General features: G+C 51.5%; 2 protein-coding genes across 6 annotated transcripts in view; one reads left to right on the top strand and one right to left on the bottom strand.

The window, feature by feature from the left end:
* Positions 1-5,403: 5,403 nt before the first annotated feature.
* SERINC2 (serine incorporator 2) lies at positions 5,404-37,085 on the bottom strand. 2 transcript variants are annotated; one of them, XM_039511687.1, is made up of 10 exons: positions 36,969-37,085; positions 19,687-19,848; positions 17,744-17,931; positions 16,605-16,684; positions 11,925-12,062; positions 11,325-11,494; positions 9,726-9,816; positions 8,618-8,753; positions 7,941-8,153; positions 5,404-6,102 (listed from the first exon to the last, which is right to left on the bottom strand). In XM_039511687.1, the coding sequence occupies exons 1-10, from the start codon at positions 37,032-37,034 to the stop codon at positions 5,964-5,966; spliced, it is 1,383 nt and encodes a 460-aa protein (XP_039367621.1). In that variant the 5' UTR covers positions 37,035-37,085; the 3' UTR covers positions 5,404-5,963. The 2 variants fall into 2 exon arrangements, with proteins under 2 accessions (XP_039367621.1, XP_039367622.1); XM_039511688.1 differs by lacking the exon at positions 36,969-37,085 and adding an exon at positions 36,641-36,794.
* A 19,794-nt stretch (positions 37,086-56,879) lies between these two features.
* Positions 56,880-69,661, top strand: part of LOC120389048 — a 14,418-nt gene continuing 1,636 nt past the window's right edge. Inside the window, exons 1-13 of one of the 4 annotated variants that reach the window (XM_039511214.1) lie at positions 56,880-57,029; positions 60,242-60,401; positions 61,122-61,690; positions 62,088-62,215; positions 63,299-63,421; positions 63,723-63,802; positions 64,225-64,330; positions 64,539-64,634; positions 65,349-65,453; positions 65,971-66,106; positions 66,352-66,446; positions 66,594-66,746; positions 67,464-69,661. The exon at positions 67,464-69,661 is cut by the window's right edge and continues 1,636 nt beyond it. In XM_039511214.1, coding sequence (XP_039367148.1) covers positions 61,123-61,690; positions 62,088-62,215; positions 63,299-63,421; positions 63,723-63,802; positions 64,225-64,330; positions 64,539-64,634; positions 65,349-65,453; positions 65,971-66,106; positions 66,352-66,446; positions 66,594-66,746; positions 67,464-68,048 — 2,175 coding nt within the window. In that variant the 5' untranslated portion in view covers positions 56,880-57,029; positions 60,242-60,401; position 61,122 and the 3' untranslated portion in view covers positions 68,049-69,661. Of the gene's footprint in view, positions 57,030-59,101; positions 59,185-60,241; positions 60,402-61,092; positions 61,691-62,087; positions 62,216-63,298; positions 63,422-63,722; positions 63,803-64,224; positions 64,331-64,538; positions 64,635-65,348; positions 65,454-65,970; positions 66,107-66,351; positions 66,447-66,593; positions 66,747-67,463 lie in introns of those variants that run through there. The other 3 variants (XM_039511211.1, XM_039511212.1, XM_039511213.1) reach the window with 3 other exon arrangements.

The raw sequence follows: 69,661 nt of genomic DNA on the forward strand, positions 1-69,661 counted from the left end.
AGCTGGCGAGTGATTCATCCAGCTCAGCCTGAGGTGGATGCAGACCATAGTGCCCTCTCAGCCATGGGCAGGCTGGGTGCCACGCTGGGTGGTTTCAGCAGGGGTGACACATGAGTCAGTGCCAGAGCTGGGACTACAGCTCATGAGCTCTAAGTCTCAGTCCCATGGACTAACTGCACAGTTATCCCCATTGTACAGATGGGAAACTGAGGCACTGAAAGGGTAAAGGGTACTGGGATTGTTTAGTCTGCACAAGAGAAGAATGAGGGGGGATTTGATAGCTGCTTTCAACTACCTGAAAGGGGGTTCCAAAGAGGATGGATCTAGACTGTTCTCAGTGGTAGAAGATGACAGAACAAGGAGTAATGGTCTCAAGTTGCAGAGGGGGAGGTTTAGGTTGGACATTAGGAAAAACTTTTTCACTAGTAGGGTGGTGAAGCACTGAAATGGGTTACCTAGGGAGGTGGTGGAATCTCCTTCCTTAGAGGTTTTTAAGGTCAGGCTTGACAAAGCCCTGGCTGGGATGATTTAGTTGGGTTTGGTCCTGCTTTGAGCAGGGGGTTGGACTAGATACCTCCTGAGGTCCCTTCCAACCCTGAGATTCTATGATTCTATGTAAATGACTTGCTCAAGGGCACACAGGAAGACTGTGGCAGAACAATGACTTGACCCCAGTTCTCCAGCATCCTAGGCTAGTGCTCTAACCACTGGACCATCCTTCCTCTTGCTAGAGCATTCGCTTTTTTCTGCTTCATGTGGCCGCACTGAACCAGTGAAAGTACCAACAACACAGCAGGCCCAGAGTAGACGCTATGAATTGGTTTAAGTTCTGTCCTGTGCCCATCGAAGGGTCTGTTCTCACCTGATTCGGGGGGGGGGGGGGCTGTCCTCTCTAGGAGCAGGCAAAGATGACAGCTGCCTCCATCGCCAAACCTTTGGTTCACAAGCTCAGTCTTTTCTCTGCCTCAGCACCCAGCTATGCAAACCCCCAGAAATGCCCCCCTCGGCCCATGACTATCTGTGGTTTGCCAGCTGGTGGCAGAGGTGGGTTTCTTGGAGGGTAAGGGCGTAGGCAGGTGCGCAGAGCTGTGGGAATGGGCAGCTAGCGCTTTCGTAGCCAGACAGCTCAGGAAGTTGGGCGGCTGAAGAGAGCTGCCTGCTCTGGGATCTGCCACAGAGGAGAGCGCCCGGAGGTGCCAGCCCAGCGTTTGTGCCAGGAGGACACATCCAGCCTGCCACACAAACAACTGAGGCCGAAGTACATCAAGCTCAGACATCACTTATCCTGCAAATCCCAACCTGCCGTCCTGGCACTCAGTGAAGTGCTCCTCAGCGTGCACGAGTGTCGATGGAAGGGAAACAATGGTTAGTTCCACCTTCAGAGTACGCCAGAGTCTACGGCCTTGTCCTGCTGGAGATCTTACTCGCGACTGACCTGAGCATTCTCCATGGGGCCCGGGAAGTGGAAGCTAAGATCAGCATTTCACACTAGTTGCCTTCACCACTGCAGCACAAAGCCCTGCTATGGCAAGGTGTGGTGCGCTGCTGTATTGAGCATGTGGCCAATGCGTTTGGAATTTGTTATGCATCCCTGAAGCGTGTTGCATGAAAACATCTTCCTCTACTCCAGTCCCCCTTGGAATTAGCTGATTGCTGGGGGCTCCCACACACAGGCTCACAAAGGTAGGTTGAGCGCGCCATCTAGTGGCAAAAACGTGCAACTTATACTTGCCTACAACCCGTAGCAAGTCTCAACTGAGCCCTGGTTCCTCGCATTCCCTTGCCCCCGTTTAACAGAGTGTTCTGGATTCGAGCTGGATGAGGCTGAGGCAGCGGTTCTCAACCCCGGGTACACACACCCTTGGGGGTGCGCAGAGCTCTTCCAGGGGGTACATCAACTTATCTAGAGATTGGCCTAGCTCTGCAACAGGCTACCTAAAAAGCATCAGCGAAGTCAGTACAAACTAAAGTTTCCTACAGACAATGACTTGTTTATACTGCTCTATCTACTATATACTACAATGGAAGTACAGTATTTATATTCCAATCGATTCATTTTATAATGACATGGTGGGACACTTTCGTATTTTTATGTCTGATTTTGTAAGCAAGTCGTCTTTAAATGTGGTGAATCTTGGGGTGTGCAAGACAAATCAGACTCCTGAAAGGGGTGCAGTAGGCTGGAAAGGTTGAGAGCCACTAGGCTAAAGCCCCCAGCCCAGATTCCTGCTGCTCCTGCTCTACATGAGACACTCTCTCTGCACCAAGCAACAAAAACTCCAGAGCATCCCTGTCAGGCCTGGTCTACACGGCAGAGTTAGGTCGATGCAAGGCAGCTTACACCATCTAACTATGGAAGTGTCTATAGTAAAATTTTGCTCCCACCATCATAACTTGCCCTCTATACTGACAATCATTCCATCTCCACGAGAGGCATAGAATCAATATCAACGTAACTAGGTCGACACAGCATCAGTGTAAACACCACATTGCTTATATCGACTGTTGCTGGCTTTCAGAAGCCGTCCCACAATGCCCCACACTGGCAGTTCAATGAGTGCAAGAGCTCCTGGTGAGGACACACACCACCGACACAAGGAGCAAGCATAGACAGGCGCTGTAAGCAATGTAATTACTGCGGCGGCTATATGCCAGCCTAAGTTAGGTCGACTCAATTTTGTAGTGCAGACATGCCCTCAGACAGAGGGAACTGCCAGTCTGAGCGGTCATGGGCTTTGAAGGCCTGGGACTTTCCAGTCCTGGGCCTCAGAGCGCAGCCATGCAATCACAGTGGCCGTGTTGTAAGGAATGGCTGCAGCTCGAAGGGAGCACAAGGCTCTCAGCAGTTCCTCAGGCTCCTCTCCTGCCTGGAACTAGAAGCAGGTCAAGGGAGAGAGCTCGTGATGGGGCAGCAGCCAGCACAAGCCTCTGTCTCAGCACTGGCATGCTCTGAACCCACTGAGGAGCTTGGGGGCCAGATCCTGTCTCTCTGTACTTTGTGGCTGTCATTGCCACCAGGGCACAGCACTAGCTGTCCTGCATGGGTGGCGTTACACCTTTTTTGCACTGGTGTAAATGATACAAGCTGCAGAGCAAAGGAGAATCAGGCCCTGGATATTTGTGTGCGCAGAATGGGCCACTCTGAAGTGCACTAACGTGGCTCTGATGCTTTATAACCCCTTTATGGTTGTGCTTTTTATATACTAGATGCTTACGGTTTTATCATCTTTTGTATACCCTCCCCCTCCCCGCCCCCAAAGCTATAGCCAAGGGGGTTGCAGGTTCCTGCAACACCAAGAATGGTGAGAGAAACCCCAGAGCATGGGAGGGACGGGGGAGAGCTGGAAGTTCCTCAGCTTCCTGAACTGCAAAACTAGGACTAAGCCAGATGTTGCCTCATGGTCAGTTATCCCCATACCTGCAGAAACCCCTTTGCGGGAGCAGAACAGGCCCCCTTGCAGACAGGAAAGAGAACACTGCCCCCTGCTCTAGACAGCATTTGCTGGGATGAAGCATGAGACACTTCTGCATGAAGGTCGCCATCAAAAATCCCCATGAATCAGCACCTGCCTAAGTCAATATCTTTCTCTCCTCCTGTCCCCCAGCTGCCCCACTCCTTTCTTAACTCCTGTGTCTGCTTTTTCCAGTCTCAGCCTTCTGCTGCCCTCCACACTGAACGTTAATACTTCACTCTTACATGGCACTTTTCTCCAAGTGGTCTCAGAATACTTTACAAAACATGTCAGCCTCATTTACAAATGGGGAAACGGAGGCATGGGGAAGTGACTTCCCCAAGGTCACCCAGCGGCAGAACTAGGAACTGAACCTAGGTCTCGTGAGTCCTAACCCAATGCTCTATCCTCTAGGTCACACTAAGCCTTGTGTCCCTCACAGCATCCCAACTAATGTGCCACACTGAAGCATTTGTCATCAGCTCTCAAAGCACTGACAAAGGAGAGCACCCATCTTCCTCCTTTCTTCCGACAGGGAAGTGAGGTAGGTCGCCTCAAGGCCACTCAGCAGGTCGGGGGCGAAGCTGGCAATAGAAGCCAGGTCTCTCGAATCCCAGTGGCTAGGGCTGGTCTACACTGACAACTTACTTTGGCACAGCTGTGTCTTTTGGGGGCTGTAAGACCTGAACCCAGGTCTCCCACATCCCACGAGTGCCCTAACCAGCAGGTGACTGGCTGTTCTGGGGTGTGGGCTTTCTCCCTCTCTCTGCCGCCCGCCTTCCTATCAAACAATAGTGAAAGGTCTCAGTCCAAAGAGGAGACATCTCTAAACTCTCTCCCACCCAGTTCTACTAGTGAGCTATCCAAAAGGCCCACAGCGCCTCTCCTGCCTCCCGAGAACTCACCTTTCACACAAAGCATCCCAGCCACGCTGACCTCACCTCCATTGCCTGCATAACAGCCAGCTGCTACCTGGGCCCATCAAGACCTTAGTGTCAGTTTCTCTGTGGGGGCCCTGTGTGGACATTCTGCCTACTCCCTGGGCACTGACAGTACCGTACACATCACACGTTGCTGGACAAAGGGATTTTATTGGTAGCACAGTCTCCCTTTTTAAAAACCAAACCAAACAAGCGAAGACGTTTCACAGCCAAAAGGAAAACTTGTCCTCGTAGGACATGGGAACCAGGATTTAGGCCCCAATCCTGCAAACAGCCAGAGAGGGCAGATCCTTACACCTCCATGGATTCCCATTGGAGCACCACATAGGGTGTAGGCTGCACCTACACGGATCCAGTTACAGGGTCGGGGCCTTGGGGTGCCATGGGGTTGAAGAGGCAGGTAAGGCTCTTTCAGTCACAGCCCAACCATTTTCATTTCTGCTCCTAGTTCTGTTGAAGCGTCTCATCCTAGAACACTAACGAGGAAAGATTTGGCTGGATTTCAGCATGTCATTTCCCCCGCCTTTGTTCTTGTATAACCCGTGCAGGGCGAACTATGTAAGGGGTAATGTGAACAGCAGAGAGCACACTGTGGCAAGGAGGTTTCAGAATGACACCTATATCGTAAGTATCATTCTTGTTCTCCAAGGCAATCGCTTGTGAGCGTCACACAGAATCCCCCGCGGCGGCCTCTGGACAGCACCCATTGCTGTCAGTTTGGAGTCAGGGCTTCAGGGAATAACGATTTGGAGGGAGGGGCTACAGAGTACATTGACTGCTCCTGGGAGGGGCCTGTGTGGACAAAGGATGGTGTAAGTCATGTAATTTGTGAAAGGTTTCCAGTATGTTTCCGAGGCTGCAATTGGCTGTAACTCTTCCTCAGCCACGTGCCTGGAGCCTTGTAACCGTGAGACGGTTTGATCTATTGAAAGCTGGTTTATGACGTTAGAATATTCCCTTGCGCCGATCGCTGATTACACAGGGGTGGCTGATACTCAACCAATGCCGACTGATACTGAATTCTGGCCATTTATTTAAACCTTTGCAGGTCCATGGACAGGTACATGCCAAAATGGGCTGTGCAAGAATTATACAAAATGCTCCCCGGGTAACACGAGTTGAAGAATGCATTGTACAAGCATCTGCTTAAAAACAAAAATTCTCAAAGGTGATTCAACTGCCTCCTTGCAAAAGAGCAGCACAGAGGCCATGCAGAAACACCAAACAAACGCGAAGGTCTACAATAGTAAAACAAACCCCCAAACAACCCAGAAACCCAGCAACATTTCCTCCGATGCTTCCGACTTCACCCACAAGCTACAGACTTTCCCTGCTTGGCACTTTTTTCCCTTTTAAAACAATAAACAAAGAAAGGCACAATTCCAAGGAACCGGTCTCGGTGCAGAAACAGGAGCCCAGCATTCATCCATAGCTAGGACTTTCCCCACCATGAGAACCAAACCCAGCTCCAGACACAGGGACAGGGACAGGACTTTGGCAAGACAGCTCCTTGATTTGGAGAGTCCGAGCTGTCCAGCAGGTTTGGACCATGGTTGTCTGCAGGTCCTTTTCAGCTGAACTCCCGGCCAGGGAGTAGGATGGGGGCCACTAAGGTCCAGAGATAGAGGAGGAGACCAGCCCAGCTGGAAGAGATCTTCACCCAGACTGCAGTCCACGGACTCGTCATCATCTGGGAACCTTCATCGGGCCTGAAACACCAAACATGAGCCCCCACAGTCAGGTGAAATCGGGTCACTGCAACGTACCAGGTAGGCAAGTTCCAGCTGAAATCTCCTGCCCATTCCCCTGCCTGAGCCCACCTCTGTAGCTGGGAGAGAAGTAAGGAACTGAAGCCATGTACCCAAGTGGATAAGCTGACTATAGGGGTCACTCATGCATGGGGGATTCCCTTAACTAGGCGAGCACCGGTTTCAATTCACACCTTTAGTTAAACCGGTGCTACCCTGGTCGCTCCACACCAGCCTGCATTACTGCCAATTGAAACCACCTGCTCCCACTTGCCCTTGCAGAACCAAGGCTGCCCTGTGGACAGCGAGAGCCGGACATGGGCCCAGCTATGGGGAGAGCACGCTGGACCCCGCACAGCTGCTGGGGAGCAAACTGGAGCTCACTCGGACGTGTGCATTGGCAAGGCAGACTGTCAGCGAAGGGCTGCCGGCAAAGTCACTGCACCGCACTGCCGGAGCAGGGACCGGAGAAGTGCCTGAGCGACTGGTGCTTTATAAATAGCAAAGGAGAGAGAGGGGAGGGGCAGGACAGGGGCAGCGACAGACACGTCTCAGGGTCCCAGTTAGAGTCTCCCAGGTGAGGTTCTCCAACAGCCAGATCATCCTGACTTACAATGGAGCCTGCAGAGCCCCCACCCGGACTCTCACCAGAGGTTAGGCTCCATTGCAAGCTCCCTGCTCGTGTGTCTGGCAGAGTTCAGCTGAGGACACCTCCAAGGGGACCCAGCCTGCACGGCTGCTGCAGCCGCTCTGCACTGGTTACCAAGGCAACCCTGCTATCATGGCAGCGAAGTGTGTGTGTGGGGGGGAGCCTGCTATGAGCCACATGCCCCCAGCGAACCAAGCTGCACAGCCCAGAAACTCCACTTTCAGAGCAGAGCCACAAAGCCGCTTGGGAGGCTGCACGCAGCTAGGGCTTGCTGATTAGCTGGGAAAGCTGTCAGTCACACCAGGCCAAGAACGCCTAATACTCATCTGCCTCTCGCCGTATGGGCCTGCTGGGGGGAGTGGCAGGGATGGGACGGGGAAAGGCATGGAGCCGTGGGCTGTATTACCAGCTCTGTGGCCAGCCAGGAGGAAACTCTCCCGGGGCGGAGGACCAGCGCAAGGCCTGCTGGAGCCTCACAGGGCTCTGCCTGCCATGAATTTCGCCTTCAGAGATCTCTTGCTGTGGTTGTGTTTGTCCCTGTGTGTCTCAGGATCTGCGATGTGGGCTCAATAGCACGTTAACAACACAGATTGCGTCTGGGTCGGCCTTCCCCTGCCCTTGAAATCAAAGGTGACTCACTGGCATCATCGCTGTTTGATTGAAGGGGAAACCGAGGCACGGAGCAATGAAGCATTTTTCTTGCGACGCAGATCCAGGAATAGAACCCAGGTTCCCGGATTTCCAGCCCAGGGCCTCACCCACCAACCCATCAATCCCAGAACACGAGGAGATTAAAGTGCTTCAGGGATAACCCCGTTGCCTCAATGCAGGCCTGACCCCTCCTGTAAGCAGTAATCAGGGGTCTGATGCTTCCTTAGCCCTGTATGAGAAGGAGGGAGAACAACAGCCGCACCATGGGCTGGGGACACGGATGCTCCACAGACTGCTCCCTCCACCCCAAATCACGGTGGAAACGCCCCCACACAGCCTGTCACTGCTGGGGCACTTTGCTGGGCTGCCAAGCAAGCCTGATCCCATGCAGGCGTCACCCCCTTCTCTGCCCTGCAGCCTCCAGCCAGAAGCACCGGCTCCTGGCACTCGCAGCGGGACCCCGGTGCAGACTCAGAGGGCGACGGTGGAGAGCTCCTACCTGTACCAGTTTGTGAGCGTCATCATGATGTAGAGGGAGGCCAGGAAGAGGCAGATGTGGAAGAAGGTGTAGTTGTAGGCCACGCCGTCCTGCTCGTTGTCATAGGCCCGATGTCCCCCATCTTCCACGCTCGGATCCCCGCCACTCAGCATGGCCGGGCTCTCCTCAGTCAGCATCATCTTGTTCACTTGGCTGTGGTCTGAGGAGCGGATGCTGAAAGCCAAGACATCAGGGAGAAGTTAAGGCCACTGCAGAGAGGCTCAGCAGCTCTATACTCCTGCCGGCTTTGGATGCTGCCTGCAGGGGAGTTCCCCTCCCCTCCTGGCTCACCCCTCTGGCTCACTCACAATGAACGGGGTCGTTAGCCAAATGCCACAGCAGGCCAGGCTCTGCCCTCAGGTACATCTTGCTCAGGGGGCATCTCTGTCTAGCCCGGGCTGCACGACCCTCAGGAGAAAGCCCTGTGGTGGGGGCAGGGGTGCCCTGGAGCTCCCAGGCCAGCACTGCTATAACGCCTCACGCCGACTTCCAGAGTCCCCCTGCTCTGCGGCAGGGGACAGGACGCTGAGCACTGCTGGGGAGAAGGAGCCAGGGGGTTCCCCGCCCGGCTCAGCGACTCGGGCAGACACACGCCCCATCGGCCCTGGCAGGAGAGCCGCAGCAGCCTCAGCCCTCACCTGATGAAGAGTGTGCACAGGAGGAAGATGACCAATCCCACAATGCTCGGGGCATCCCACCACTGAGTCACCTGCCCGTCAGCCACGAGGCCAGCGGTGCTGTTCCTCACCAGGAGCGTGGGGTTACAGTACTTGTCTGAAAAGGAATTCAAAGGCCAGCGTAAGCAGCAAGACCCTTTCCACCCACTCGGGCCTGCAGGGGTCTTGGCTCTGGCCGGTGGCCCTGGAGACCGGAGAAAAGGCACAGCCAGCCGTGCAGTAACTCCCTGCTCCTCCTCCCACCATCCCAGCGAACCCGGCCCTGGGAGGAGAGAGGGTAGGGGCAATGCACTGACCAGCTCAGGGACCCCTGCAGAGGTTGCTAACAAAGGTTGAGGTGACAGCCCATTGCAAAGGTATTCGGTGTGCGCTGCACCCCGCTTATTTCACAGAGTCCTGCGTCCCTCCCCCCAGCTGCTTTCCAATACAGACCTGAAGGTGAATGCCCGACAATACTGAACTGCCTCCCCCACCCCCGGCCTCCGAAGCTGAGACCCCCTTCATGCGCTGGAGTGGGGGCAACGATCCTCATGTCACTGACAATTTCCACCCACTCAAAGGCACACACACGAGCCCCGGACTGGCGCACACCCCACACCCTGTGGGCTGTGTCACAGTGCCCGGCCAGTGGGGCCTCTAGCTACAACCCACCCACTGCAGGGCTGGAACGGGTCGGCCCTGAGCCGCAGCTCCAGCTCCTGGGACTTGCTGGCTTCGGTTCTAGTTTGTAACCGGTAACAATCGCCAGCCAGGGGAGCTGGGTGCATGAGGGGCAATGAAGCCAACTGGACGCCAGACAGTAAAAGGTCACGTAGTGACTGGGAGAGGGGAGTGAGCAGGGAGAGGACCTGGCCAGGGGGGTTAGGAGACAGACACCCCCTGCATTAGCCTTTTCTGGATGGGGGGTGCCACCCCAAGCTGCTCCTCTGCTGGCCAATCATCCACTCCTTCGAACCCTACCTCCCCCCGCTCATCTGAGAAGCTGGTTTGCCAAGCTCCACGGGCAGGGTCTCCCCAGAGGCTGAGGCAGGGTTCGCGTGATTCACCCTCGAGCGCCAGCGTCACTTACTCGGTACGTTCGCCAGGGCCGACCAGGTGATGAACAGGGTGTAGAGGGTGATGATGGAGGCCTGCAGCAGGCCTGAGTGAGGCTGAGCATCCTGCAAAGGCAGCGAGCAGGTCACTCAAAGTCGGCACCATCCCCAACACAACCAACCACCCGGCTCAGCCCAGCAGGCAGCACCAGCAGGCACTGCCAGCCCAGCCCAGGGCAATGCCAGCAAGAGGCACCTGGGGGATTTGGCGGGAAAGGAAAACACCTTCCTCCCATTACTGCTGCTGAGTATGTCCCGGCACAGCTAGGCCTAGCCTGACCCTGCCCAACAGACCCCGAGCAACCGGACTAGCCCCCTGCCCCAGACAGGCCCTGACAAGCCACCGATTTCAAGCCCAGCAAGTCTGAACTGAAAGCACCAGGTGCTACAGAGGGAGGTGAAGGAAGCCGCAGCAGCAGGTCTGGGATAACCTGCCCGAAGGAAAAGTTTCTTCCTGATCCCAAACAGTCAGTTGTTGGTCTATGCCCTGAAGCAGAAGGTTTTATACCCCTGCGTAGTGTAACTGGCGATATGCTCATCATTCATAGACATGGCTTGGCCTCAGTGAGGTCTTGTGGCAGCAAATTCCACAGGTTAATTTTGTGCCGGGTGATGGGAAGCATCATACAATCCTGCGAGACGTCCCTGCCCAATCCTGATGGCCCTGCAAACCAGGGGTCCTCAGTGCTGAGCGACCGGAGGGACCAAAAAGCACCAGGTGACCTCGGCTCAGCAATCTGGGAGGCTGGACCAGTGTTACCCACCAATGCCAGCTTATGGCACAGCCTCAGAGCACCTCCACCCTTCCCCATCTCACCAAGCTGGCTGCCAGGAGGAGCAGCAGAAGCTCCCTTCTCCTCTTCCCCTTCTCCTGGCTGCGTCAAGGAACGAGAAGATCCCACAGCAGGGCCCCGTATCACAGGCCCAGTCACTCTGCACTCCCCATATCAGGCAGCACAGAGAATGACAGACACAAGCAGAGTGCAGGGAGCCCAGCACACACTGCTGGAGCTGCTGAGAAGCTCTGTATGGCCACACACAGCTTGTGTGAGCAGCCTTGCTGCAGACCATTGCTTGAATATTAACTCTGCTTCCAAGAGTCCATCACTTTAGCCAGTCCAGCAGAGACGGGTGCTGGCCCCCCCGGGGGGAGGGGGAGGTAATCGGAGAAGCTGGCTCCACTGCCCCACCACGAATGCAGGCTGCAGAACGTGCTGACTCGCTCTGATTGCAGGCGATGGCTGGCTGGCTCGGCAGGACCGAGGCCCCTGTAAAGCCAGGGCTCTGTTATCCGAAATGGGGTTCTCCCCCAGAGCTAAGTCAGGGGAGGTGTTATCTGAAACCAGGCCAGAGCTGGGGAGGTCTCCATGCCAGATGAGGGGCTTTTGTTTCACAGAGGCTGGGCTGTACCCACTTCGGCATCAGCAACTCATCGCCATTACGAACTGGGCCTAACCCATGCACGCAGCTCAGCCGCTGTTCCCTGCTCAGCCACCAGATGGCGCGCGAGCTGCGAGGGGCGACGCAGCCTGTGCAGCGGCAGGCGTCCAGCAGCCGCCCGCTTCCCCCCTCACCTGGATCTTGGGCAGGATGGACACGACAGAGACGATGATGCAGAAGATCAGGTTGAGGCTGATCAGCACCTTGTTCTCCGTGCAGCCGTCAGGCTTGGTGTAGTAGACGTACAGCAGCACCACGGCCGCGAGGGAGACCGCGTAGAAGGTGAAGGTGAAGATGAAGAGGGCTGGGGAGGAGAGAGGATGGAACTGTGTGGTGGGGGGGGGGGGCACCCGGGGGGGAACTGGGGGGGGGCAGACACCAGCCCCAGAGTTCAACCACACACACCTGCATGGGTTTGCTTTTTTAGCCTTTTTAGTTTTAACCTGCCATTGGCACAAAGGTCCCGAGAACTCACAGAGAAGGGGTAGGGGGTTTTTTTTTTTTTGTGTGTGGTCACTTTCCCTGTCTTCCTGCACAGTCCCACAGCTGTAGGGAAGAGAAACGCTACCAGCAGGGAAACCTGGTCCTTAAGCCACCACAACAGGCAGGAGCAAGGTCTCACCCAACTTTTAGGCTGATTGGATTTTAACGCTAAAGATCAATTTATCTGTCCCACTTCACGAAGAGGCAGGAATCTACTTGGGTGGATCTACCAGAATACGCTCCGTACAGACCTGCATACCAGCCCTTGGCGTTGCCTTCGTTCGCATTACGAAGCCAGACCTGACTCCAGGAGTGGGCAAAGTCAATCAGGAGGATGAGCTGGATGAGGATGAAGAGGAAGGACCCCACCACGCCGAAGTAGAACCACACTGGGTGGGGGAGAAAGAGAGAAAGGAGTTAATGGTGGGAATTTTTATACGTTCTTGATAATACCAATGAGTCCCTTGTGGATGAAGCCAACAGAAGAGACTTCTTCCTCGCGTCTCTGCCCAAGCACTGAGCTGCTGAGGGGACACCAGCTCAGTGCGTGTCAGTGATGCAAGTCCACAGTGCATCCTCCCGAGATGATCTCTGCACGGAGATCAGCTCCGAGGAGAGATTATGGACAGCTGTCCGTCCTCTGGGAGAAAAGGGAAGGGTCCGATTGCAGGAGAGGTGCTTAAGACTTCATCGGCAGGCTTAGGCCAGCTTCTCTTCTCTCTCAGCCTCCACCCCGCACACTGGCTCATGCTGGGTCCTTGGCTACCCTACAGAAGAGGTGTGCTCTTAACTGGGGTTTAAAACAGCAGGGAAGACGCTGCAATGGTTAAAGCGTACCTGGGAGCCAGAGCTGAACTCATGCTGCTATCCTGAGTGAAAAGCAGAATTTCCATGTCATCACTGCCATTTTAACCAGACTTAGCTAACCTGAGTCAAGGACACAACTTCGCCTGGGTGGGGATAACACCCTACCAGCTTGTACCCCATTGCCAGTCAATTCAGGGCAGTGAACACATCTACCAAGGCTAGCTTGGCCTCCCCAGATATCTGCGGGTTATCCTTGGGCTCAGCTTAGAGCATCAGTTAGTATTTGTATTGCACTGGAGCCTGTGAGCTCCAGTAACAGAGCAGGGCCCCACACAAACAGAAAAGAAAGATGGTCCCTGCCCCCAGAGCGTGGCCCTGGAACAAGCATCCAGGGAGAGCTGGGGCGAGGTGGTTACGATGTCTGTAAAGACCTGGGTTAATCAGCAAAACCAAAGAAGCCCTAAGACCTGGGCCCAGCAAAGAGCTGTGGCAGGATCGGGAAGGGTCGGGGGAGGATGGGACCAATCTGGGGGAGCTGCAGGACTGGGCAATGCCTCATACGGCTGTTCTGGGGGTTGAATCTGTGAACCCGTTGACCTGTAATCTGAACTCACCCGCCAAGGGAGAGTCAACAAACTGCCGTGTTTCTGGCTAGAGAGTAGCTCCCTCTCCCTGCTGTTCAGCTGGATTTTTACCACTCTCTACCGGAAGAGCTTCCATCCAATGCTCCGGGTGCACCTTTGGCAGCCTCTTCAAAGAGCACCCAGCAATAGACAGACCGGTTTGCCAGTCCGAGATCAAACAGCCCAGCGACAGAGTCACTGTAACAATCAATTAACCTCGTCTGAGACCGCACTAGAGACAGCCACTCCCTCGCCTGCAACAGAAAGCCAGGCTGGGACCCGAAGGATCCCGCACCGTGCCGCATTACTCCATTTACTGGAGCTCTCTCCCGCCCTGCTTCTTTTTCACAGCCAAGCACAAGCACGCTAACCGCATGGATGAACCAGATCAGGGAACACACAAACCCTTCTGTCCCGGAGAGTCATTTTCTTATGTCGCTCTGCTGCCAGCGTGCCCATGTGATCAGACACAGAGTATTGATCCTATTACATCCCAGTCTGCTCCCAAAGGCTGAAGCTGTGCCAGGGGCTACTTAGATTTTTTTTTCCCAAATGGGAATTTTGCTTTGGCAGAGAAATGGGAGATAATTTCCTGTGGCGGGACTAATGGACGTTCTGTCCTCGCCCCAGCTAATGGAGGGGTTTGTTTTTATATTTCTATCACACGCACACTCACCTACGTCATTGCTTGCTGATTCACAATGCGAACAACTCCAGCTAATGTAACGGGCAAACAAATTCACGTTTAGTGGAAGAGTGAAAACCATTCACCTTCCTTGAAAGCAGAAGCTGTAGCACAGCTGCCTTGGGGGAGGGTCACTACGGACTCTGGGTGTGTTCTCCACACGCCTCCTTACTCAGTCGGCTCCGAAGCGATCGCACACATTGTGGAGGGGGCACATGCAATCCCACGGGGGCACGGAAAGCTCCCCTGGTGCCTCCCCCATCACATCCCTCTCGCAGCACTCGGACTATTCCCATCCGTGGCCACAACCTAGGAAACTGGGCCACACTTTGCATGAAGGCTCCACATTGACAATGGGTCAATAGATGTTACAGCATGTTGCAGACAGGAGTGAGGGTATATTACGCAGGGGGATAAGCACAGCAGTAGAAGCTGTTGTAAATGGTTATAAGCAACTTTGTGACCCCCTGGACCATCTGCAATTGATTCAAACGTAGATGAACGCTTTATACACAGAAGCGTAATACGAAGCCTGAACAGAAAGGGGGCATGACAAGCCCAGGGCCGGAGGACAGCGCCGTAACAGACACAGCATCAGCGTGGCATGGGGGCGGTTTAGGAAGTAGACTCAGGACAGAGTTGGTCCCCACTCCCACCTTGAAGGGCTTTCTCCATGCTTCCAAGCCCAGCACTGAAAACGGCTGCACCAGACTGATGAGCCGGTATTGTCAACAAGATCTGGAGCCAGGAAAGCCCTGCTCTCTCCGGAGAGAGGGATGCTGGGCAATTTTCTCCGACCACAGACGGCAGCTGCGCTCTAGGTAACAACTTCGGGGGCAAATAACTGTGTCCGCAAAACAGGAATGCCCTGGGCAGAGTGCAATGGGGCCGGCCCAAGGACATGCAGCCATAAGGCAGCTGTCAAGGGACACACTTTATCAACCAGCTTACCGTTGCTGTGCATCTTGCAAGACACCATGTTGTTCCCTGTTAACTCCTCTGGCTCGTCTACGCAGGAAAACTGACCAGAACAGCTATTCCAGAATCAGAGTGTCCACCCAGGCAGCTATAGCAGAATATTCCTAGTACTACCAATTCACACCCTACCTTATTCTGGATTAACTCCCCTGTGTAGACCAGCCCTTACACATACAAGAACCAGTTCCTGAGACACAGAATACAGCCAGGCTGGATTACAGCAGCATCAGTACTGGGTTCGCTTCATGAGTTATTTCTTGCGGTTAGTCAACTAAGCTATCCTAAAGCCTGCCCCAGCCACTAGGAGAGAGCCATTTCCTTCTGTGTCCTGTCCTGGCTCCGCAGGGTGCACACCCACCAGCAGCGACTTTCCTATCCATGCCAGGCTGGGGCATTAATACCACACTTCTGTAGCTAGTAAGCACCACTGCCCTCTGCTGGGGGGAATGAGCATTGCTCAAAAGTTTGGCAACTTGGTAGGGACACTCCCCGTGTTCCTGTTTGTGACTCTCGCCCTTTCGTGCCAATGAGCACGACGACGCTCTGACCAGCCTGACAGCAAACAGCAGCTCCATTTCAGCTCCACTTGCGTTACTTTTGGAGCCGATGGCTAACAGAGCTGTTCCCTGTGCTGTATGTGGAGCTGAGATACCGTTTGCAGGCACGAGTTACTGCTTCACTACAGCTCAGAGGGGAAGGCTTTGTCTGCACACAAAGCTGCACTGGTACAGATCCATGTATGGACACTATTATTCCAGTTTAATTTACACCTGTTCCTAATCAAATTAAACTAAACCAAATAAGCCTGGTTGAAACCAAAATAAGAATGTGGCACCAGTATAATTAAATCGGTTTAAACCCACACCTTTAAACTGGAGAAGTTCCGTGTATCAACAAGAGAGGAAGTGAAGAATATGACGGTGATTGGCCAATTAAATTATCTGCCTTGCTTCTAGTCCAACAGGCAATGGGCATTTTCCCTTCCCTGCATCAGAGGGCACTAAGCAGCAGAACTCTTTTCTGTAGTACTTTTTAACAGCCAAAAATCATGAAGAAAAAAAAAAAAGATTTAAAATGTTCTGCCAGAAATCAGACCTTCCAAAGCACACGGTGTCTGTGAGGGGTGTTCTGTAGCTATTTCTATGACAGTGTTTTTCAAATGTGGCCACCGGGGCTTTTCTTGTGGCCACAGCCTCTTGGGCTGTGATTGGGGGGGTGGGAGGGGACCCACAGCGGCCCCTCCCACTCCCTGGTGCTCCTAGGTGCACTATTTGGCGTCGGTTGCTGGGGCCACCAGCAGGGGTTGGGCCCTGCCCCCCTCTGCAGATACCTGGGGCACAACGCTGGAGGACCAGGCAGCCGGTGAGTTCCTCATTTGCCCAGGGGTGGTGGGGCTCAGGCTTTTGGCTTCAGCCCTGTGTGGCGGGGCAGCAGGCTCTGGTTGTGGGGATTCAGGCTCCAGTCCTGGGCTCTGGAGCTGCAGGGCGGCAGGCCCCAGGCTCCAGCCACGCGGCTTCAGGCTCTGTTCCCCAGCTGCCTCCCCCGGCTACCCACTCCCCCACCCCCATCGTACCTGGCCCCCATCCAGGGCTTAATTTGTCCCCAGGCTTTCCAAGGCTGAGTAAGTCCACTGTGAAAAGTGATACTTGTGTGTTTGTTAATATCACTTTTCACAACAGACTTACTAGCTAGCAATAAATAAATGACAATCATTTGGATGGGTCTATGTGCATATTTGTTTTGTTTTTCCTAAAGCTAATGAAGTATTTCAGGGCAACCTAGGTTGCACGTAACCTGCGGCTAGGCATGGGTGTGTTTACACAGGTACGTCTCTTTACCTGTCGTGAACGATCCATTGGGAATATAGAAAGCGCCCACTGTGATTCCAATCAAAATCAGGAATTTGAAGAACCAAAACCTGGATGGGAAGACAAGAGGGAAGAAAAGCCACCTGAGACCGAGGAAGGGAAGCAAACTGGTGAGGCCCATCCGGGCTGAGTCCTACACCCACTGACGCTCTCTCATGCTGCTTGGAGTTGAACCAGAGAACAGGAGTGCAGTTGACTCGTGCTATTTATAGTGCACAGAATCTAGGGCAGGTGTTGGCTTCCTGCCCTGTTTCCAGTCAAAAATAAGTCACACTTCTCTCTGGTCAGGAAACTAGTTACCTTTCCAAAAAAAAAAAAAATCTGCTTTTGTCGATAAGCTGCTCTGTGATTGGCTTGGAAAACAGAATGTTTACCTGCAGCAGCCAATCAGAATACAGCTATTAAATAATGCTAGACAGAAGAACTGTTCCTTTCTTGCAGCAGCATTCGCCAGGGAAAATAATTAAAGCTCCCGTCAGCATTCTATGGACTAGAGCAGTCATAGATCAGTGACGCCTGCTTTACAATGAGTAAGAGCTGCAGTATTTATCTAGCAGCGGGAGGCTATTACCCTGCAGTAACATCTGCTTCGACCACGAGAGCTGCAGGGAGTTCAGGGCCAAAATGTAAAGTGTTTTGGGGTTTATTTTGAGAGAAATGTTACATACTTACCATTACGAGATTTACCTTTGCACCAGTTCCCCTGCAGGGTTTGCAAACTAAACAGTGCAATGGTCTAGAGCATGAGAAACAGAACACAAAACCAGGGTGCTGCCTAGTTATTGGACTCAATAGCCTTCCCTACAAAGAGAGTGAATCCTAATTGCCTTCATTGCAGGAAATCCTTGGTGAGGTTCTGTGCTCTGCATTAGACAGGAGGTCAGCCCAGATGATCTCTTTCTAGCCTTGAAAACTGACCAGCAGATTCCCACCAGGGAGATGAAAAAGCATCCACAGTAAAAAGCAGACAAGATTTTTTTGAATTACTTCATTGCAAACAATCAGTGGCTCTGTTAGTAACATGCCAAGGCCATTTTAAAATAATTGTGACTTAAGTGAAGTGCTTCCTGTTAACATCAGCGAGGCGAGATAAGTCACAGCAGCCTCACCCATTCTGAATTGCTGCTCTTGGGTCCTTACTGCTCCTCACACAGATCATGATCAAGGCGAAGAGGAAGAAGAAAGCAGCCGTTGCAAAGCACATGCGGTACACGGACTTATGACCCAGGAAGGACTTGCAGTTGACACGACCTTGGATGCCTAGACTTGAACTGCCTCCTTCACAAAAGCCAGGAAGCTGTTACAAGGAGAGACGGTGAGAAAACAGTTCTGTGAGCACCTCAGAACATTATCTCAGAGCAGCGCCTAAAGACTCCACCAAGGTCAGGGCCGTTGCGCTAGGCACTGAATTTACACAGAGGACTTGTCTACACATGAAAATTAATCCAGCATGAAGTAAGGTGTGAATCTGAAGTGGATTAATGATTCCAGATCAACTGCATGTGTGGATGCTCTTATTCCAGAACGAGTGCCTCCAAATTAGCTTAACCAACTTCCAAAAAATAAGTGCATTCAGCTGATTTGGAATAAGGCATTCTAATTCTGGAACTGAGTTCATCAGGAACAGCTATTCTGGAATAACTCCCCATGTAGACAAACCCAAAAGAAGAGTCAATCCATCTCTTGAGCTAATAGGCCAAACAGGGGGATGGGAGGGGAAGTGACTTGGCCAAGGTCACATAGCAGGCCAGCAGCAGAACTAGAACTAGAACAGGGGGGAGGGATAGCTCACTGGTTTGAGCATTGGCCTACTAAACCCAGGGTTGTGAGTTCAATCCTTGAGGGGGCCATTTAGGGATCTGGGGCAAAAATCCATCTAGGACTTGGTCCTGCTTTGAGCAAGGGGTTGGACTAGATGACTTCCTGAGGTCCCTTCCGACCCTGATATTCTATGAATCCATGCCTCCCATATCCCAGACACTCCACCATGCTAGGTAATTGCTTTTCCTTTTCAACCGGGATTTCAGGGGAAATAGGTCCCAGTCTTGCAAGCAGCTCTGTGCTGGCAAACCCTTTACAGGCTCTGTGCAGAGGCAGAGTAATTTGCAGGGCCAGGGGCCTTTAATTCTCTACAAGTTTAGGCAAAGGGAGCTGGTAGCCAGAGTCTAACTGGCTGCACAATGTTCCTTTCTAGCTTGCACACAAGGACTGACGAGAATTCACAAAGTTCTCACCAGAAACGTAACTGTTCCTCTTTGGGGGAAAACACTTAGTGAATGTGCTGCTGGCAAGGGTGTAGCCAGGCAGCCCTAGAGGGTGCAGTGCACAAGACAGGGACAGTTCTGGCAGCGGGAGTATCTCCCACCAGTGAGCCTCAGCCTTAATATGGAGTGACCACTTCTAGCAATGGGGGGGAGGGGGAGTTAAGATGCACATTTTTAACAGCAAGGGTGAATAACCCCTGGAACATCTTTCCAGGGGATGTGGTGGATCCTCCATCGCTGGGCATCTGAAGACTGGCTGTGGTCCTGAAATACATCCCCTCAGTTAACCACAAGTGATTGGCCTCCACGCAGGAATTACAGGGTGACATTCTAAGAGCTGCAGAACACAGGGCAAATGAGCTGAACATAATTTAGACTTAATCTATTAATTCAGTCTTCATGACCCGCTGGTTACTCAGCCAGTTACAATGCCAGGACAGGACTGAGGCAGCATGGCCCAATGGACAGCGAGTTGTGAGAACTGGGTGATAGGTCACTTTGTCTCACTGTGCCTCAGTTTCCCCATCTGAAAGGAGAGTTAATAACACCCTGTCTTTATAAAGCACATTAGGATCTATGGGCGGTGGGAAGGGAACACTGAGTGCTAAGTATTAACATCATTTTTCCTTTCTTCAAAATGTCAGAGACTTGAATATTTAAATCCTCTTTCCCCTGTTATGTTTTCCGACACCTGCCCCCCCACACACTTCAGTTCACTCCTGGCTTCTGCCTTTGCTCAGAGGTCCCACGTCAGCGGGGCAGGGCAGGACGTTGGAAATGCAGCTTACCTTGTGCAGCTGCTCTTCCACACCGGGTATGATCATGATAATGGATACCAGCGTGCCCAGGAACAGGAAGAAGGTGAAGATGAGGCGGGAGATGGTGGAGTTCCTGGTGGAGGGGCAGCAGCCGCACAGGAGGCAGGGAGCTGAGCCGCACAGACACGACACCTGGCAATGGAAGAGTCAGACTGAGCAAACACCGCAGAACAAGAGATGGTACCCGGTGCTGTGGCCAATTCGCTTCCTGCCACGGGAATAGAACCTGGACTCCCCGGTCCCTGCCCCCATGAAGAAATGGCACCTGGTTGCCGAAAAGAAGAGGGCTTCCCTCTGTCGCCCCAAACCAAACCGTGAGGGGAAGGGGAAGGTACGGGTCAGGCAGGTCTGACAAGGTTTGGCTGACGAGCAGCGGGATGGGCAGAGCCCAGGCTGAGAGATTCTAAGGCCAGGCCTGAGCACTGCCCTGAGTTCAGTGCTGGATGAACTGAGCAGATTTTTTACACAAACGTCCAATGGCTAATTACCCTAAAGGTTAAAGATTTACACCTTATTTCCAGTCTGGGTTTGGTTAGATTCACCTTCCAGCCACAGGGGCTGGCTTCCTCCTTTCCCCAGGGGTGCTCAACCCCTGCTCAGTCCCAGACCCCACCCCCACTCCACCCCTTCCCCCAAGGCCCCACCCCCGCCCCGTTTCTTCCTGCCCCCGCTCCGCCTCATCCCACCCCTGCCTCTTCCTGCCCAGTTCTGCTCCCTCCCCCAAGCACGCCTCATCCCCACTCCTCCCGCTCCCTCCCAGCACCTCCTGCATGCTGCGGAACAGCTGATCGTGGTGGGTGGGAGGTGCTGGGAGGGTGAGGGAAGGGGAGCTGGCTGCTGGTGGGTGCAAAGCACCCACTAACTTTTTTCCATGGGTGCTCCAGCACCCACGGAGTCGGCGCATATGCTTCCCGCCACTGGATCTTGTTATATGTTCGCTAAACTGAAAAGCCCGTTATCAAATATCTGTTCCTCGTGCCGGTACTTATAGACCATGATCAAGTCACCCCTGAACATTCTCTTTGTTCGGCTAAATAGATTGAGCTCCTTGAGTCTAGCACTGTAAGGCAGGTGTTCTAACCCTTTCATCGTTCTCGTGTCTCTTCTCTGAACCTTCTCCAATTTATCAACATCCTTCCTGACTTGAGGGCACCAGTTCTAGACGCAGTGTTCGAGCAGCAGTCACCCCAGAGCCAAATACAGAGGTAAAATACCTCTCTACTCTCGCATTCTCGCATTAGCCCTTTTGGCCACAGCGTCGCACTGGAAGCTCACGTCCAGCTGAGCATCCGCCCCCAAGTCTCCTCTCAGAGGAGCTGCTTCCCAGGTTACACAGCAAGTCTGTAGTACAGCCAGGAATTGAACCTAGAACTCCCCAGTCCCTGGCTGGTATCATCACCACAGGACCATCCTTGGGCGCACTGCAGCCTGTGGACCTGATGCTGGTCTCCTGCTGATCAAATGTTGCAATAACTCCCTTGCAATGAATGGTGTTAAACCAGACTCAGGTGAAAGTCTGGCCCCGGGTGCCTTAGGGCGCCAGTGGCAGCGCTGAGGATGGAAGCACTAGTGTGGACTAGCTGCCAGTGTTTTCACCACCATGTGGTCCAACTCTGCTCTGAGCAGGTGAACAGCGCTAGACTCCCAGCCTGCTACACCAGGGCTCCCCCAGGAGCTGCCCCAAGTGGGGAATCCTAAGGGAAAGGCCAGTGCTGACACAGCCTAGCCGGGCACAGGCATGCTATAGGGAGTTCTAGTACCATTTGCTCCCAACCACACTGGCTGGTCCAACTATAACGGGGCTTCTGCATGGCAATTTGCTTTGTGTAGATAATTATCCCAAGCTTTTCTTAGCTCTTCTCATCTGTAGATCCCAAAGTGCTTTACAAAGAGGTCAATGTTGTTACCTCCATTTTACAGATGGAGAAACTGAGGCAAAGAACTGTCATAGACTCATAGACTTTAAGGTCAGAAGGGACCATTATGATCATCTAGTCTGACCTCCTGCACAACGCAGGCCACAGAATCTCACCCACCCACTCCTGTAACAAACCCCTAACCTATGTCTGAGTTATTGAAGTCCTCAAATTGTGGTTTGAAGACCTCAAGCTGCGGAGAATCCTCCAGCAAGTGACCCGTGCCCCATGCTGCAGAGGAAGGCGAAAAACCTCCAGGGCCTCTGCCAATCTGCCCTGGAGGAAAATTCCTTCCCGACCCCAAATATGGCGATCAGCTAAACCCTGAGCATGTGAGCAAGACTCACCAGCCAGCACCCAGGAAAGAATTCTCTGTAGTAACTCAGATCCCATCCCATCTAACATCACATCACAGACCACTGGGCATATTCACCTGCTGATAATCAAAGATCAGTTGCCAAATTAATTGCCAAAATTAGGCTATCCCATCATACCACCCCCTCCATAAACTTATCAAGCTTAGTCTTAAAGCCAGATATGTCTTTTGCCCCCACTACTCCCCTTGGAAGGTTGTTCCAGAACTTCATTCCTCTAATGGTTAGAAACCTTCGTCTGATTTCAAGTCTAAACTTCCTAGTGTCCAGTTTATATCCATTTGTTCTTGTGTCCACATTGGTACTAAGCTTAAATAATTCCTCTCCCTCCCTAATATTAATCCCTCTGATATATTTATAAAGAGCAATCATATCTCCCCTCAACCTTCTTTTGGTTAGGCTAAACAAGCCAAGCTCTTTGAGTGTCCTTTCATAAGAAAGGTTTTCCATTCCTCGGATCATCCTAGTAGCCTGTCTCTGTACCTGTTCCAGTTTGAATTCATTCTTCTTAAGCCCAGAACTGCTCACAGGATTCCAGATGAGGTCTCACCAGTGCCTTGTATAACGGTACTAACACCTCCTTATCTTTGCTGGAAATACCTCGCCTGATGCATCCTAAAGCCGCATTAGCTTTTTTAATGGCCATATCACATCAAGTGATTTGTCCACAATCAGCCAGCAGGCCGGTGGCAGAGCCAGGGATAGACCTCAGGCCTCTAGTCTCAGTACAGTGCCCTAGCCACCAGGCCATACTGCCCCCATTGCATGAGGCTTAAACGTTGGTGGCTGCAATCTTCCACTCTCACCTATTTAGACCGTGTCTGCTCTGGATTCCCAGGCTGCCGGCACCACTGGGACCTGAATGCAAAGCAAACAGAGTCTGAATACTGGATTGAGAGGATACCTGAAACTGACCCTGTGACGCTGGCAGGCCGGATGCCAGCTGTTGCCCAGGCTGCAGGCATTCTGAACCTTTACTGCAGTCTGCACCCTTTTGGTTCTCAAAATATATCTTCTCGCACCCCTTATCAAAAATCGCTGAAGTAGGTCAGTTCTTTAAATGTACATATATCATAACTATAGAATGAAAGAGATAAAATAAATATATAATTCTAATTTTGCAGTAAAATTAAGAATACATGAAAAATTACACACTTAATTTGCTTAATTTGTGTTTTCAATGATTTACCTTCTAAAAAAATCTGGCATGTCTCGCACCCCCAGAAAGGGCATCTCGCACCCCCAGGTTAAGAACCACTGCGCTAAGAACTAACAATCTCGTAACTAGAGACCCAGCGCAGGTCACCTGTATGTTCGTTTTGCTCAAAGCAGGTATTAGTCTCCTAAGAATGTATTCAGTGTTGAGACGCTGTGAAATGCTTGTCAGTTACTGCCTACGTTTATCTCCCTTGTAATGTCTGGATTCCAGGCTATAAGAAAACACGTACATTTTGATTTATAACTTTAAAAAATGTTTGCTCTGAACTTGTGAACTCAGGCACCGGAATCATCACACTGTCCACCCAGAAGGACTATGGATATCAAACGCCCATAAAGAATCATCACCATACAAAGGGTTGGTTAACAGCCCTATCACACCTGGGAAATGCTACCTGCAAGGAAGCTCCTCCTGTCGGCTTAGAAGCTGAATGAACAAAATAAAAACAAAGCCACAGAAAAAATGTCCATCTTTTTGGCTGTTTCAACTCTAAAGGGCCAGAGGCTCTAACCTGAAATGAAAGATCTCCAGGGTCTGACTCCCGGGACTGCCCTGAAAGACACTTTGAATTGACAGATCACTACGACTCTGTCACTCTTTGGATTTAGATGGTAGCTCATTGGTTTGTGTATGTTTGCTTGTTTTAACCTGTAAATAACTCTCGTATTCCTTTTTCCTAGTTAATAAACCTCTTGGTAGTTTATGACAGGATTGGCTACAGGCGTTGTCTTTGGTGTAAGATCTAGGGCACCAACTGATCTGGGAGTAAGTGACTGGTCTCTTGAGACTGGAAGCAACCTGAACCTGGTGTGGTTTTTTAGGTAAGTGACCATTTATCATAAGTCCAATTTGTCTGGGTGACAAGATAGGAGAGTCTAAGGGGACTGTCTGTGACTCCATGGTAAGACGGTTATGGTAATCCAGGAGATCACATTGGTTACTGGCTTGGTGAAATCTAATTCCAGAACACACCACTAGTTTGGGGTGTCTAACACTCTGCCCTGTCTGTGGTAGGCACTCAGAGTCATGAGCCACTCCAGACAGCGTGACAGCCTCCAGTGTCATATGGGAGGTGGAAGTACTGTCTTGTTCGGGTTACACAATTGAAGAGGCCTCCCAGAGATGTGTGTGTATGAAGAGACCTCCCAGAGATGTGTGTGTATACGTTCTATGACAAGCTGCATAAAGAAACAAGGGCATGTGAGGTTAAGTCATGGGGGGAATGTTACAGGAATTGAAAGCTGATTTAAAATTTTAGCATTTTTGTGGGGCAAAAGCGAACCCGTAAAACCCCTAGCACGACAGACTGGCTGCTGCTTGACAGGGGCTGGGAAAGGAAGTTCTCCTCTTTGGAGTTTCTTTGCAGGGTCGCACGCTTCTGTGCTTACCTCGGCTGGGCTCCGTTGCCCAACCTTTCAGCTTACGGCCATGCTTTACCTGCCTAGTTTTAAACTTCTCATTATGCAGAAGTGGCTATTCCAATATTCACCCAAATCAACAGGGTTCTGCCTATTGGTGCCTGAAACTTTGGAACTGGTCCAAGTGATGATCAAGAGTAATCACGTTACAGACAGAGAAATGCCTCCTGGAGCGGATGGTGAGGCCTCACTTCACTCGGTCGGGAGTTAAAAGGAGAGTAAATTGCACATTTTTAGGCAAAAACGGTCAGTGCCTCATTAAAGCAGCAGCGTGACCCTGAATGCACACAAGGGGGAAGAGCTACAGTTGTGTGTTCATCCTTACTCTAACTTGCCGATTTCCTGGCTTTATGAATGCTGCATTGTGCAACTTGATTGCTCTCTGAATGTGCCTCATTTGTATGGAACTTTCTAAGGGTTTGTTTTTTAAAGTAGGAAAAGAGGATTTAAGAAAAAATAAAAAATAAAATTAAAAAAAAGCATTAGTGTCTGTTATCTACAATGCCTAAGCAGTGATCACTACCCCATCTGGAAGGAAGCTAACATGAGCAGTAGGGTCCTTCTTAGGACAGCATGTCCATGAAGAAAAGATTAAGTTACCCTGGAGGAGAAAGATACCATCCTTCACTGACTGACATATGCTCAAAACTACTGGGAGAAGCGAGGGAACCAAAATCTGACCTTGTCTTTTGAGACGTAATCAAGAGCTGAACACCAAGACAAGTATGAGGAATGAAAAGTCACCGCTGTAATTTTGAAGTTAAGGGTGTTTAAGGTTGTCAAGTTCTGCCCCAGCTCAGAGACCAAAACGCGGCCATGTACACAAGCTAAATTGCTAAGGAAAATCTCTCCCATGTGCACGTCATACATAATTTCCGCAGTGCCCATAACTTTGGCAAATCAAAACCACTGTTTTCCAAATCAAGGCCATACTCGAATACTAACAGATGGCTCTTATACAGGGCTCGTCACCCATAGAGCTCAAAAAAAGTAGAGTATTATACCCCTTTTACAGATTGGGAAATCGAGACACAGAGAGATTAAGTGATTTGCCCAAGTGGGAGAACAAGGAATAGACCCTGTCCATGGGACCATGCTACTTCTCACCATTTCCAGGCCAAATTTCAATTTTAAAATGTCATCCAGTTTTCCTATAGTTTAAATGGGTTAAAAAAAGTTGTGATTTTTTTTTTAAGACAGTAACACAAATATTGTTTCTCCCACTTTCTGCTTCAAAAGTGGCTAGTCTCACTCTCTCTTGGGCAGAGATTAGCCATGGAAAATTTCAGTCCTAAAACTGCATGTTTTGGAGTCTCTGAAAACAAGGAGCCAGAAGAGAAACTATTTCCCACCCTGCACCCTAGTGGACACTCCTACTCCTGCTGTGTGACATGGGCACAGTACAACCTTACTCGGGGATTGCATGACACATCCAAGTAATGTTACATCCATATTTGGGGATAAAAACCGTCAGGAAACCAGTATGTTAGCATTAGTGTAACTGAATTACAACATAACTGCTGCTGGTAACACCCTCCCATCAGTTCCCTGCACAGAACGTCACACCCTGTGATACTGCTAAGGCGAGGCACTGGAGCAAACAGCCCTGCTGTGCCCACGAATGGGACAATAGCCGGACCATACGTCAATAAGGATCAATAGTTCCATCGATAAGGACAACCTAAAACGGAAAGATTAGGGCTTGCGTCTTTTTGGTTGTTTTATGATGTACAGAAGTGGCTACAGTTTCACTTCCTTGGTATTTGTGACCTAATAATGCTACTGATCCCTCAGGCATCTACAGAGTAACAGGAAAAACAGGATTGACGCCATCTGCATTTCTAATGTAACAACTAAGCAGAACCACACCCACCCACACGAGAAAGGAAAAAAACAATTTTCAGACTTTTTTTTGTATCTAATTAAAAAGCAAAAACGATATAAACCCATTTTTGCCCAATTTCCCAATCTGAATTAATTTGCCCAATCTGAATTAAAAATTATGCAAGCATCAAATCAGAGAATCATCTAATATTGCCAGAGATCTTACAACACTTGACCATATAGTCCACCTGCTCACTGAGAATGTACTTACTTAGACACACAAAGGCCTCAATTCTCAGAAGAACAGGGGTTTTGAGTGCCAGACAAAGGACTCCCTGGAAGGGGCAAGTTTTTCAGAGGGCAAGTACTCAGAATTTTCTGAAAATGAGATCTCCTTAAGGTATCAAGTTGGGTACCAATAACTGTTAGTCAATTTGGAACATGTTCGCCAGAGTTTATCCTGAGCTAGGGTGACCAGATAGCAACTGTGAAAAAACGGGACAGGGGCAATAGGCACCTATATAAGAAAAAGTCCCAAAAAACGGGACTGTCCTTATAAAAATGGGACATCTGGTCACTCTATCCTGAGCCTACAGTATTTTTGATCTGATCCCTATAACCAGCCAGTGAGAAGGAGCTCACATTAACTAAATGCCTTTCCCTGGAAATGACATGTCTAGTTGGCTCCATGTCTAGTTGGCAGCTGGTATCAAGCGGAGAGCCCCAAGGGTTGATCCTGGGGCCAGTTTTGTTCAATATCTTCATTAATGATCTGGAGGATGGCGTGGACTGCACCCTCAGCAAGTTTGCAGATGACACTAAACTGGGAGGAGAGGTAGATATGCTGGAGGGTAGGGATAGGATACAGAGGGACCTAAACAAATTAGAGAATTGGGCCAAAAGAAATCGGATGAGGTTCAACAAGGAGAAGTGCAGAGTCCTGCACTTAGGAGAGAAGAATCCCACGCACCGCTATAGACTAGGGACCGAGTGGCTAGGCAGCAGTTCTGCAGAAAAGGACCTAGGGGTTACAGTGGACGAGAAGCTGGATACGAGTCAACAACATGCCCTTGTTGCCAAGAAGGCTAACGGCATTTTGGGCTATATAAGTAGGAGCATTGCCAGCAGACCGAGGGATGTGATCATTCCCCTTTATTCGACATTGGTGAGGCATCATCTGGAGTACTGTATCCAGTTTTGGGCCCCACACTACAGGAAAGATGTGGAAAAATTGGAAAGAGTCCAGTGGAGGGCAACAAAAATGATTAGGGGGCTGGAGCACATGACTTCTGAGGAGAGGCTGAGGGAACTGGGATTGTTTAGCCTGCAGAAGAGAAGAATGAGGGGGGGATTTGATAGCTGCTTTCAACTACCTGAAAGGGGGTTCCAAAGAGGGGATCTAGGCTGTTCTCAGTGGTACCAGATGACAGAACAAGGAGTAATGGTCTCAAGTTGCAGTGGGGGAGGTTTAGGTTGGATATTAGAAAAAAGTTTTTCACTAGGAGGGTGGTGAAGCATTGGAATGTATTACCTAGGAAGGTGGTGGAATCTCCTTCCTTAGAGGTTTTTAAGGTCAGGCATGAAAAGCCCCGGCTGGGATGATTTAGTTGGGGTTGGTCCTTCTTTGAGGTCCCTTCCAACCCTGATACTCTATGATTCTATGACAGCATCACTACACTGAACATATAAAAGTTATGTTCAGTTCAGCTCTGTTCGGATCATTTGTGTGAGAGAAGGATGCAAATTAATGTTTGCTGAACTGAAACACGGGTGAGGGGAAGTCAATTGCTTCCAATTTTAAAATAGCTGTTTGTTTGTTTTTGATGATGCAAACATCAGGAAACTTACAATTTATGCAAGAAAGTATTTCAAACAAAGCAATGTTATGCTATTTCACTTCTTAGTGATTTCCTTGGGTATTTTCTGATGTATTGCTATGGACTAATGTAGGTCCTGATCCAGCTTATCTTTAAGCACAAGTAATCCTGTTCATTTCAACCCCAACATTTATTTTTTGTTTGTTTGTTTTTAAAACGTGTAGGGACTAATAAAATATGAGATCTTTATTATTTTTAATTTGGGTTTCTTTTTATTTGCGCTCTGAGCCCTTGGCGAACACTTGATTCACATTTTCAGGCTTTTCTCCACAACTGTGAGAGCTAGATACTTACTTTTCATTTTTAAATGAAAGCTGGGATTCTCGTGCAATGACTTTTCAAGCATCTGGGGCGTCACACTAACTGAAAAAAATCACAAGAGTGCAAGACCGAAGTTAAGCATGTGCTTCAGTGCTTTGCTGGGTTGGGGCCGTAAGCAGTTTGGGTAGTGCTTGGGCAGCAGGATGTTAAATGTATGGATTGTTATCGATTCCAAAGGAAGTATTCTGGGAGCAAACTCTAATTAAAAAATTAAATACAGCTGTTTTGAGTTCCTTGCTACATTTTTGTTATCCTCAAGGGAAAAAAAAATACATCCACAATATTTTTGGAAAGTGTTTCAAACAACAGAGAGGCAAAAATACACAAGATTTTCCAAGGGGTGGGTCAGTAGCATATGCTCAAAACCTGCAAAGAACTCTTCTTCAGAGATGCTTCAAGGGGACGCGGAAACACCACCACATAGCTTATGCCCAAGAGTTCTGACTACGTAACGGAGCATAACAATGCACAAATTAGTCTTCATGTTTAATTTAAAAAATGTTTTTGAAACATGTTACCAGTCTGTCTTTAAAATCCACGTACCAGCACATCTATGGAGAAATGCAAAAAGGTCCTATGATCTCGTATATGTCCACCCTGCATGGGTGTGAACTTCCAGGGGATGGGGTGCTGGTGAACTCAAGCAGATTTTATACAGGAGGGAAGGAGGATTCAATTACGTAAAACCCAGTTGGTACAAGTGTCAGAATTTAGTGGTTCAGCTCCAGAGAGAGCAGCAGCTGAATAAATTGTTTCTTAAGTGAACCCAGCTGCAAAGTCACTCAGCTTTGTGCATCATCAGACGGAGACTTTTAAAGGCGCTAAAGCCAGGACGTCTAGAGATTTGTTATTTTAAAACAGAATCTCTACCCAGTTAAGCTTTACCTCTCCGTTCAGCTCACTTCCCCCACACTAGCAGGGCAGAAGTAGCAAAATAAATACAGCTGGCTTCAGTTCAGCAGACCGCCCCAGAGCAAGCTTGGTGGTGGGGAATGTCTCTAGCTAGAAAGCTAGGCCGTGGGCGGGGGGAGGGGAGTCACAGACACCTACGATATGAACAGGCTGTGGCATATTGCGCAGCTTCAGAGAGAGAGACTCTTTCAAGACAAAGGCCCAAGTCCTGCTCACTTTACTCACACAAGTAGCCCAAGTGAAGTCCAGCAAGATCCGACTCCAAGGTTTCATCTTCACTGTTAGCGACCCCACTGTAAAAAGCTAGTGGAGACTTACCGTGAGGCAGGTGAGGTCATCCGCAGGCCAGGTATAGTGCTGACCTCACAGATAGCCTCCACTAGGATTCTCCAGCAGGATAGCCAACACCGGTTAAGTTATCCCACAGCAACACATTCTTTAGTGGGGAAGACATCGCCTGAGTATGGAGCTAAGAGTGCCGTCCAGGTTACTATCAGCACCAGACTACAGGGCAATGCTACCATCACACGCCTGGGAGACATTACTCCTGACAACAAAGCTATATTCACAGCTGAGACAGTGCTTTCGTTCCCCTGTTTCCAGCGGATCAATTTCCAACAAAAGAACTTCCGGACTGAAAGTTTATGTAGCTGTTTCTTATTTTTGGATCGCCCAGAAACTGTGATTTTCAGTCAAAAATTTGCAAATTTGCCACCATCAGCTCAGGATTAAACAAAGACTGTGAATGTCTTGCCAACTACAAAAGCGGTTTCTCCTCCCTTGGTGTTCACACCTCAACTGCTAGAAGAGGGCCTCATCCTCCCTGATCGAACTAACCTCGTTATCTCTAGCCTGATTCTTGCCTGCATAGTTATACCTGCCTCTGGAAATTTCCATTAGATGTGTCTGACGAAGTGGGTGTTCACCCACGATAGCTTATGCTCCAATACATCTGTTAGTCTTTAAGGTGTCACAGGACTCTGTTGCTTTTTACAGATCCAGACTAACATGGCTACCCCTCTGATAGTCAAAAAAGTTATTCGCCGTCTTCTCGCTACAGAATGTGTGATCTACTAAGCTTGAAAAAGAAAAGTTGTTTAAATAAAGAAGTTGCACAAAGGAATTTAACATGCAACATCTGCCAGACATTACTTTCCTTACAGACCAAAGCGTGCTCTGATCTACAAACATTTATTTCAGTGGCCACGCATGTTCTTCCTTTTTAAAACCCCTAAGAAATTAAATTACCCCCTCCCCCAAAAGTGCAGCATGACAGCCAGGAACCAACAGGCACAACAGCCAGAAAACTCAAGTTATAGTTCTCATACTGAATTTAAAAGGTGACCTGCAAAATATTAATAATGTGGTTGGCAAAGGCATAACATTTAACATCTACAAGAATGTAAACAAGGGGATAATGTTACAGTGGTTGAGTATCCAGAACTTTGCACAGCCTGAGCAGGGAGTCAGATTTTAAATTCTAGGCCAGGGGTTGGCAACCTATGGCACGCGTGCCAAGGACGGCAAGCGAGCCAATTTTTAATGGCACGCTGGAGCCTGTCCGGACTCTAGCATGCCATTAAAAATCCTGCCCAGCCCGGCCTGCTCTCCTCTGCCCTCTGCTCCCCAGGCAGGGGCAGGGCGCAGCAAGCTGCTGGCCCCTCCCCTGGAGCCCTGCCGCCGCGAGCAGCTGCCCACGGGGCAGCGTTTGGCTCCGCCGGGAGGCAGACACGCTCCCCGCTCAACCGGAGCTCTGCCGCCGCCGCGCGCAGCACTCTGAGGGCCGGGGCTGTGCTCTCCGGCGGGGCTGCATTTCTGGCTCTGCGTGGAGCCTCAAGGTAAAGGGCCCAGGGCTGGGGATTGGATAAGGGGTGGGGCAGTCAGGGGACAGGGAGCAGGGTGGGTTGGATGGGGAGGTGGGGTTCCGGGGGTAGAGGAGGGGGCAGTCAGGAGCAGGGGGTTGGATGGGGCATGGGAGTCCTGGGGTTTGTGAGGGGCAGGGGTGGATAGGGGTCAGGGCAGTCAGGGGACCGGGAGCAAGGAGGGTCTGGAGGGGGCAGTTAGGGTGGGGGTCTCTGGAGAGGGTGGTCCGGGGACAAGGAGCTGGGGTTGTATGAGTTGGGAGTTCTGGGGTCCTGTCAGGAGGCAGGAGTGTGGAGAGGGGTTGGGGCAAGCAGGGAGTGGGGGTTGGATGGGTTAGGAGTTCTGGGGTCCTGTCAGGGGCGGGGAGTGGTTGGATAGGCATGGGAGTCCTGGGGGTCTGTTTGGGGATGGGGGTGTGGATAAGGGTCGGGGCAGTCAGGGGACAGGTAGGGTCCAGTCCAGGGACAGGGAGGCTTAGATAGGGGGTGGGGTCCTGGTGGGCAGTTGGGGGCAGGGGTCCCAGGAGGGGGTAGTCAGGGGACAAGGAGCAGCGGGGTTGGGAGTTCTTAGGGGGGCAGTCACCCAGCCCTCTCCCTTGAGCCCTGACCCCCCACAACACACACACCACGCCCTCTGCCCTGAGCCCCGCACCCCCCCCCCCAGGCCTCTGCCCTGAGCCCTGTACCTCCCTCATACACACCCAGCCCTCTGCTTGACTCCTTCATTCCCCCCCACCCCAACCCTAGCCCTGACTCTGGCACCCCCACCCCTACCTAGCCCCCCCTCTGCCCTGACACCTCCAGCCCCCAGCCCTGACTCCAGCCCGCCCCCAGCCCTCTGGGTCCTGGCTGCCGGCCCTGCACAGCCCACTGCTGGTCTGGGGTTCTGGCTGATGGACCCTTGCCAGCCGGGGTCCCGGCCGCAGGCCTCGCTCAGCCCGCTGCCGGCCTAGGTGAACAGAACCCCAGACCAGCAGCGGGCTGAGCGGGCCGGCGGCGTAAGATCAACATTTTAATTTCATTTTAAATGATGCTTCTTAAACATTTTGAAAACCTTGTTTATTTTACAATACAACACTAGTTTAGTTATATAATATAGAGACTTATAGAGACCTTCTAAAACACATTACAATGTATTACCGGCATGCGAAACCTTAAATTAGAGTGAATAAATGAAGACTCGGCCCAGCACTGCTGAAAGGTTGCCGACCCCTGTTCTAGGCCGTGACTATTCACTACCTATTGGTTAAATGCTGCGTGCTCTATAACAATGGTTCTCGACCGGGGGTACACGTGGCCCTAGGAGTACGCAGAGCTCTTCCAGGGGGTCCATCAACTCATCTAGAGATTTGCCTGGTTTTACACCAGGCTACATAAAAAGCACTAGCGAAGTCAGTGCAAACTAAAATTTCATACAGACAATGACTTGTTTATATTGCTCTGTGCGCTATACCCTGCAATGTAAGTACAATATTTATATTCCAGTTGATTTATTTGATAATTATATGGTAAAAATGAGAAACTAAGCAATTGTTCGGTTATAGTGTGGCTGGGACACTTTTGTATTTTTATGTCTGATTTTGTAAGTAAGTAGTTTTTAAGTGAGGTGAAACTTGAGGGTACGCACGACAAAGACTTCTGAAAGGGGTGCAGTAGTCTGGAAATGTCGAGAGCCCCTGCTTTATAGTGTTGCAGTAACAGGTTTTTTGTATTAAATATAATTAATCTCCAGTGTAATTGATTCCCTGGTCACTGTGGGTTTTTTGGTATCTTACCGTCGCTTTCCTAGTTCTCAGAGCAGGCTACTGCATTTTAAGATAGAACATAAGAACAGCCATACTGGATTGGACCAATGGTCCATCTTGTCTTCCAACAATGGCTTCAGAGGGAATGAACAGAGCAGGCAATCATCAAGTGATCCATGTCATCCATCCTCAGCTTCTGACAAACAGAGGCTAGCAACACTCAGAGCATGGGCTTGCATCCCTGTCCATCCGGGCTAATAGCCACTGATGGGCCTTTCCTCCAGGAACTTATCTAGTTCCGTTCTCGTATGTGCTTGGAATTTAAAAACTTTCTAGACAGAAGCAGCTTGGCCATAACCACTTCACCTGAGCCTGGTGAACCCACTCATTACACCCATCTCTCCTCCCCTGCCCTTTTCTATCATTTTTCTTCCACTGCTCACCAGTGCATCCTCCAGAAGACCGGGAGGAAGGGTTGCTTTAAGAAGACAAAAATTAAACTGAGCAGCTAATGTGTTTTGTCATATCACAGTACCTGACACTGGGGGCCAAATTCTGGTGCACTGTGTAAATGGCTCCAAAATAGACTCACAGCTATGTGCTCAGATACCACAGTACAGGACTAGATCCTGATTGGTAAGAGGATCACCCTCCACATGGATTATTCCCACTAGCAGCACAGATAATCTGTGCCAGGGAGGCTGCCTCATTCCTGTCACTTGGTGGGGGGCCCACGTGCATAACCATAAGAGAACAGATCCTCAGCTGGTGGCAACTGCCACAGCTCCACTGAAGTCAGTGGAAACACCACCATTTACGCTAGCTGTGGATCTGCCACAGTGACCACAGCCCCAGCCTCCAGACTGCCCCCTAGAATGACCCTCTGGCTTTTGGGGGAGAAAACCAGAATTAGGGTTGCAAACTGCCAACGTGTGCTCTCAGACTACAGACTGATTATCTGGCACTTACATAGGCGCACACAGAATTTGTGCAGCTAGAGTCTGCTCTACATTTCCTGCTCTACAGGCCTAATGTTTGAGGCCTCCAAACATTATTCAAAATCATACAAACTGTGAGCTTTAAACGCCCTAAAGCAGAAGGCTGCAGGCCGCTTGTTGCAACTGCCTTTGGAGCATTTTGTCAGGTTGTAAAACCATCTCAGTTCCAGCCAGTATCAGCCACCTGATGCTGCTCTCAGTTGTGTTGCAATAATTACTAGGCATGGAGGCTACAAGTCCGCCCCCGTGATCCTGTTCTGAAGTTAATTTACATTGGCCTCCTTCCAACAGGTAATCCCGTAGAGGTGTGTTTAAACACCAGTTTGTTTTCCTCTAAACTTCCATCTCGGGTGGGTCCCTTTAATAACATCTTGGTGCTTTCACACACAAGGAGGGTGTGAGTTGATTGCAAAGGTACATGTGATTCAAGGAGAAAGAAGATTCAGAGCACATACACCCTTGATTAGCTGAGCTCAGAAGCCAAAGCTCTCTGCCTCCAGTCCCAATTATTCATGTATTTTGTATATTATGCATGTGTGTGTTTCCAAGCTCCTAAGCATTTTCACACAACCACTGTGCCTCTCATAGACAGATCTGAAGCACTGGAAATATTTGACTGGGAAGACAGGCCATGCCACTGAAAAGATGGATCAGATGACAGTGTTGCTAAAGAAAATTCCCAAACAACTAGGGTGACCAGACAGCAAGTATGAAAAATCAGGATGGGAGGTGGGGGTAATAGGAGCCTATATTAGAAAAAAACCCAAAAATCAGTACTATCCCTGTAAAATTGGGACATCTGGTCACCTTACAAACAACATTACCACAAAAGTTTAGAAGACCCTCCCACACATTAAAATTACACATGGCACAGTCTGAATGAAAACTAAAAACTGATAAAGCCCTGGCATTTAATAGACACACATTACTTATTTGAACTTGAGCTAACTAAAATACCTACATTAAAGAAAAAAAACTAGTAATGTTTAGGGCAGGGGTTTTCAAACTGGGGGTCGGGACCCCTTAGGGGGTCGCAAGCTGTCAGCCTCCACCCCAAACCCCACTTTGCCTCCAGCATTTATAATGGTGTTACATATATTAAAAAGTGTGTTTAATTTCTAAGGGGGGGTCGCACTCAGAGGCTTGCTGTGTGAAAGAGGTCACCAGTACAAAAGTTTGAGAAGCACTTAGGGGATTCTTTTTGGCTATCTGAGCAGTGGAAGGGTGTTTTACCTTTTAAGAGTTCTTTACTTTCTGTTGTGAAAAATTTATGCTAGTGCCACCTTTATCAATTTCAAGTCTGACAATGAGTTGTCCCATTGGGAGTGCTCATTCTTGCGTTCGCAGGATTGGGTCCTAGGGTGACCAGATATCCCAATTTTACAGGGGCAGTCCCGATTTTGGGGGCTTTGTCCCATATAGGCTCCTATTTCCCCCCACCCACTGTCCCGATTTGCCTATTGGGTCCTGATTCCTTACACCTCACAGTTTTATTTGTCTTAACAAAATCTGCAATTTTGTTTTAAAATGTCAACATGTAAAAACATTACACTGCTGCTTTAAGCCACAAAGCCACACAGACTTAACTTCCTTGAAGTTTGTCTCAAACAGTCACAAAAGATGCGTGCCACAAACACAAGCAATTTCTGGCTTTGAAAGAACAAGAAACAGATTCCATGCGAGTTACTCTAACTGGCTATACAAGCCTCTCTCGTTTTAAAAGAGTGTGTGTGTGTCTGTGTGCACGCACTCAAGCTTTGAGTAACAACTAACCAGTCACTTTAACAATAAGCCACATACAGTTCTGTATTATTTTATACACTCGGGTTTTTAAGTTTAGGGAGATCAGGGAGCATCCAAAATTTGCAAAGAATTTGTAGCTAGGAAATTAAATACCATGCTCAAGCTTTGAAATAAATATTTTAGACACTTTAGAAATATTTAGAGACACAAAGAGGCTCCCACACAAGTTGTATGTTGCACAATATACGGTGCTACACTGACTTCCTCCTGAAGTTTCAGGAGGTTGGAAAGATGACTACGAAATCATAGCGACCGAAGCATTTTGTCTAGACGAGAAGTGGAGAACACAATCGTGTATTAAAGAAAAAAAATGATCCAACTTTCAAATGACTCTTTATATTTAACCAGAACAAAAAGCAACTCGAGAGAGGTTTAAAGCCAGCGAGGCGCGGGTAACCAAGCTGAGCAGGACAGAGTCAAGTTCAGGGGGAAGAGAACAAGTCCGAGCCCCCGGACACGGGCAGATCTTCGGGAACAAACGGAACTCGGAGGGGAAAGAAGGAGCAGAAGCAGGAGAGCGAAGCTCAGCCGGGGAAGGGGGTAGGGAGAGTGGGACGGGGAAGGAAAAGGGGACGATGGAAGAAGGGAGCCCCGGATAAGGGCAGAGGAGGCCGGGGCACGCCGCAGAGGGCGCTGCCCGGGCAGGGGCACTCACGCAGCTCAGCAGGGAGCAGACCCCCAGGCAGGCCCCCATGGCGCAGCACGATCCGGGCGCAGCGAGCCCCGCTCCAGCCGGTTACAATGGTCCCGGCGCTGGGCTCCGCCGCCTTTCGCCCCCTTCCGCCTCCGGCGCTCGGCTCGTTCCGCCGGGCCCCGCCCGCCGAGCACCTGCCTGAGTCACGCCTGGCCTGGGGCGGCCCCGTCCCGCAGGGACCAGCCCGGGTGCGCGCAGTGGGGCAGGGGGCAGCGGAGCAGCCAGTGATGGGAGGGGGCCGGATCGCTGTTCGCGGGGGTGCATTGGGGTGTGAGTCCTGGGCACCCACCGCCCATGTCTGTACTGCATCCGTTACCGCAGGATAGTCACGCTGGATGCGGGCTGAGCCAGACATCTGGAGGAACCTCTGCCTGCAGTGAAGCACCCACAGCTGGCCTGGCTCACCTGACTCCGGCCCAGGCGGCAGAGGTGGTAATAATTGGAGCTTTACCAATCTCCTAGAATTGGAAGGGACCTTGAAAGGTCATTGAGTCCAGCCCCCTGCCTTCACTAGCAGGACCAAGTACTGATTTTGCCCCAGATCCCTAAGTGGCCCCCCCTCAAGGACTGAACTCACAGCCCTGGGTTTAGCAGGCCAATGCTCAAACCACAGAGCTCTCCCTCCCCCCCAGGTGTGACAAATACAGCGTAGCTCAGGGGTAGGCAACCTATGGCACATGTACCAAAGGCAGCACATGAGCTGATTTTCAGCGGCACTCACTCGGCCCGGGTCCTGGCCACCGGTCCGGGGGGGGGCTCTGCATTTTAATTTAATTTTAAATGAAGCTTCTTAAACATTTTAAAAACCTTATGTACTTTATATACAACAATAGTTTAGTTATATATTATAGACTTATAGAAAGAGACCGTCTAAAAATGTTAAAATGTATGACTGGCACGCGAAACCTTAAATTAGAGTGAATAAATGAAGACTCGGCCCAGCACTGCTGAAAGGTTGCCGATCCCTGCCGTAGACGCGCTCTGCTCATGGGGGTCTCAGCACCAGGCTCCAGTCCAAGCCCAGACATCTACACTGTGATTTTATAGCCCTGGAGCCAGTGTCCTGGGAGCCCAGGTCAGCTGACCCAGACCAGCGCGTGTGTTTTACTGCAGTGTAGACATACTCCGAGTGCCCCCAGTCAGAGATGTTGATAATGTAGGTAACCTAAATTGCTTCCACTAATAAACAGCTCAGTTCAGGGGTCGGCAACCTCTGGCACGCGACTCGCCAGGGTAAGCACCTTGGCGGGCTGGACCTGATTGTTTACCTGCTGCCTCTGCAGGTTCAGCCGATCGCGGCTCCCACTGGCCACGGTTCACCGCTCCGGGCCAATGGGGGCTGCGGGAAGGGCAGCCAGCACATCCCTTGGCCTGTGCCGCTTCCCGCCGAACCCGTGGAGGCGGCAGGTAAACAAACTGGTCCGGACCGCCAGGGTGCCAGAGGTTGCCAACCCCTGGCTCAGTGCCTTAAAATCTAGCCCTAAATCTCTCCCGAGCCTCAGTTTCCCATTTTCCCCATGAACACAATGGGGAAAATACCTCAGAGGGGTGTTACAAGGCTTAACTGGTTAATGTTTATGAAGTGCTGCTGTTAAGGTGTTTAGGACCATGTCAGTCTTAAGTACTGGTGTGTTATGAGCAGAGTTAAAACTCATTGGAGCTGGTGGGCGGAAGAGCTGCCTTTCATCCAGGATAAATGTAAGACGCCATTGAATTCCTTTGTGGTCTAGGTAGCTGAAATAATAGAGACCCCGCCCAAAACAAAGCCACGTGCAAGGCTAGACTGGGATCCGAGCTAGGCAGCCCAAGGGGGTTCCACTGTGATCTGCTAACAAACCCTGGGGCAGGGGATTGATTGGAGTGGAGCAGTGTGTCTGCGTGTGAGAGAAAGGAAGAGAAGCAGCAAGAAGCAACACAGAAACAGACACAGAGAAGGAGCAGAATGCTAAGGAATAAACAGAACAAGTGTAGGGAACATGACTCATAGAAAAAAACCTAGAGAGAAAACTTTGGGGCTGAGTGCTAGCTGAAAAGTGGTGTGGGACTCTGAACTGTTTAATTCCTATTGTGTTCAGGAAAACAGGTCTTTGCACATTCTTTATAAATAAACAAGATTGCATCAGAGAAATACCTGATTCATATAATCCATTTCTCCTCCTAATGGAAACAACCAGCAGGGCCTCCAAAATCGGCAACCTGCTCAGATAAAAAAAGGAGTAACAGTTGCTATGATGATGATGTTGTTAGGTGAGCCAATCAAATGCAGATTTCCACATTCTCCTCCATACTGCTAGGAAAGCAATGAAAGTACATGGAGAAACTCCAGGATGTGGAAACCCTGTAAGATTTGGTTGTATAACTGATCCGTGGGAAAATTCTCCCAAGGTAAGAACAGGCAGAGCCCTAAAGAAATGAGACTGCTGGGGAACAATGTACTCTAGGAAGATGGTTTTCCCATCTCCCTGTACAGTAGAATTAATTTCTTAGAGATCGAAATGTGGCCACGACATGTCCCAGTATAACTAAACAGCTTTAACCACAGGAGTATGGGTTTTCATGTGGCCTCTGCAGCTGAAAAAAAAAATCAATGAAAAACTATCAATGAGCAGCTCTCCTCCATGAATGGCCACAGCCCAGGAGAACATTTCTCTAGCCTGCCAAACAGACGAGGAATACAACGAAACATCCAAAACTGTATCCTGGGGGACTGGGTGGGGAATGTGGAGAACAAGCATGTAAAATGTGAAACCTCAGGGACCTGTGGATTTTCATAGGAATTTCCAGAATGGATAAGACCTGAGGTCCATTTAGTTCAGCATCTTCTCTCCAACACTGGCCAGCCTCTGCCCTGTGCCTTAGTTTTCCCATCTGTGAAATGACATTAATGATTCTGCTGTCCTTTGTAAAGTGCTTTGAGATCTATGGATAAAAAGTACTGAATAAGAGTTAGATGTTATTAGTCAGCTGTGGGATAATCAGCCCCCCGTGAAGGTCTCATCCTAGTCCCGATTACACTAGAAGTCTAGTAAATAATGCACACCAATAGAGATACAGCATCTCTTTGGTTATGTTCTGCATAAGCCTGAGCATAAACTAAACTGCAAATTCTGAAGCTTTTTACTTCTGTTCTCTTGTTCAGACTCCCTGCTATCAAATAGGTTTTATTGTTGCTCTGTCAGCAACTGACCTACAGGGTGCTGTTCATTATTTGTTTTGCGAACAAACCATTTTATTCACCTGGTTATAGACTCTACAGACACACTTTAGACACTCATCTTTTAAATTCTTGGCCTCAGCTTCTAGCTGCCCCTGTTACCCAGCACAAGGGCTTGAAAGGTTTCCATTTAAAAGGGTTTTAAAACCCTCATTAAGTGTATTCCATGAAATCAATTCCCTGCAGTCCCTGTTATCTAAGGCCTGGAGGAGCGGAATCCACTATATTTATGTGGTGGGTGTTTTACCCTTTTCCTGCACCGCCTGTGTTCATATTAGCTCTTATATCAGGTGCAGATGCTAAGAAGGCCCCCATTCGATGATGATTCCCACTGACAATTGCTTTTTGAGATCTGTCAGTTACCCAGTTCTCAATCCATTTAACATGTGCTTAATTGATATTGTATCATGCTAATTTCTGTAATTAGAATGTCATGTGGCAGTAATTCAAACACCTTAGAAAAATCTAAGTATGTTACATCTACACAGGGACCTTTATGGGCCAAAATGGTAATCTCAAAGAATGCAATCAGGTTTGTTTGACAAGACTGTTTTCATAGAACCACGTTGACTGGCATTAATTCTATCCCTCTCCTTTCATTCTTTACCAGTTCTTTGTCTGTTCAGGTTGTAAACTCTTCAGGGCAGGGACCATCTCTCACTGCCTGTCTGTACAGCACCTAGCACAATTGGGCCCTGGTCTGGGTTAGGGCCTCTAGTTGCTACTGCAATTCAAACAGCAATAAGAAGAAGCTGGGGGTCCTTTGTTAGGGAACTGGGAGCCCTATAAGCAGGTTCCTATTCCAAGAATCTGGTGCAGCATTTGCCTTACCTGATATTGGTGAATGAGCAGGTGTCAAAATGCAGGTAGGACCGATGGTTTCAGAGCAACCGGGAGTAATGGGGAGTGGGGGGCTGATTCTGACCGTGCTAAACCCCTAGAAGCGCTGGGAGAAGAATGCAGCCTCTGCTAATAGTGACTAATGAGAGTCATTCTGAGCAAGCTGGAAAACTGCTCTGTGCAAAAGAAAACCTAGGAGCAGGGTAACAAAGCTACAGTGTCCGGAGCTGGCTGATTAACAAAGAAGACGACTCCAGAGTAATCTGCAAGATGAAATTCATGGAGGGATGATTATAAAAATCTCACCTGAGGCAATGGATATATCTGAAGGTAAACGCAGGGTGTTAAATGAGGCAGTATGTCCTACTGGCTAGAGCACTGGACTGGGACTCTGCCACTGGCCAGCTGGGTGGCCTTGGGTGTGTCAAGTCACTGCTCTGTGCCTCAGTTTCCCCACCTGTAAAAAGGGGATAATGATGGTGACCTCCTTTGTAAAGCACTTTGAGACCTACTGATGAAAAGGGCTATGAGCTGTTGAAATGCTGAACTGCAGCTTCCCCTTGAACTGGGGAGGAGAATCTGCGGCTTAAAAAAAATCACAGAGCTCAGAGATGGAAGAGAGAGAAATCCCATCTAGTCCGTGCCTCTGCCAAAGCAGCCCTGTTCCCTATTGCACATTTACTGTAGTGCTGGCCACCAAACCAAACTAGAGACGTACACAGCCCTTATTGCCTTCCTGCCGAGCATTGCCCAGTGCCCGTGAGAGAGGAGGGTTTTACTAACCCCACTGTATAGATGGGAATCTGAAACAAAGTAACTTCCCTACGGTCTTACAGTAACTCAGGGCAAAGTCAGGAATTCAGCTCAGGTCTCCTGCATTGCAAGCCGCTGCCTTGCCTGCGAAAGCACCCCTTGTCCTGCAGTCTTCTTGAAAAATGGTTCTTGCGACCATTCCACGCCCTGACAAATCTCACTGCCAGGACTGTTTGCATTTCATTATCTTAACTTTTCCCTTTCTTGGTTCCCCCCATAGCTCCTAGTTACACCCTCTCACAGGAGCCAGAATAGCTCTTCTCCCTCATTGGTGTTCACACCCTTCAGGTGTGGCTAGGCAGCTCTTAACATTGCGCAATCACCTCCCCTCACTGCCCCCACCCCTGCCCCTCCTGTAACCACCTTGTTGCTTAGCCAAGCTAGGCATGGATTTCTCCTCATAACCAGTCCCTTCACCACTGCCCCATATAATCTGTGTTGCTTTTCTCCAAACTCCCTCCGTCCGTGTCTTCTGGCAAAGAGGTGCCCAGCCATAACTGATTGCCGCTGTTTGTCTAGCTCAGCACTGCTCCGGCAGGAGTTGTGCTCCAGCCTGGGGCTCCCTTGACCTTGGTGAGGGGGTTCCCGTCTGCCGAGAAGGAAACAGCTTAACTGTTACTATCACCCACTCAGTAATGCTGCGTCCCCAGGTGGGTCAGCAGCAGGAGGGATTTTACCTGGGACCTGTGAAATCACAGGGGTGGTAAAGGGCCCTAAGGGAGTTATGCACCCAGCTGTCATTGTGTTTCCATGGGATTTGGGGTTCCTGATTCCCCTAGGTTCTGAAAAATCCCATTGTAGAGCCAGATTTTCAAAAGCACTCAGCAGCTCCCCCTGGGACACTGAAAGTCCAGCCCTTTAAGTTAGGTGCCTAGAGGGGAGCAGGGGGGTCATTCACTATGGGGTGGGAAGGGCAGCAGTTGTCCCTACAACCTTGGTTTGCTCCCCCCACCTCTTCACCCCCAACTTTTAGGCTGCGGCCTAAGGCTGCAGATTTCTGAGCAGCTGCCTAGGGCTCCGATTTGGCCCAGCTGCCTCAAACCTCTCCGTCCTACCCCAGCACCCTAACCAGCAGGCCGTACCGTGGGACACGCATGCACCCTATTCTGCAGCTTCCAAAAGAAGGGCGTTTTCGCTAACATTCAGCCTAAATTTTCCTTTGTTTGCATCTAGGAGCATGCTGAACAGTTTCTCTGTCTCCCCACAGTGAGTAGTGTCTTACCCGTGGCGTTTGGTGCTACTCAGTGGCTCAGATACATCCCTCTGAAGAGGGCCAGCACAAGGAACTGCTTCGTGCAACGCCTCCAAAGCGGTGCCTAGACCTCGTGCGGGCTCTCTGCACAGCGGGGAATTTCACCCTCCGTTGGCCTGGTTCTCAGAGGTGCTGAGCGCCCCCAGCTCCATCCAAAGTCAATGGGAGCTGCGGGTGCCCAGGCATGGGAGTAAGGGTGACAGAATCTGACCCCGAAGCCAGAGGAGAGGGGGCAGGTTTCTGCAGAGCTGTGGGGCCTCAAGACCCCTCCCTTTCATTGCCCCATTCCCATGTTCCGTTTGCTTTCGGGGAGCGATTTCATCAGTCAAAGAAAGTCTCTGATGCCCTAAATCTGGCTTGCTGGGAAAGTTCTCTCAGCTGCAGTGTCTTGTTGCTCATTTACACTCCTCAGATCTTCAGGTGGTTACTGAGCTAAATTTAAACCCACCAAACCATTTCCTGTGAAAAGTCTCTTGAAACTATTCAGGCCCAGGGACCTAAAATGCAGCACTTCCTCATGGCAACGGCAGATGAACAAAACAGCCCTGAGTGAAGCCCCGTGAATTGTCCCCAGCTAAGGTGGGCTGGTCTCACCTAAAACCCTCTTTCTCCATGCTCCTCCTCTTAGGTCTTACAGCTCCCTCTGGGTCCCTCACGCCTCGTTTGTGTGGGTAGTGTGCTGACTCTGGCGGCTTGTCTACACTGAAATTCCTACCGTGCCACAGCTGCTCTGCTGCAGCAGCTCTGCCATAGCAAGATTCTCCCACTGGCGTAGGTAATCCGCCTCCTCAAGAGGTGGTTGCTAGGTTGAGTGAAGAATTCCACCATCACCCTAGTGCTGTCTGCATGGGGATTTAGGTCGGCTTAATTACTCCACTCAGGGGGGTGGATTTTTCACACCGTTGACCCAGGTAGTTAAACCAACCTAATTTTCTAGTGTAGGCCAGGCCTGAGTTCCTACAAAATTCAGAAACACTGCGGTTTAGTTCCTTTGAATGAGCCAATCTTGCCATCTGGAGCATCTTCCCACCCTATCAGCTCCTTGGGAGACCTCCTCCCTCTCCCCCCTCCTCCAGCTAGTATCTACCCTTTCACTCTGAAACTCGGTTATTTATCCCCTGGGAAGCCCTTTTGTATGCATGGAGTATGAAAGATGTTAGGCAAAATGAAGCAGGCTGGGAGGCGGCAAACTAGCAATACGACTTTGGGAGTGAAGAATGACTGTGATGAATTTGCCCTTTGTTAGGCAGTGATCACAACATGAGATTTTGGGTTGTGCATCCAGAGAAGCCTGGAGGGTCTATAGGAACCAGGGTTTCTCTGACATTACGTAGGTCACTAGACAAGAGGGTGAGTCTACTTCTGACAAAAAGCACTAGTCTGGTCGCAAGGAAAATGCTGAGACAGAGACAGAAGTGTTGAGTGTGGATAAGTTACACAAAAAGACCAGCCAGTCCTTGCCACTGTAAATTAGAGAAAAGGAGACAAAGATACCATGGAGCCGTGAAAGGAAGGGCTGGCCTGAGGCCAAGGAGCTCTCAGAGATATTGGGAAGAGGTCATGGACCAAAGGTGAAGGCGGGAACAGTATCCAAGCGATGCTACTGGAATGTCTTTCCCTATAGGCTGGTTGGGGTCTCAATGCAGCAAGCTATCCAGAGAGAGCACAGTTCCGGGGGGAGGGAGCATTTGAGGGTCCCCTAGAAGAGGGGGCAGTCGTGCAGAGCAGCAGGCACTGGCTCTGCTGGGGGAGTTAAGGTGCTGTAGATTTGTGATCCCTGCATTTGTAAAGAGAGCAGCTAGTCGTTTTTTGCATTTTCATGTTTCTTTCTTCCTACCATAGGGGGCCTGATTCTGATCTCCCTGACACTAGGGGATCAGCATTGTAACTCCAGGGACCTCAGTGGAGTCACTCCTGATTTACACCAGGGTCAGTGTGCTCAGGATCGGGCCCACACATACGTAGCAATGGCTTTGTTGTCAGGCATTGTACACACTTGTCCTCTCCCAGCCTGACTGCACCAGCTTTCTGGATGATCTCTGAGGAGGCCTTGGCATGACAAACTGATGATGCAGAGTCCTAGTTGTGTAACACTAATGTTACCAGACTTGCCCGTTACTTTGGGGTACGCTCATTTATTAGGGTTACTCTTTCGGGCGGGGGGGAGAGCTCTGTAATTCTATCAATGTGCTGCTTGTGTCACGTGTGTTTTCATATGGAGCTGTACTCCTCCTGCTGCAAGGTCCTTTCCCAATGGAGCCATCCTGCAGGACCTGGGTTCCCCAGGGCTGGGTTCCTCCAGCCCCAGAACCGGATCAACACACACACACACACACACAAGTCTGAGTGGACTGGGTTAATCAGCACTTTCAAGCTGACCCCTTCTATGTCCCTGGACTCAGTGGGCTGGGCCAAGCAGCACTTTCAAGATGCCACCCTTATGTGCCCAAGGTACCGCACCGGAATAGAGTAAGCCTGAGCAGGCTGGGTCGAACAGCACTTCCAGGCTGCCACCCTTATATACTCCTGGACTCAGTAGTCTGGGTTGAGCAGCACTTTCAAGCTGCCGCCCTCATATGTCACAGGTTCAGCACGTCCCTATCCCCACTTTCACGTCACAATTGTACTGATAGTAACCCACTTGATGAGCAAACCCCACTGTATTTTTGGGCGCTACAGGGATCTTTGGCTTAGGAAAATGAAGCGTTGCTGAAGAGTAAATGGGGAGGCTAAAGACACAAAAGAGCAAAGTTCAGAGAGAGAGAGAGAGAGAGAGAGAAGCAACCAGCTTAACCATAAAAGTTCTTTATTGAATAATAGGGTACGTCCATACTACCCGCCAGATCGGCGGGTAGTAGTCGATCCGCTAATCGACGCCCATACTCCACCTCGGCAGGAGGAGTAAGCAGCATTGACAGGGGAGCCGCGGCAGTTGACTCGCCGCCATGAGGACGGCCAGGTAAGTTGAACTAAGATACTTCGACTTCAGCTACGCGAATAGCGTAGCTGAAGTTGCGTATCTAAGATCGACCACCCCAGTGTAGACCAGCCCATAGCGATAACTACACAAGCAGCCTAAACCAAAATAACAGTTACATTATTAAAGGTTACAAAAGTCATATATAGAAACTGTACCTGCCTAAGGTAGAAAAGAAAACAGGAGTGGGGGGGGATCTCACCCATTCCATGAAGCTTGAACTGGTTGGGGTTCCCAGGTGGTGGTGGTGGCTGAGGGCCTGGAGTGCTGGAGACAGGCAGAGCCCCCAGCACGATCAGTCAGGAGAAGATGGAGTCCCAGTGGAACCATCCAAGCATCAGAACACGCAGGGCTGGTCTACACTGAGGGGGGGGGATCAATCTAAGATTCGCAACTTCAGCTATGCTACTCGCGTAGCTGAAGTCGAAGTATCTTAGTTCGACTTATCTGGCCGTCCTCACGGCAGCAAGTCAACTGCCGCGGCTCCTCCGTCGATGCTGCTTACTCCTCCTGCCGAGGTGGAGTACGGGCGTCGATTCGTGGATCAATTTATCGCTGATCACTCTTGGCTATGGGTGGTGTTTCTTACCAGGGAGCTCACAATGCAATTAGGCAGCTTCAGTATTTTGGATTCAATCAAGGATTCATTACTAGAATTGGTCTGATAACTGCTGAGCTGGATATGGACAGGCATAGGTTCATTAACATCTGGAGCAGAGATTCCCCATGATGCACTGCTTCCCTGCTTTTCTGGTCCCAGAGTTCAGTGCGGTTCTCTGTTCTCCATTCTGTATGCTAATGGGGATGTCTCCCTGTCCCATCTTTCATGCAGATGAGGCAGGGGGAGTTGCCTCTGTTCTCCATTCTGTATGCTAATGGGGATGCCTTAATCTTGTCACCCTTTTCAGGAGGGGTCTAGGTGTGTCTCCCAACGCCCGTCACTGCTCTCTGCAAGTTTTTTCTCAGATCAGTTTTGGTTCAAGCAGAGGCGGGTGTTTTTCATGAGTCAGACAGGCTGGATACTGCGCCCTGGTTCTCCAAGAACACAGAGCTGACTGGTATCACTAATTATAGAAGCACTCGCCACTTGTGAATTCATTTGGAGGTGGGTTTCCATGGAGCCCCTCTCTGTGCAGGGACAGCTCCCTGTTTTCTGCCCTCTCTTACTCCGAGTACAATAGCAACCTTTTGCCCTGGTTTAGCGCCTGTCCTCCCTGTTCTTCAGCACAACAGCAAAGACCCACGTTTCACCACACCACCCCGTTTTAGAGACGGGGAGCTGAGATACTGAGATTTTCCCCTCCCCCACAGGTCAGAGAGCCAGGACCAGAACCCAGGCATCCTGGGTCCGCTTCGTGCCCTAATCACTAGACGAGGGGTTCTCAACTTCTTTCTTTCTGAGGCCCAATCCCCAGCATGCTATAAAAACTCCCACAGCCCACTTGTGCCACAACTGTTTTCCTGCATATCAGTAGATTAAAAGCCGGGGCCAGCATTAGGGGGTAGCGAGGAGGGCAATTGCCCGGGGTCCCATGCCACAGGGGGGCCCGTGAAGCCAAGTCGCTCAGGCTTCGGCTTCAGCTCTGGGCGGTGGGGCCTGGGCTTCAGCTTTCTGCGCTGGGCCCCACCGAGTCTAATGCCAGCCCCTCTCTGGTTTATTTTCATGGCCCCCCAGGGGCTCCCTGACCCCTGGTTGAGAACCACTCCGCTAGACCACCTTCAAACCAGTATTCTGGCTACTGACTCCCCTTTCTTACCCTGTGTCATTCCCTGGTGTAATGGAGCCACACGGCGAAAGGGTTTGGATAGACCCGAGTCCTTTTCATTTGAGCTCATTGATTGCCATTAACTCAAGATAGCAAAAAGTGTGTCGGTGCTGGTCTGCCTGAGAGGGATTAAATCATTTATAGCAGGGAGGCCTAAGTGGGTAAGTGAGCCTCCCAGCCCGGGGTAGACAGACGCACACCAGCAGGGTGGATGTTTTGGATCAGGCTGGAGCTTGGGCTCTGACACCTACGTGGCTGGGGGGCTGGAGAGCCTGGTGGAACATCCATGTTGCTGTTTTTAGAGCACTAGCTTGGGCCCCGCTAGCACAAATCTGTCTTCCTAGGCTGGGAGACTCACTTCCGCTGCGGTGGAGACAGACCCTTAGAGGCACCTCTCATTGAATTTCATTGGGATTTTGACACCCAGCTCCTTTCGGTCCTTTGAAAATCCCACCCACCATGGGCATTATTGACATTATGCGTCAGACTTAACTGGGGGCAATTCTCTGAGCTATGGTTTCGGGCTGTCTGCAGACTCAGGCAGATGGGCCTGCATCGGATCACATGTGGAATGTTTTCTTTGCAACCATAAGGGTGGAGGTTTAGGGGCTGATAGGCATCTCATTTACACTGGTGTAAATCAGGAGTAACTCCATTGAGTAGCACTGATGTAAAACCAGTGTGAGTGAGGCTCTGAATTTTGGTTTTGGCTATTGCAGATGCTGCCGGGAAGGCAGCCCACCAGGTACCAGCTCTCTCCCACACCTGCCTCGGGGAATGCATCATAGAATCATAGAATCTCAGGGTTGGAAGGGACCTCAGGAGGTATCTAGTCCAACCCCCTGCTCAAAGCAGGACCAAACCCAACTAAATCATCCCAGCCAGGGCTTTGTCAAGCCTGACCTTAAAAACCTCTAAGGAAGGAGATTCCACCACCTCCCTAGGTAACCCATTCCAGTTCTTCACCACCCTACTAGTGAAAAAGTTTTTTCTAATGTCCAACCTAAACCTCCCCCTCTGCAACTTGAGACCATTACTCCTTGTTCTGTCATCTTCTACCACTGAGAACAGTCTAGATCCATCCTCTTTGGAACCCCCTTTCAGGTAGTTGAAAGCAGCTATCAAATCCCCCCTCATTCTTCTCTTCTGCAGACTAAACAATCCCAGTTCCCTCAGCCTCTCCTCATAAGTCATGTGCTCCAGCCCCCTGATCATTTTTGTTGCCCTCCGCTGGACTCTCTCCAATTTGTCCACATCCTTCTTGTAGTGTGGGGCCCAAAACTGGACACAGTACTCCAGATGAGGCCTCACCAGTGCTGAGTAGAGGGGAATGATCACATCCCTCGATCTGCTGGAAATGCCCCTACTTATACAACCCAAAATGCCATTAGCCTTCTTGGCAACAAGGGCACACTGTTGACTCATATTCAGCTTTTCGTCCACCGTAACCCCTAGGTCCTTTTCTGCAGAACTGCTGCCCAGCCATTCGGTCCCTAGTCTGTAGCAGTGCACGGGATTCTTCCATCCTAAGTGCAGGACTCTGCACTTGTCCTTGTTGAACCTCATCATATTTCTTTTGGCCCAATCCTCTAATTTGTCTAGGTCCCTCTGTATCCTATCCCTACCCTCCAGCGTATCAACCACTCCTCCCAGTTTAGTGTCTTCTGCAAACTTGCTAAGGGTGCAGTCCACACCATCCTCCAGATCGTTAATGAAGATATTGAATAAAACCAGCCCCAGCACCGACCCTTGGGGCACTCCACTTGATACTGGCTGCCAACTAGACATGGAACCATTGATCACTACCCGTTGAGCCCGACCATCTAGCCAGTTTTCTATCCACCTTACCGTCCATTCATCCAGCCCAGACTTCTTTAACTTGCTGGCAAGAATACTGTGGGAGACTGTATCAAAAGCTTTGCTAAAGTCCAGAAATAGCACATCCACTGCTTTCCCCTCATCCACAGAGCCGGTTATCTCATCATAGAAGGCAATTAGGTTAGTCAGGCATTACTTGCCCTTGGTGAATCCATGCTGACTGTTCCTGATCACTTTCCCCTCCTTTAAGTGGTTCAGGATTGATTCCTTGAGGACCTGTTCCATGATTTTTCCAGGGACTGAGGTGAGACTGAGGTCAGATCCTCTTCATCCATTTGGCCATGTTTCCAAAGTAAATCCAGATTTAAGAGGGTTTGCCTGGCAATATGTCTGGGTTCTAGAACTGCAGGAAACACCCCAACCCTACATACTTTGTGTTGCCAAATGCCTCCAGCCAGGCATTGCTGAGAAGGCTGGGGTAATGGACTGGGAAGAGAAAGTGTGGGGGGTCACCAGGGTGACACACGTTGCCTGCAATAGCTTTGGGGAGCATATTGCATAAGTATCTGGAAGATCTATGTATGCAGCTCAAGGTGGGAGCTCCGCCAGGAACTAAGAACAGCGGAAGGTGATCCAGGAGAATCACTCAGGTTGTAAACACCTCCAGAGAGGTACCACACTTGGGGGGGGGGGGCTGCATAGACTGGTTCATACTGGATTTTCCAGAGACCAACAGAGCTAGAAAGGGCTTTTGGCATAAAAAGGCTGGGTTTACATTGCTTCAGGGACTTCTTTCTGATCCAGCAAACGGACAGGACGTCCAGTCCAAGGGCCCCGCCCTTGCAGAAGAGCTCGAAAATCTTTGGCCCACTGAGGCCCCATAAGGCTGATGGGTGACCTTTGGTGAGCATTTAACATGCATATGGGAACTGGTATTGTTTTTATGTTTTCTTAGTAATGCTTTTACCTTAAGAATAAAGGTGCTTGCCTGGAGGAGTTGGATGGTCATTTGTAACTGCTGGCAATACACGGGTCGTAGCCTTTGGAGAGAAAGTAATGTGCAGGAACTGGCCTTTAGGCAGCCTGGCTTGCTGGTGATATCGCAGCGCAGGCGAGGAGCCACCCTTAAAACCCCGCAGTCAGAAGGGAGAGAGACACAAGTCTCCACCCAAGAGCAGTGATGCCTGGGAGCTAGAAACCTTACCTGGATGCCCTCGAAGGACCATGGAGGGGGAAATACAGGTGCATTTACCCTGAAACTGACAACCAGTTCCCTGGCCTGCTCTCAGGGAGCTGTCTCCTGCCCGGCTGGCGTCCCATCCACTGAGGTGCAGGGTAGCTCCAGGCTGTCTCTGTGGAGTTGGAGAGGCATTTCAGGGCCTGTCTTCATCTGGAGAAGCAGCACAGCTGCAGCCTTTGCAGCGCATCGACAACTTGCCTGGTAACGGGAATCTGGGAGCTTGCTTTGCTCAGCAGGTGGGCTGCAGAGAGTGCAGTCTGCCTTGGAGCTAGAGAGGGGGAACTGATGGAGACTTGCCAGACGTCCAGCCCAGCTGCTTAGTAGCAGCAGGCTGCTGCATGTTTTCAGAAGGGTGGTGAGGGGAAGGACTCTGGCTGGCTCGGGGGATTAGGAAATGGATACCCAGAAACTCCCATCTCTAGGTCATTGCTCTGTATTGGACCTATGTCAACACAGGTTGAAAATTGTTGCTATGGTGACTGTTCAGTGGTTTGTGGGTCCCAATCTACTGGGCCTTGTTCCAGTACCCGGAGGGCAGGGGCTCAGATTGCAACACCCAGCTGGTGCTCATTGTCCCCTAGGCAGAAGCCTGTGTACACCATGGAGCCTGACCTCGCTCCCCTCTCATCTCTGCAGGGCAGGGCTGATGATACCCATTGCTGGGTGATGCTCTCGCTGCTGCTTTCCCTGCTCCAGGGATAGACAGAGGATTCCTCCCTAGGGCTGCTAATCCAACACCTTTCAGCAGCAATTAATTCACTGGCAGTGTGCGTACACACACACACACACATATCTCCTCGGCTTTCCAAGTCTTTGGTATGAGAAAAAGGTTGGCTGGAAAGAAACGCCTGTGATAAATGATTCTTACCTGCTGGAGTCAGTGTGAGAAACAACTCAGTAGGTGAGCAGGGGACTGGACTAGATGACCTCTCGAGGTCCCTTCCAGTCCTATGATTCTATGATCATAGGGGACAATGGGCATTCTTTGTAGATTGGATGGAGTTAGAGGGGCACAGTAGGAAACCCTGGGCAGGGAGGGAACTTGGGGAATAGCTGATTTCAGGAGCTATAGGCCAAATCCTGCCCTGAGTTATGCCACAGTAGATTCATAGATTCCCAAGCTAGAAGGAACCATTGTGATCATCTAGTCTGATATGTTATATACCACGGGCCATAGAACTTCCCCAAAATGACTCCTATTGCAGAGCTTTTGGGAAATATCAAAATAAAACATAAGGAAACATGGTAAAGGGCTGGGATCTTATTAGGATTATAGAGACTGTGATCTGTGCCCCCCTCCCCCCCCCCGAGCATGTACAGGTGAGTCGCATCATACGCGCGTTTAACTTACGCAAATTCAACTATACGTGCTCGGCAAAAAAAACAAAAAACAAGATACCTGTAAATAGTGCGGGCATATGCCCCAGAGTGAGCGTGAGATGGGAGATGTGAATCTGCTGTTCCCTCAGTCGGTCTCAGTTCCTGTGTGCCTTCCATAGTGTGAGCATCTCACCGCGCTGAGTGTGATTCTAGTATTTAAAGATACGTATTTTTTGTACAACACGGCCCCTAAATACAAGCCAACTACTTCATCTGGTGCTCAGCCAAAGAAACAGCGATCTGTTCTAACGCTGGAGGAAAAACTGGCTGAGTTGGACTTATTGAGAGATGGTATATCAGTCTCTAATGTGGCGCGTAAATATGGCCACAACGGATGCTAGATTCGAGAGAGAGAAATTAGTCAAGCCATGGCATCAAGTGCTCCAATAACTGCTAAGGTGACGAGCCAGGTGACTTTAGTGAAGACTGAAATGGCATTAAACTTATGGCTGGAAGACATGAACCGTAAACGAGTGCCTATCAATGGCAACGCATTGCGAGGAAAGACTCTTAGCCTCTACGCGCTGTTTAAACCTCCTGCCGAAGAGGGACAGCCTTCTGATGAGAAGGAATTCAAAGCCAGCCAAGGTTGGGTTAACAGTTTTAGGAACCACTTCAGCCTCAAAAACGTGCAGACGACTGGTGAAGCTGCATCTGCCTGAACAGTTAAAGAAAATCATAGAAGAAAAGGGCTATCTTCCAGAACAAGTTTTTAATGCTGACGAGACTGGGCTCTTCTGGAAAAAAAATGCCCAACCGCGCTTACATTTCGAAACCAGAAAGACAAGCCCCTGGCTTCAAAGCAGCTAAAGACCATGCGACTGTGTTGTTTTGTGGCAATGCGGCTGGGCATTTAATAAAGCTGGGCTTGCTCTATAGGGCTGCAAATCCCTGTGCCCTTAAAGGCAAGAACAAAAATCTCCTGCCTGTGTTCTGGCAATCAAATAAAAAGGCTTGGGTGACGGCAGCATTATTTCTGGATTAGTTCCACAAGTGTTTCATTCCAGAGGTCAAGTGGTACCTTGAAGAGAAAGGACTTGACTTTAAAGTGTTGCCGATCATAGACAATGCTCCTGGCCACCCTGCAGCACTCCGGATTGCACATAACGACATTGAAGTCGTCTTTCTCTCGCCCAATACCACCTCCATCCTCCAACCTCTCGACCAAGGAGTGACTCACTGTTTCAAGGCAACGTACACAAGGTTTACGTTCTCACAGATGCTGATCCCAATCTTAACGTGATGGAGTGTTGGAAGTCCTTCAACATTGCCGATTGCATCACTTATATTAAACAGGCAATGGATGCAATCAAACCTGAAACACTCAATACATGTTGGCAAAACCTATCGAAAGAATGTGTGAGTGATTTTAAGGGTTTCCCAACCATTGACAAAGAAGTGAAACACATCATTAAGGTGGCAGGCAAGTGGGTAGTGATGGCTTCATCGACATCCTTGAGGAAGAAATTGAAGAATTAATTGAGAGCCATAGAGAAACATTGACTAACAAAGAGTTAGAGGAACTGATAAAATTGTCTACAGAAGACAAAGATGATGACGATGAACAGGAAGAGCCAGCAAGTTGGAATCTTCATAAATTTGCTGAAGTGTTCCAAGCAGCGATACACTTGAATGATTTAATTTCTGAATACGATTCCTCTATGGAATGAAGCCTCAAAATCACACATATTATTACGGACGATTTGAGACCGTATCAAGAAATGTTTGAGCATCTCAAGAGACAACAGCAACAGTTCTGATGCATTGACTAGCTCTTCCCAACCAAGTTATGTATGGTTCAGCAGGAGAGACTGAATTAAACATGAGAGGCAAAAAAAATTTCAGCTGAATACAGCAGGTTCAAAAACAACTTATTGGAAAAAATATTTGTTCACCAATAAAAAATAATGTGCCTTATGATCAAAGATCTATAACTTCTGTTAAACGCGGGAATGCTTGACACTTCAAGGGGAAGGAGACAAAAGCCTTGAAGTAAGTGCAGCGATGAGCTGCCAAAATCTTAACAATTGGTTCCCTACCAGGTCTTCGGCAGCACTTCAGCAGCAGGTCCTTCACTCGCTCCGGGTCTTTGGCGGCACTTCAGCGGCGGGTCCTTCAATGCCAGCGAAGACCCAGAGCGAGTGAAGGACCCACCACCGAAGTGCTGCCAAAGACTCGGAGCCCCACCCGGTTGTTGTACAGACAAAACTACACAGGATCTTTTCAGGGAGCAAGACAATGATGCCACATTTATTATGATAACAATTTAATTTATGACCAATAACCAATACCTTAATCCCTACACACATTATACCTAATACACACACACACACACACACACACTTAGATCCATCAGATGTTCTGCAGCTGCTGCATAGTTACCAGTCCTGTACATAGCTTGAGTTCGTGGCTTGATTTTGCTGCTTGGGTTCGTAGCTTGTGGCGGCTAACTGGCCAGGAAAGCCGGGCACAAGGACGAGCTGGATCTCTGTTGGGTATGCACCAATGTCCTTCCATGTTGGCAGCAGAATGTTACCCTTCAAAGTTTTTTATTTCACCCATTTTTTTTTGTAGGCTTTAGTTTGAATTCAGAGTCTATAGGTCTTGCTGTGTCACGCTGCCTCTGGGTTTGGTGATTGATCACCCGTCAATTGCAGGCGTGACTTTCAGCCTTGGACCTGGCTTTGATCTTCCTTCTATTGTACCTTTTCTTTTTAGGGTGGACTCTTTTTACTTTTCAGAGTAGCAGCCGTGTTAGTCTGTATCCGCAAAAAAAACAGGAGTACTTGTGGCACCTTAAAGACTAACAAATTTATTTTAGCATGAGCTTTCGTGAGCTAAAGCTCACTTCTTCGGATGTTAGTCTTTAAGGTGCCACAAGTACTCCTGTTCTTTTTACTTTGTTAGGGCTCTTGTCTGCATTTTCAGCCGGTGAGGTTTGAACTTTATTTCATCAAGACAGGCTGGGGCTGGAGGTTGATTCCGTCATCCATTCATACCTTATTTACACATCTAAACTAACTAATAAGATTACAGCAGGGTTTGCAAAAATGAAGGTTGGAGGAAACTTTCACAAAATGGAGTGAGCATTTTAAAATGGGGTTTGAATTACAATATGGCAAACAGTGAACAGAAGTTACAATATAGACAAGTGTAGTGGATGGCAAACAAGTTACATTAATAAAGTGAACAATTAAAAATGATTTCATTTATCAGTTCTACACGGTGAGTACAAGCCCCATGTGATTTTTAAATGTATTTTTTTAGTCATCCCTGCCAGGGCCCTGTCGAAACTGTTTGAATCGGGCCCCGCACGTCCTAAAGCCGGCCCTGCCTGTACTGTCACTCCCTGCAGCTCCACTGGTGCTGTATCTGGCCGTGGCAAGCAGTACAGCTCACTGGACACGTACCCCATGATTCGTAGCACCACCACTCGCTGCGTTGCTCACTGCTTGGTAGCAGACATTGTTCTGCTGCTTCAAACCCTGCAGGTGGGTGAAGTGGGAGAAACTGCAAATGGGACACTGAGCAGACTCCTTAGTGGGCCATCAAGCAGGCTAGGCAGAACTGACACCAACTTGTCTGGGGTGTTCCCCAGAAGCATAGCACAAGTTTGAAATACAGACAGTATAGAGCCAATATTCATAATGTCAACTACAAAAATGATACACATATACAGATAGCGTAATTATAATCAGCCAATCATAACCTCTCCATAGACCCCTTCCACAACAACCTTTCTACAATATTGGCTGCAAATATAGAACAGTGGTCGCACGATGATCTATACAGTTACAGATTATGTCACTAACGTCACAGGAGGTGACACGGCATTAGTGAGACTAATATTGGAATAGCCTCCAGTTTTGGTGTCCTCGTTTGAAAAAGATGTTGTGAAATTGGAGCTGGGGCAGCAGAGAGCCACCAAATGTTCTGAGGACTGGAGAAAAATGCCTTCTAGTGAGCTATTGAAAGAGCTCAACCTGTTTAGCTTATCAAAAGAAGATTGAAAGGTGACTTCATTGAAGTGCTTGAATGGAGAGACAATATTGGGTATTAAAGGGCTCTTTAACCTAGCAGAGAAAGGCATAACAAGACCCAATGGCTGGAAGGTGAAAAGAGACAAATTCATATTACAAATAAGGCACAAATATTCAACAGCGAGGATGATTCACCACAGGAACAAGCTAGCAAGGAAAATGGTGGATTCGCCATCTCCTGATGTCATTTCATGAAGACTAGATGCCTCTCTGGAATGTGTTTGCCCCCAAAGCAGGGGCGGCTCCAGGCCCCAGCATGCCAAGCGCGTGCTTGGGGCGGCATGCCCACGGCTCCGGTGGTCCACAAAAGCTGCGGGACCAGTGGACCATCCACAGGCATGCCTGCGGGAGGTCCACTGGAGTCGCCTGCCGCCCTCTAGGCGACTGGCAGAGTGCCCACCACGGCATGCCGCCCTGCTTGGGGCGGTGAAATGTCTAGAGCCGCCCCTGCCCCAAAGTAGCTATTGTGTCATACAGGAGGCCTGTGATATGCAGGGGGTCAGATTAGATGCTCTAATGGTCTCTTCTGGCCATCAAGTCTACTAATTTCTGAAAAACTGAGTAGAGCATTGGGAGCAGCATCTGAGGTTTTACTGTCTAGCCAGCTTGCTGCCTAGAATGAACACTCCTTGAGTGGGGTGATCCACAGGGAGTAGCTCAAACCTCCAAAGGGCCTGGCCAGGGGCAGGACAGTAGCACAGCAAGGGAGGGGTGTGGCAGTGACATCACAAAGGCCTTTTGCAGGACCTCAGGCTATTGGTCAAAGGTGATGGGGAGGTGGTGACCTCACAGAGAGATGCTGATATCAGCCAGGCAGGACAGGGGCGAGGGGCCAGGGAAACCTCAGAGACTCCTGTGGCTTGGCTTCAGCCAGTCTCCTTCTCGAGGTCTCTCTTTGAGGACTGAAAGAGCATTCAGTTTCACGTACGGGAGCGCCAGGAGGAACCTCTTTCCAGTTTTCTCCTTCCCCGTAGTGATTTTACTAGAAAACAGCCGTCCCTGTTTAGAAGGTAAGAGCCTCCTTGAGGTCTGAAACCTGTTCAGTCTGATCCATCTGGTGACAGTTGAATTCTAGGCATGGAAAACACGAGCTTAAGGAGGCAGAATTTTATTCCGCACCTGGGATTTTGTCCCTATGAATCACTGGGGACATTAGAGGTTGTCCTTTTTGTTTTTGTTTCACATTTTCCTCCCTCCCTCCCTCCTTTCTCTTCATCTCTTGCTTCTTTTGTCCTTTGTGTGTGTGTGTTGCAGGGGAGTGCCCTCCAGCTCCCATTGTGGGAGGTCCACCCAAAACTGTGGAACTGAAATAGTGCTCGGGCAGTGATCCCCACCAGTGACCTGGGCCATCCTTTGGGCTCTCTAGGGAGAACCCTCAGCCTCCCATCCTCAGTCTCTACCCTGATTGGCTGGGAGGAGGCTCAGGTCCTTGTTGTTCTCTTTTAAGACCAAGTAAATAAGTCGTAACCAGTTCTATGTTTGATTAATTTTGCTGCTTCTCTACATCAATTGTCTCTGAGCAGTTCATGATTCTCTCTAACATTGCAGTTCTCCTAAAATACTTGCTGAATAATTCCTGTGCACTGTTGTTGGTCTGGAGCTCATCTGAGAGCACTTTATTCAGGTCATTCAATGTATGAAATTCAAGATCCGATGGTTAGTTTGAAAATCAGGGCTCTTGGGTCCTCTTCCCAACTCTGCCACTGACTGGCTGTGTGACCTAAGAGAAGTCAATGCTCCTTTCTCAGCCTTAGCTTCACCCGCTTTCAAGTAGGGATAATAATGATCTGCTCCTACCTACCTCACGGTGGGTGGAGGAGGGGGATCCTCTGAAGAGTGTCACTAGGAGTAGCGCATAATATGAGGTGTCCTATCACGTTTACCCAGAGCAGATTATGACATAATAGAATTGTTGTGTATTTGGTTGTCATGGTTTTTGTTCCTATGGCAACTGAGTTAGATTATTAGGGGATAGCCCAGCCAGCTTCGGCCGGTTAGGTGAGCTCTGTGTCTGTAAATAAAATGGTAGTTTTGTTAGCTGTCTGCTCTCTGGCCTCAAGTGATTTCTTCCTAAACTGGCTGCCCCAAGAATATAACAAGAATAGCTGAAATAGTCTATTTTCTTTGTATTTTTTTATTTTGAAATTACGAGCAGCAACTACTTAGCTCGACTGAAGCATCTTATCTAATTTTTTTAGATCTAAGTGTCTCCTCTTTGTGTGCGACGAGACAATTTAACACACTGTGACAAACAGGAGATGCTTTTGTTTTGCAACAAAATCCTTTTGCAAAGAACTTTCCTCCCACTTGTTATGATTTCGAGACACAAACTGGTTTAGTCTGAATGGGATTTTCTGACAGAAATGGTTTCAATGCCATGTCTAGTCTGTGGATTGTCAGGGCCAAACTTTTTAACCACTGCCTTTTTTAAAGCCCATTCAGGGATGTGAGTCCCTGTCTTTTAGGTACCTGGGGTTCTTTGCCTGTATCTATTGGGTTTCTGGGAACCAGGCGGGCGGAAGCCCGCCCAATGCTAAAGGATCCCCTCCCCCAGCCTAAGGGGAGGATCTACAGGACCTCAGAAACCCACTGATTTCGGGGGACAACTAATAAAAGAACAGGGACAGGAGTGCGGTCAAAGGGTCATAAGAAGGGAGCCTGTACTAAGGCTTTTGACACAGTCCCGCAGGACATTCTCACAAGCAAAAGAGGGAAATGCGGGCTAGATGCAATCAGTGTAATGTGGGTGCAGAGCTGGTTGAAAGCCCAGACTCCAAGAGCCCTTCTCCATGTCTGGCTGTCCAACGGAGAGGGTGCACCTAGTGGGTCCGGCAGGGATCAGTCCAGGGTCCGGTACTATTCAATATTTTCATTAATGATTTGGAAGATGGAGTGGAGAGCATGCTGCTAAAATGTGCAAATGACACCAAGCACTTTGGAGCACAGGACTGGAATTCAAAACGCCCTTAACGAATTGGAGAATTGGTCGTCTTGAGCCACACTCCATGGCTGGGCCCCTCTCTCTAGACTGGGCTGAAGTGAAACCCCAGAGCCAAACACTCCTCCTGGGCCGTGCGCCCCGACCTTGAATGCTCAGATGCTGCTTAGCGCTGTCAGAGCAGCTTTTGCTGGGGGATTCTCCCAGCACATTCCAATAGCGGGAAGGTACGAAATCCCCCTTTGACTGCTGGGGACAGAGCCCTGGGGAGCGGGGTGGGGCAACTTGCCCAAAGTCCCCCAGGAAAAGGAAAACAACCAGCAGTGGAACCGATAGGAAACCCAGCAATGGAACCCAGGAGTCCTGACTCCCAATCCCCTGGCCCGGCCACTCCAGCGGAGCACACTCCCTCTCAAAGGCAGGGGGAGCGGCCATGAGGGCCTGCTTGTAACCAGGGCCGCCCAGAGGATTCCGGGGGCCTGGGGTCTTCGGCAGCGGGGGGCCCTTCCGTTCCAGGACCTGCCGCCGAAGGGACCCGAAGACCCGTGGCGGGGCCCCCTCCCCGCCGCCGAATTACCGCCAAAGCGGGACCCACCACCGAAGTGCAGCCAGGTCTTCGGTGGTAATTCGGCGGCAGGTCCCGGAATGGAAGGGCCTCCCGCTGCCGAATTACCACCGAAGACCAAGCTGAACTTTGGCGGCGGGTCCCGCTTCGGCGGTAATTCGCCAGTGGGGGGGGGTCCTTCTGCCCCGGAGTGGAAGGACCCCCCGCTGGCGAAGACCGGGAGCGGAAGAAGCTCCTGGGCCCAGCCCCGCAAGAGTTTTCCGGGCCCCCCCAGAGCGAGTGAAGGACCCCGCTCCAGGGCCCCCGAAAAACTCTTGTGGGAGCCCCTATGGGGCCCGGGGCCTGGGGCAAATTGCCCCTCTTGCCCCCCCCCTCTGGGAGGCCCTGCTTGTAACTGCCAGCTGGGGGAGGGAGTGTGCAGCAGTGGTTAGTGAAGGGGCCTGGAGAGAAGGACTGCTGGGTCCCATCCCTACTTCTGACCCTTGATGTGATTCTGAGCCAGTAGCTTCCCCTCCCCAGGCCTGTTTCTCATCAGTAGGGTTGGGGGCGCAGTCCTGACAGCCCAGGGGGGTTGGGAGGCTCCAGGAAGGTGTGTAAAGTGCTGGGATGTCAGGATCCCGGAGCGCTGTCACTCCCGCACTAGGGTGATGTTCTGCACCCCCTGCTGCTGGCCGAGTTTCTCCGTCCCTTGGCAATAAGACAGACTCTTGTTTTCACAGCCAGCCGATCGCCCAGTGCCATCACCCTGCCTGCTGGCTGGGCAGGGTTACTCCTCAGGTCACCACCCCCATCTCCAGCCTGCCTTGGGCTTGGGGAGTGAGGAGAAGGGCGAGGGACGACCCTGAACATCCTCCATCCATCGCTCCGTCACCAGAGCAAGTGAGTGGCATTAGGGTTCCCCGGTGGTTCCCCTGTCTGTCCGGGGAGAGGCAGAAAGAGGGGGAGAGAATCTCTCCCAAAGGAGATTGGATTTGCAAACAGCCCCCAGGAGCCCCTTGCTCTCAGACTGGGGAGGGGCTTCTCCAGAGCCGTCTCCACTGTGCTTGGAAAGGCCACAGCAATGGGGCTCCCAGCCCTTCCCTTGTGGGAGACTGTTCCCCAGGCTGAGAGTCTCTGAGCTGGGCCAGACCCGGTGAGCTGCTGAGCATGGAAATCAATGGGAACCGAGGGGGCCCTGGCCTTGCTATGCCGAGGGACTTTGAAGGGGGGATGGTTTCCCAGGAGAAGTCCGGACTCCTGCCTTCTCTTCCTTCTCTAGCCTGGGCGGGGTGAGTGGGAGGCGAGGGGTGAATGTGTCCTGGGCTGGCAGGAGGGAGCTGCTTGTCCAAAGTGACTGATGGTCTTTGTGACTGACCCCAGTGCTCGAAAAGGACGAGACTCCCCGGTTCTTGCAGCCCCAGGGATGATGAGGGGGAGCGTTGAGGGGGAGCAGGTCATGCAATGAACTTCTGCCAGTGTGTGTAGCCTGCACTCCCTGCACCCCTGTGGGGGGAGGAGGAGCTGCTCTGGCTGGGGCAGGGATGGAGAGGGACCAAACAGGCTGGTTAGTGAGAGGCTGCCCTGACCCCAGACTCACGCCCGCTCCTCGCTCGGTTCCAGGATGGCCGGGCTCCTGAGGATGTTCAGGAAGAAGGCTCTGAAGGTGGCCCCAGAGCCTGAGGGGAGCAGCTGCCATCTTCCCCAGGAGCAGAGCGGCCCCTCCGTCCCCGCTGGCGGGGAAGGAGCTCCCGGCCGGACCAGAAGGTGGAAGTTCCCAGCCTTCTGGAAGAGGAAACCTGCTCCCGGTGCAGGCGCCGAGGTGGGAGAGGCACCGGCCAGGCCGAAATGGAACTGGGCCAGGATGCGGCAGGGCAGGCGGGACCCAGCCCAGGAGCGCAACCGGGCAGGGTGGCTCCGGGGCTTGTTATGTGGGCAGCAGCGGCCCCAGGAGCCCAGCCCCGATTTCCATCAGGAGGCATCGCCCTGCCTGGTCAGTGGGGACCTTCCAGCCTTCCCAGGGCAGGAGGTGGAGGATCCCTCTCCCAGCCCCAGCAGCTCGGCCCGCTCCCCATGGGACAGGAGCAGCGCCTGCGACTCCGACAGCAGCTCGGCCCGCTCCCCATGGGACAGCAGCAGCGCCAGCGACTCGGACGGCAGCTTGGCCGATGGACACTTCTGCTTCGTTCAAGGTGAGGAGCCAGGCTGGGCTCAGGGAGGGGCGAGGAGGGGGCTGTGAACATCCTGGGCCCAGGCCCTCGAGCAGTGCTCTGGGGGCGGGCCCCCAGCCCAGGGGTCTGGCCTGAGCCACGTGAACCCCACTGACACTAGATGCTGCCACTTTGGTCCTTGGTGCTCCATTGGGCGGGGGGAAGGCACCTCCCAGGGAGTCCAGGACTGAAGGGAGGGTCTCTTTGCTATGGGCTCCTGAAGGAGTTGGGGGCTGATGACATCACTGAGGGGGGGAGTGTGAGGCCTGAGCTGCCCTATGTCCTGGAGGTGGGAAGGGGGCACATTGTCCCGCCATGCCCCTGTCCTTCCCCCGAGTGGCAGCAGGAGTCACCCTGTCCCCTTCTCTCCCTGGTGCAGGGTCCGCCAGGGCCTCTGAGGACGAGCAGGAGCAGGAGGAGGAGGAGGAGGAGGAGGAATGGATTGACGTGGTAACAGAGGAGGCTGCTCTCAAAAACATCCGAGAGCAGCTCCAGGGCCGAGAAAAGGTACAAACATTCCCCAGCTGTGCTGGAACCGAGATTGTCCTGCTCCTTCCCAGCAACATAGAATCATAGAATATCAGGGTCGGAAGGGACCTCAGGAGGTATCTAGTCCAACCCTCTGCTCAAAGCAGGACAAATTCCCAACTAAATCATCCCAGCCAGGGCTTTGTCAAGCCTGACCTTAAAAACCTCTAAGGATGGAGATTCCACCACCTCCCTAGGGAACCCATTCCAGCGCTTCACCACCCTCCTAGTGAAAAAGTTTTTCCTTATATCCAACCTAAACCTCCCCCACTGCAACTTGAGACCATTACTCCTTGTTCTGTCATCTGCTACCACTGAGAACAGTCTAGATCCATCCTCTTTGGAACCCCCTTTCAGGTAGTTGAAAGCAGCTATCAAATCCCCCCTCAATCTTCTCTTCTGCAGACTAAACAAGCCCAGTTCCCTCAGCCTCTCCTCATGAATCATTTTTGTTGCCCTCCGCTGAACTCTTTCCAATTTTTCCACATCCTTCTTGTAGTGGGAGGCCCAAAACTGGACACACTACTCCAGATGAGGCCTCACCAATATTGAATAGAGGGGAATGATCACGTCCCTCGATCTGCTGGCAATGCCCCTACTTATATAGCCCAAAATGCCGTTCGCCTTCTTGGCAACAAGGGCACACTGTTGACTCATATCCAGCTTCTTGTCCACTGTAACCCCCAGGTCCTTTTCTGCAGAACTGCTGCCTAGCCATTCGGTCCCTAGTCTGTAAGAGTGATTCTTCCATCCTAAGTGCAGGACTCCCAACACCCTGCAGAGGGTCGTGGCCCTCATGAGCCACCACCCTTAATGGGGACTTTTCTCCTCCATGATCTGGGACCTCCAAGTTGGGGATTTTTGTCACATACCGGCCGGGTCTCCTCCCCCCACAGGCACTGTCCCAGTTCCTGACCCTTCTTGTGCAGGAGTCGTGGGTGATTTGGACACTAGGCGGGTCCCCACTATCCCCCATTCAGTCCTGCAGCTGGTGTGGCTGGGGCAGGGAGTTCCCTGGCTAACTGGCTCTCTCTCCCCTAACCCCACTCCTGGTGGGCGCAGGACGAGGCACAGCAGCTCGCGTTCCTGCACGCGATCCACCCCGCGTGTCTCGCTGCACAGCAGAGAGGGCAGGACACATTGGAGCCGCGCTGCTGCAAGGCAGCTGTGGTGGAGAGGATTGTGGTGAGTGAGACACAGCGCCCGGCAGCTGGAGGGTGGACAGAGACACGGGAGGGGCAGGGGTCTCCCCGGGCCGATGGTTGGGGAATGGCTGGTGGTGGAGGGGCAGCTGAGGGCAGGGATTGCTGGGGCTGCAGATTGGGGAGAAGAGACGGTAGAACTAGTGGGCAGGAATCGGAGGAGCGGGAGGCAGCTGGGGGGACACTGCTGGTTGTGTGGGGCCCTGGCTGTGTAATCTCCTCCTTGGGAAGTGTCAGTGAGGCCCAAATCTCACATGCTCCTTTGTCTCCTTTGTCTCTCCCAGGAGCTCATTGAGGAGCTTCCTGATGACTCTCCGCCCGGCCCCGTCCTGGCCAACTGCCTGATCGCTGTGGCCAACCTCAGGTACCGAGACCCTCTTGCCCGGTTCCCTTAACCCCGGTGCTGCTCAGGCCATGGCTGGGAGTCACTGCCCCTCCCACTCCCAGGTCACCTCCCAAGGGTGGCTCCTCTGGCAGAGGTGGCAGGAAGGGTCACTCCCTCTCCTGGCTGCTCTGTTCTTTTCACTCCAGTAACATTGCAATGGCTTTGGGGAGAGGCTGACTGCCAGGATCAGATACAGGAGGGGCAGCAGGGTTCAGGGAACAGGCGCCATTCCTGCCCTGCCACTGCCTGTCTGGGAAACCTTGGCCTTATCGTTCCCTGGTTCAGTGCCTCAGTTTCCGTTCTCGCCAGCCTCTGCCTATTTCCCTGCAGTTTCACGTCCATGTCGGTGCCAGTCCCGCCCCGCACTGCACAGTCTAATACCGGCTCCTCTCTCTTGCCAGCACCATGACACCTGCCTTGGAGCCAGAGCTGGAGACCCACCTCCTCCGAGCTGCCCTACATGCTGTTTTCACCCTGGACACGTGGACGGACACCACCCAAGTCCAGGTAGATCAGCTAAATCATGGATTGAGGAGCCAGCTCTCATCCTGCCACGAATCCTTGCTAATTGCCTGCAGTGGGATGAGAATGAGAGAGGCCAGGATATGTGTTTGGGGGTCTCACCAGTGCTTCCCAGAGACCCCTCTTCCCATCCTGTGGCAGGTGTAGCCCCACTTTCCCTAAGTCTGGCCCATGGCTCTCCCTTGCTTTGCAGGATCTGCATAGGGTCATGCCAGACCTCCTGGACGCCATGCTGGGGAACCTGCTGGCAAAGTCCCCAGATACCAACAAGCTCCACTACATCTTGGAGGTGAGCCCGATGAGAGGGGTGGGGGCAATTTTACCTTAACTCTTCCATCCATTTTGCAGTCTGTCCTCCTAGCTGCGCCCCCAGTGGGGCGTCCTTGCTCAGGGCAGTCAGTGCAATGCAGTGTCAGGCCCTTCCTCCTTGAAGGACAGAGGAAGGAGCTGGGACTTCAAGCCAGAGCTCTGCCTGGTTCTGTTGAGCACTAACCAGGGGGCCCCTGGCTGGCTTGGGGAGTGAGAGTGTGAACCCCTCCTGTGAGATCCAGAAGATGGTCCTCAGAGAAGAGTCACAGGCTCGTTCCTAGAGAAACAGGAGGGCCCCAGAGAATCAGCCCTTGTCTCTGTCTGACAGGCCCCGAGATTCCTGGGGGGATTGTGCTCCCACTCAGTCCCTTCACCCAACCAAGGACTTGAGAGCCAGGGAGGGGCGAGGGGTCTGTCTCCTTCCTGGTGAGCTGTTCAGAGATCAGGAGTTCAGGGAGGATGGGACCAGCCCCGCCACTGAGCATTGTCCCAATCTAGAGAGACAATGACAAGTTGTGACCTGCAGGATACAAGCATCGTCCTGAGGGCAACAATCCCCTTCTAAAGCTCTGCGATCAATGAATCAGATATTCCACCTGCATACAATGTCTCAGCCCCCCGGGGATGGGGAGGGGCTCATTAGCACAACACATGCACCCTCCCATTCATCCTGAGCTGCCTCCTTTCCCCACAGCACATTAACTACTGGATGGTGTCCAGGGTGTCGGGCGAGAGAGCCAGGGCCATTAGGAGCAGCAGGACCCTGCTCACCTCCATCATCACCCTCCCTGACTTCGACGTAAGTGGCCTCTGACCCCAGCTTCCTGACTCCAGGCGGGGGTGGGCTGGTTCCAAGGGGCTGTAGGATCTGCTGCTGCAGGGGCTGTGGGTTAGGAGTGTTCCTCTTGGGGAGGCAGAGTCAAAGCAGAGAATGAGCCTGGCTTGAGTCAAGTTCTTCTTGTCCTGGTGAAGCAGGGTGACCAGGCAGCAAGTGTGAAACTGTCTCTATAAAATCAGGACATGTGGTCACCCTATGGTGAAGTGGCGACTCTCGCTTTTAAGGGGAGCCTGCTCCAGGTTCATGCCTTCCTGTCATCCTGGAGCAGCTGGGGAAGCAAATCCTCATGGAGGGCCCTGCCCACATCCCTGTGCTCCAGGCTTGCTTGCAGGCAGAGAAAATTAAGAGTCTAGCTCTAGCTCCTATCCTCTAGCATCTCCTGCCGAGGGGCTGAGGGGAAGGAGTCCTGGCCCAGGCGGGGACTGGGAGCTGACAGGAAAATGCTGATGGAGTCCCCTCTCTCTCTTCTGTCCATTAGAACTCAGCCGAATTCCCCGAGATGGGTCACCACGTGGCACAGCTGGCTCTGTCCATCGGTGACCCAGACAAGGACATCAGCCGGCAGGCCAGGGAGGGGGTTTTCCGGCTCTACCAACTGTTGCTGCACCAGAGGGGTAAGGAACCCAGCTGGGAAATGGCCCCCGCTAGATGAGTGAGACCCCCGCAGCCAATTTGTCTCCAAGTGACCCCGGCTGGAGGACGAGTCTCTCTCTCTCTTTCTGTGTTCTACACCAGCCCCTGCAATTCTGTTGGGCCGGGCACACAGCGAGGACTCTGCCCACTGTGCAGCCACCAATGGGATTGGAAGGACACAAGCCCTGCAACCAGAATGACAAATGTGTGTGTGTCTCTTTCCCAGACCTGACCATCCACGAGGCCGAAGAGCTGTGGCTCCGAGACTGGCACGAGGACAGCAGGCTCCTCGGCTATAAAAACACAGCCAGGGTCGGGGAGGTAAGGCCGCTGTGCCAGGGCATGGCACAGCTCGGGCAGTGCGGGTGGCTGCCTCCTGGAGCCACTAGACCGAGTTGCCGTTCTAGTGCAGGATTTGGAGCCTGCTTCTGGGCAATTTGCTGAAGCCTCACGTGCGTTTGGTTTCAGGTCTTTGGAAAGTTATTCTCGGAGGGGCAGAGACGCTTCTTCCTGCGGACGGCAGTGCTGGCCATGCACAACCCCCGGCTGCGTGTCAGCCAGGCTGGGCTGCTCCTCACTTACTCCCTCCTGGGGCAAGCCCAGCAGCTGCTGGGGGACAAGGTGAGCAGCTGCATTAGACTCATGAGATTGGGGCGGGGCCCAGGCCTCATTCCCATCCTCCGGCCATTGGCCGGCCTGGCAGCAAGGCGACTGGTGGGGAATGAGAGCGAGAGCAGGTGCTACTGGGAAGGGAGATGAATTCACCTCCATGAGCAGGAGGGAGCCAGCTTGTCCCCGGAGCAGCTCCAGCCCAGCTCGTTAGCAAGTATTGCCTCATCACGGACTTATGTTCTTGGGAAGGGCAGCAGCCCTCTGCCAGCCTCTCCTGTCACCCGAGCCACCCCCATCGTTGCCATCCTGCGGCTTCAGCATTAGTGGCTGGGATGACTTGGGGAAAGGTCGCAACCTCCCCACATCCCACTTCACTGCTGCCAGAATCCCTCCTCCCCCCACCCGCCCACCACTAGAGCCCCCTCCCTGCCCAACCTGGGTGGGAGTGGAGGAGAGGGGTCTGAGAACTTGAGCCGTGGATTGGAGGTGGAACAGCTGTCAGGGGCACTGGGGGGAAGGTGGCAGGAGCTCACCCTACAAGCAGGGGAGTTGGCACTGGAGGTCACTAGAAAGGGCAACAAGACTCCATTCTGGGGGTCAGGAAGGGGACTCCATCCCTCAGAGGTGGGCGGGTGCTGGGTGGAAATGCTGCTGGTCCCAGGTGCCCTTAATCCCCCGATTCCGCAGGGGTGTCTGAGTCTCTGACGGGTCCTCGTTCCCTTGCAGCAGGAGGAGGTCACCTATAAGGTGACGCAACAACTGCATATCATCCACAACTTGCACCAAGTGCCTGAGGCGGTGCAGGAGCTCTGCCTCCGAGGCCACCAGATACTCCCACTCCCTGTAAACGGGGAGTGTAGTGAGACTGAGTGGTCTCCCTCCGAGTGGGAGAGCGAGAGACCCCCTACACGCCCCTTGGAGGGTGGAGCCTATATTGCCCCGCCCCCCTCACCGTCAGGACCGGGGCGTGGCTGGAAGTATAAAAGGCCGGCCGTGCTGCACAGTGGGGGGAGAGCCTGCAAGAGAGGAGGACGCTCAGCCTGTTCTCCAGGGGCCCTGAGAGGATCCCCAGGCGTGGATGAGGACTGGCCCGGAGTCCTCGCTGCGGTTTACTCCAAGGAGCCGGAAGAGGCCTGGAGGCCGCGGGTACCAAACCCTGGGGAGGCAAGAAGTAGCCCAGGGGCAGCCCCGGAGCAGCCGGCTGCAGAGCCCAGCACGGCTCAGTCGGCGTGTTGCGGCAGGATCCCCGCCGACGCAGAGGCAGCCACTCGTGCCCCTGCCAGGACCTTGGGCTGGGACACGGTAGAGTAGGGTGGGCCGAGTGGCTGACCCCCTACACGGTGCAAGGAGGCTTTAGCCCCGCCCAGGCTAGAGCCAGCCCTGTTTGGTCGCTGGCTGCCTGGTTCCACCCAAGCCAGAGCCCGTCCTTGAAGACTGGTTGTTTGTGGGCTGCTTGGGCTCTGCCCAGGCCGGAGCCACTCTGGTAGACTGTGCTGGGGGCTGACCACTTGAGCGACCCCAGCCCAGCAGGGCCGGCTCTACCATTTTTACCACCACAAGGAAAAACAAAAAGGCGGCTCGGACTGCTGCTGCCCAAACTGCTGAAGCTGCCCGGACTCTGCTGCCCCAGGAATGGCCGGTTTGCCGCCCCTTAGCATGTGCCGCCCCAGGCACGTGCTGGCTCCGCTGGTGCCTGGAGCCGGCCCTGCAGCCCAGGCCGCAGCCTGGTAACGACAGTTGATGACTGTGGTGGGGTGACTGCCCCATGCCCATGCAGGAGGGCGCATGAGTAGGCCAGAGCGGCTGTGCAGGCTGGCAGCCAATCACAGAAGGACCTACTGAGAGCTAATCAGGGCCGAGATTAAAGCCAGCCAATCAGGGCTAGGCTAGGCCCTATATAATGGCTGCCCAGGAGCACAGCAGGCAGTCTGTCCCAGACCTTCATGGAGGAAGGTCTTTCTCCAGAGCAGGAGACTGGCACCTCGGACAGAGCAGTGCTGGGCAGACTCATGGGGAGCATAGTAGAGCTCCGGCCCCAGACCTGCCAGACTGCGGACCCTGATAGAAAGGGCCTAGAGGGTGCGAGGGGCCGGAGGGGAAGTGGCCCAGGGACAGTTGGACAAGGGGAGAGAAGGAGAGCAAGGAGGCTCCCACTAGAGGGTCCCTGGGTTGGTACCCAGAGTAGTGGGCAGGCGTGGGTCCCCCCCCCCTTCCCTCTTGTACTGCACCTGGCCATGTGGTGGCCTAGACAACTTCCAACGAGCCCTTGAGACAATGGGTTAGACTTTGGGGGCTGTGGTTGGCCACTGAGGCAGGTGCAAGGACTGTTGGTAATCCCTCCGGAAGGGGGTGAGCATGGACTAAGGGGCACTGCCAGAGAGCAGTGGCCTGAAGAAGGACACCGTCAAGTGGGGAGCAACGCGGGTCCAGACGCCAAGGGAGGACAAGAGACGGACAGGACACCGCCAGCAGAGCGCGCTTCCCATAGACTGAGCTAATTACCAGAGCGCCCAGCGGGAGGCGCCGTGGTGATGAGCTCCAACCCCGTCACACGTGGTGGAGAATGCAGGCACAGGCGGTCCGCCCCGATACTAAGGGCAAGAGCGAGGACTAGGCAGAGTGCCACATTGAGAGACTGAGAGAAAATGGTGGAGAAAAGAGACTTCTATTGGAGGGCCTGGGTGGCTCAGCTCGCCGAGCAGCAGAGGGAGTTGTTCTGGCTGCTGCGGGGGTCGGCCCCCAGACCAAACGAGATCCGGCCCCATGGGCGAGAGGCCAGGGCTGGGAACTCTGAATTGCTTCGGTGACGGGGACACTACAGAAGGGAGTGTCCCTCCTGGGAGAGGGCAGAGAGGCCCCACCCAGAAAAGGCTCCCCCTGCTTGTTGCGTCTGAGGGGAGCCGAGGCACCTGAAGAGAAGGAAG

This window comes from Mauremys reevesii, linkage group 23 (assembly GCF_016161935.1).
Source record: "Mauremys reevesii isolate NIE-2019 linkage group 23, ASM1616193v1, whole genome shotgun sequence".
NCBI lineage: Eukaryota > Metazoa > Chordata > Testudines > Geoemydidae > Mauremys > Mauremys reevesii.

What these genes read in the sequence shown, in the direction of transcription:
- SERINC2 (XM_039511687.1), bottom strand. Translation starts at nt 37,034, where the DNA reads ATGTCTGGCTCAGCCCGCATCCAGCGTGACTATCCTGCGGTAACGGAT. An exon ending in CTGTGCACACTCTTCATCAG is followed by an intron (nt 8,154 to 8,617) that starts GTGAGGGCTGAG and finishes CTTGGCTTTCAG; the next exon opens with CATCCGCTCCTCAGACCACA. An exon ending in ACGCTCACAAACTGGTACAG is followed by an intron (nt 6,103 to 7,940) that starts GTAGGAGCTCTC and finishes TTGGTGTTTCAG; the next exon opens with GCCCGATGAAGGTTCCCAGA.